Source organism: Phoenix dactylifera, chromosome 11 (genome assembly GCF_051530095.1).
Source record: "Phoenix dactylifera cultivar Ajwa chromosome 11, Ajwa_hap1_PhDact_Kaust_v1.1, whole genome shotgun sequence".
In the NCBI taxonomy this organism is placed as follows: Eukaryota; Viridiplantae; Streptophyta; class Magnoliopsida; order Arecales; family Arecaceae; genus Phoenix; species Phoenix dactylifera.
Window position 1 is genome coordinate 17440761 of NC_143200.1, and position 55020 is coordinate 17495780.

A 55020-nucleotide genomic window follows, 5' to 3' on the forward strand; every position below is an offset into this window, starting at 1 on the left:
ATTAATTTGCACTAATAATTATAATATTTTATACTTTTATTATTGTATTATACTATAAATATAATATTATATTACATTATATCATATTACATTAATATATTATGTTAAATAATTTAATATTATGAAAAATTAATTTATGCTAACAATTATAATATTTTATACCTTTGTTATTGCATTATGCTATAAATATAATATTATATTACATTATATCATAATACATTTATATGTTATGTTAAATAATTTAATATAATATTAAATTATTATGCTATAGTATACAATATTATATTACTATATTATAATAATATTATATTACATCATTAGTAATATTATACTACATTATATATTTATGTATTAATTTATATTATATTTTATTATTCTCTGTATAATACTATGCAATGTCCTTTAGGATCATTATGTTATATCAAAACGTACTTTCTCAGTTTGCTTACCAAATATATGTTAAAGTATCATAGCATTTCAGAAATATAGCTACCAAATAGCAAACAACTTTTTATAAAAGCTTTATTACTCATTAGCTAATGCTGTCGTAAATAATGGTATTTCTGTAGACTCAAGAATTCTGATTACAATGCTTTATGAATACAAAAGATGACATCCTAATCCACAATGTAGATTATGACTTTGTCTGTTTTGCTACATGTGAAAAATTGTTAGATGGTTTAAAAGTTCTGCTGACTTCTATTTTGCGACAGGTCATTCTCACATTCTATATATTGAACACCTTTCTCTTTTAAAATTTTCTGATTCATCCTCACTTGAGCTTGGGAAGAGGCATGCATGATGAGGGTACCAAAGAACACACATCTGCAACTATGCTCCAAGGAAAATGGATTGCAGGTCCTGGGTTCGACCAAAGGTTATGCCAGTTTAAACTTTACTTTGATCCAAATTAAACAGCGTCTCTATGGAATGAAATGTTTTGGATGATAATGAAAGTGAAAATTGTAATAAATGTGAACAAAGAAGACACGAAGGGTGAATCGGACTCATTTGTAACAATAGTTTGTTTTTTGTGCACTCTCTAAGGTACGATAAACATCGATCAGATTCATTTGCTTAATGGTTTGTGTATAGATTTACTGAAATTTCACTTAACCTGATTTGCTTGTAGCCAAACTCTTTTTCTGGTTTGTGCATGTTATATTTCAATCAAGATTTTAATTTTGTTAAATAACGGGTAACCCAAAGTCATTTACCATAAATTCAGCAATAAATCTGTAACAGTTTTACTTAGCCTCAAGTCTGTGGAAGAGATATCCTGCAATATTGACCTTGGCCCAACGGTCATCTTCTTATAATTAGAGTTACTCATCTAACCTCATGGCTATAGTCAGAATCAACAAGCCTTGGATCAACCATTTTTGCTATGATTTTATGATTAGATTTTGAGCTACTCATCACCACGGCTTTTCAAAAGCTTTCTTAGAACTTCCATCCAAAATATCATCGGTCTTCTCCTTTCCTTCTGAATATAGTTCGCTACTTTTATGGCCAAGATTTAACTAGTTATCACCACATCATTAAGTTACTTCAACTATTTTATATGTTTACTTGGCCTGGTTACGTGTAACTACTCCTTTCTTATGTTATCAATTCGCATCCATCACTGCTGTCCTCCTCTTGCATGCGTTCATCTACCCATTGCTCTCAATAAAATCAAAGGATGAAAGGTGAGGAAATTTTGGAAAGAAACATTGTCAAGACATCGATTTCAGTATTTATTAATTTATTTTTTTATAAAAAAGTGAAAAATTAATGAAGAATATCAATTGGCATATTCATATCGTATCAGTTGATATCTTGAGAAATATTAGTTTGAATTCACTAAGATTTTATGTATATTATTTTGAAAAGTACTTGTGTGCCTTCCTCAAAACATTTAATATGATCACAGCCTAACTCTTACCATGTGATAGTTGTACAACTGGCTTAGCTTAGGTCAAGCAACAAAGTACATTATATAGCAAGAGGCCCGGCCAAGCAAAATTTGTTGAGAAGATCGATAGAACATCAGGTGATATTTGATGATGGAACTTATACTCGTTCCAGATAAAAATGTTTCATTATGCTAGAGAAATGTGAGCCCAAAACCTCAACAGATTTGGCATCGATCGTATCACAACAGCCTGAGATGACCCACTGATCGACTGTGCTGGTCCAAGTTCTAAAACAAATACCAAATGAATCAAATAAAAATAGTTGCAGACAATTACAAGAAGAAAATAACAGCAGAAGAAAAAATTTGGAAGAAAAAATAAATCAATTTGAAAGAAAATAGAAGTCAAAATAATAAGTTTGGCTCTCTCTTAGAAAGAGAAATAACAGCTTAGAATTAAAAGAACTACTTTCATTAATTCAAAAGAACAGTTTTTTGGCCAAGGGAAAAATTGTGACCATCTCCCTGTAGCTAATGCTACATCTCAAGCTCTCAAGATGTGTCAACTTAGAATTTAAAGAATCATATATATTTTTCTAGATTTTAGTTCTGGTGGGTTTCACTTTCAGTAAAACGTCACATTTATGGCTTTGGTCAGTTCTTGGTATGTGGTTTATTGCTCTTGCCAAGCAATTCTTGTATCAGCCACTCTAATAGAGAACAAACTGGATCTGACTTGGGTTATCTTAAAATGAATTTTGACGACAGTGTGTCCAATGGTAAAGATAGAAAAGGGCTGTGTAGACTAGTCACAACCAAGGGACAATGCATCTTCGACACGACTATCATTGGAGCAGAGTTGAGAGCTATCTAAGAAGGTCTCACTTATGCAAGGCACATTCTGAACATGAATTGTATCTATCTTTAGCTGTACACATATAAGGTCAGTGCGAGGCGTCGTTATATTAAAAAAAAAAAAACTGACTTAACATCCACAACGGGTTCAAGAAAACAGCTAGCATCATTTGTCCGTTCCACCTGTACCACCAGATGCAACCTTAGTCATTTAAACGTAATGAAAGGCGTTTAAAGCTGCTTGTTGGAGGGGACGTTATTTTCAACCTTGAAAAATTAACAAGAATTCATTTTTCAACCTTTGAATTTCTTTTACTATGTTGGATGGATGTAGGAAATTTTTTTCTGTTTTTTCTCTTTCCTTTTTTTGTACTCTTTTTATTTTAATAAAATATAAGAGGATTCTCCCTTTCTTTTCAATAAAAAAATAAATAAATAAATATATATTAACTGTTGTGGGAATAAAAGGGCCTGGATTTAGTCCCATATTGACTAAATAGTGGAGAGGTTTGTTCCTTAAGTAGAGGGGGGCTACCACTTTATCTTCACAGGCATTTTTTGCGGGGCAAAACCGTTCATTGGGAAGAGACGGCCGGAAGCCGATCTTTCTTGACCTCATCATTAACCAACCCTTTCCAAAGAGAGAGAGAACCCACAATCCAAGCAGCACATGTATATAAATACAAAGCATACCTCCAAAGCACTGCCTCCTCCCTCCTTCCTTTCTTGTAATTACTAAACCTTGAAGAAAATAAAAACTAGAGGAAAAAAAAATCGGACATCACTCCTCATATCACTGTCCAGCTAACTGTTTCCACTAAATTGTCCAAAAATTGTCTACTGGCAGCCCAATCATATATTGTTAAAATTTCCTCAAATCAAGATTTCTCAACTCTTCTATCCATCAGACGTAGAATTCGTGTCATCACTTGCATCACATATCCTTCCAAGTAGATAGGATTCACACTTCATTGTTGAAGATGACTCATTTTGTATTAATGAAGAAAAATCAAATGCTGAATCATGTTTTGTGATTAATTAATTTATCACGTGAAATGAAAATTAATGTTTGAGGATGTTGACCGGGTGAACGCATACTAGTTTTTTTTTATTATTATTTTGGAAGAAACGAATGCATTCTAGATGTCATATCTATAGTTGCTTTCGATGGATGTGGATGGTATGATAGCAACCACAAAAGCTAATTTATACCCAAGATTGATTTAAATGCAGATATTAAATGAACATGGACAAAAGAAGTTTGATGCAAGCAAAAAAGACTTGAGCAATTATTTTGAGCTTGTCCAATGGCAATTTGGGTAGCAGTTTCATCCAACCATCTTTCACATAGGATTCTTATCTGCAATAATAGATTATTTCGGTATACGTCGTCGTTAAGTCATATAGAATGACAATGGAACGCATTTGTTTAATCGTTTATATTTGAAATTTTCACTCAGCCACATCTAAATTGATACCAGAATAGGAGGCTAATGAAGCCTAATTAAGTTTTACTTTTCTCTGTTTTTTCCCAATAAGTCTTCGATCAAATTTTAATTTCATTAAATTAATAATTATGGTACCAGGTAAATCAAAAACCATTTAGCAGATAATTCAGTACTATACAATTATTTTAGTTAGCCTGGAGTCTGTAGCAGGGGTTCTATGAAATATTGATCATACGTATGTTGATGTTAACTTCTTCTTGGTTTGAATTGTATAAGAAAATGGAGGCCTAAAACGACCAAATGTCTCCATCTTAATTTTTGTGATTAGAGCTACTCATAGCCTATAGCCATAATCAAGAAGCCTTTTTTTTTCCAGAGAAGCCAAAATCCTAATTTCTTGCACTGATTTTATGGTTAGGGTTTGTTTGAAGGGGGGAAAAATAAGGAAGAACAAGGAAAAAGAAAACAACGAATATTTGGGCTGCTCATCACCATGGCTTTTCAGAAATCTTTTACAATTTCTAACCAGACTGCTCTAAAACCACAAAAAGCAGGGGATCAAAAAAAAAAAATGCTGAAGTTATTACCCATCATTGGAATTGGTGACTACTAGCTAAACCATCAGTTTAGTCAGCTTGAAGTAACGTCCTCGACCCGTTAGATCAATTGTGACAACATGTTTTTATTGAATTCTTGCAGTCCAATCCCTTTCGATAAAATAAAAATAAAAATAAAAAATCTTGCAGTCCAAAGGTCCCCTCTCAATATATTGGCTAGGCTTTTTGGATTTATCTTGTTTTGAAGAAGCCAGGCGATCAGAGAAGCATCCTCTAAGGCACGAGGGAGACTCTTTACTGCCTTCTTGACCATTCTCGGAGCCTCGTTTGATTCCCAAGAAAAAAAAAAACATAAAATAATTTTTTTTAAAAAAATCTGTTGTCTAAATATATAATGTTTGAAAAAATAACTTTATATATTTAGTTGAACATATAAAAATGGTATATTTTAAAATGGCCTGCATTTGATTTGATTGAGCGTCTACTTTTTTTTTAAAAAAATACATAAAATATATGCTATGTCCTCAATAAAAAAATATTTTATATATTTTATCTAAAAACTTAAAAGTATGTCTGGAAAAAATTTTTAATTTTCAGCCGGTAAAAATTAAATTTTTTATGTTCCATATAAATTTTTTTCATAATATATAAAATTTTTATTTCTATAAAAATTTATTATTATTATTATTTAACAAAACTTTTTTTTCCTACAAACCAAATAAGTTCTTATTATTTTGAGACGAGAGAACTTGGAACGGAGGGATTTAGAAGCCAGGTTCAAGACAATGGCACGTCGACGCAAGTGATGGACACAGGAGATAAGAAGTGCTTTCAGCTGAGACAAGTTTCCTTTTACAACTTGGACGCAATTTTAAAATGTTTCCTTGGGACCCCTGACGTGGACTCTTTACGTATGTTTTCTTTCTCACGAAGGAACCTTTTGGATATAGAATGAGTGAAGGATATATCCTCCAAAGCGGGAGGATATCTTAGCAAGCAAACCAAAAACTGAGGGAGAAATAGTTTTATAGCATCCAATGAGATCAGTGAGCAGTCAAAAATACAATTTTGTTCGACCATTTTGATAGATTAGATATATATCTTGAGAGAGTAAAAAGCTAATCCATTCAATTACTTTTTAATTCCTATCCACTTCTTAAACACACAAAGGGCTCGTTTGGTTCGTGGGAAGTATTTTTCCTCATAGGAATATGATTCCTGAGAAGCAGATTGCTAGGAAGAGAATGCATAGGAAAGTACTTTTGACATGTTTGGCTGACAATGGAAAAGTGACAAATTTCCAAAGTGCTTATGTTTGGTTGACTATTCACTTTCCTGGAAAAGTTATGTATAATTTCTATTATACCCTTAATAAAAATTAGGTCTTTAATGCCTCTTTAATGCTTCTTTAATGCTGAAGGGCCTTTTTGGAAAAAAAAATAAAAATAGAGTGATTCTCGTCTTATAGGAAAGTAACTTTCCTATGTTTTTCGTGGAAAAAACTTTCCCATGAAATATTAGAATCATATTCCCATTGAAATGCAACTTTCCCATCTCTCTCCTTTGAAAACTCCAACCAAACAAGAGGCATATCATTACTTTTCCGTTGACCATACTTTTCCTCCTTCTTTTCCCGCGAACCAAATGAGCCAAAAAAAAGTAGGACAAGTACTTTCCCCTTATGATAAAATCTCCATCATCGCGAAATTCATGGATCATGTTAAACCGATAGATTCGCTTTCTTTAATATCCATCATTGGATCATACAATGATTGCTTCGAGATCTATACAGATAGATCAATAGGGTTCGGAGTACTTTATATTTGATGCATGATGCGTTACAGTTGTCAATATTGTGAAAGAAGATCAACCATTCTTACGCTTACGCACATGAAAGATACAACCCAGGCCAATTGGTGATGGCTCTTGACATAACCACTTTATTTATGGTAAAACTTCACATCTTTGCCTGGTTTTTTCTTTCATATATAAGTCGTCGCATTCTAACATTTATTTCTTGTCGTGGCCAACCCATTCCACCCTGGCCTAACACTCAACTGCTCAAACATGGAACAAACTGGATGCATGCATCCATTCCGTTTTTACCTCTAGATCTAGCTAGCCTTACGTTGGAGATCATCTGATTATATTAGAATTTAGTTAGATTTCTTGGGTTAGATTTTGAGCACATATAGAAGGAGAAACTGTCATGAATCCTGTAACGAGACAAAGTTTGGTCGGCACGGCAGCGAAGTGTTTTGAGCCCGAGAGAGAACGGGATTCGAATTTATCCCCCCCAAAAAAAAGGATTCAAAATACTGGAGGGAAAGTTTTGTCAAAAACAAATACAAGGTTGGTGTAGGTACCTCTCCTAAACTAGAGTTGGACTGTTCTGTTTGCCATTTATAGAAGGCTATGGTTGTTAGCTGATAGTTTGTGGTAATCGTGGGGAATACTTTTGGTGCTCCTGTGATTATTTTTCTATAGAAATTATAGTACTCTTGTAATGCTTTTGTATGAATTATTATTTTTATTGTTTTTCTCATATTTTTTCTCTTATTACTTTTATTGTGCATGTTAGTATAATAATCTTGAACGTTAAATGATCAGTGCCTAAATTTTGAGACTGGTGAATTTTTATTAATGGATCAACATTGTTATTCAAAAATTTGAATAAGATTTCTTTTGGGTAAGTCGAATATATATATATATATATATATATATATATATATATATATATATATATATATATATATATATATATATATATATATATATATATATATATATTGTATAAAACATTCATGAAGATCAAAAAATAAAATATTCAAAAAATTGAGGAGCATAAGATATAAAAGTTCTAAATGTAGTTCTGATATTATTAGCCACATATATCACCATATAATCTACAATAATATTAGTTTCTCTGCAGGCATGTGTTACCTCGTAAAAAAGTAAAGTAGCCCCCATTTGCCACCAATCTTGTATCAAGACACAGGGATTGAGCTTTGTAAACGGTGAGCAGATAGCCACCTAATAGCTGTCAAAGAGCCGCCCTCAAGAATAGGGGTAGCAATTTATGATAGGACCCATCAATTCACAACTTGTTTTTAAGTAAGTTTGGATTTGATATAAATGAGTTTGGATTGTAAGAGAATTAATCCGTTTATTAAATAGACCGAGTTCAAATATAAAAAGTTTTAATTATATTATGATATTTATAGTTGAATAATAGATTCTAATTAGAATAATTTTTGTTTTAAGGCGTTGAACTATAATGATTTTTTTTAATGGTTTCAAATTGTTCAAGCATTGGATTAGAATTTGAATATGGGAAGGGAAAAGCACGTTGAGATATTATGGGACAAAGTTTGGTCGGCAGCTGCTCGGGTCGATTCAAATGTTGGAGGGAGAGGAAGCTTGGTTTATTTACTCGGTAGTAAGTACTTGTCTTTATTCCATCAAAAATGAAAGTGCTTGTCTTTGTAAAAAGTTGGACTCTTTTGTCTGCTAGTTATTGATACCATGGTCAGCTTCCCGCCTTCCCGTGGTGGTGGCTAGCGGGGAGCGTGCGGTAATATTGGGATGAGTTTTTTTTTATAATATGTTTATTTTTCTGAACACTTTTGATTCTCTTTCTCTCCAATATTATCCTTATATTAGAGTTTGGGAACTTCTATATCTCAATCATCAATTCATCGCGTATTTGAACATGAATATAGATTGTTCTGATCTCTCCAAATAATGGACCTCTCGAGAAACATAATTTTTGATTATGGTTAAAAATAGCTATTTTCCTGATTTAATTTGACTTTAAACCATAAATTTTAGTTTAAAAATTACTTAAATATGTGAACATCCATGCAAATTTTTTCTATTATTCTCATAATACTTCTATCCAATTCTAAATTTTAATTTTTGTTTTTGATATTAATTAAAACTCTCGAGTTTGTTTGAATCATGGTATGCTGTACCGGTTCAAATCGGATGGTACAAGGCATACCGTATCATATCGGTTCAGTACCAATATCTGAAAGTACGGCTGGCGTACCAATATTCAATACATCCAAAAAATTAAGTATTGTACCGTATCGATACTATGCTAATGTGGCACCGGTATAGAGTATAGTACCGAATGGCAAATCTTGGTTTGAATAGGTTGAATTTATATCGTTGACATACATAATCGCAATTATTCAATGTAAATCTTATGAATTGCCTTTTAAGCACAATATAAGTGTGGTTTTTATAACTTATTAGACTCTTAGCTGATAGAATATTTTGATGTGTTTTGTTCAGCAAATGAATTTTTGAACTTGGTTGAAGACAGCATAGGATATTTCATTGGAATAATTCTCTCTCATGAACTGGATAATGTTTAAGCTTCAGAGTTGGAAGCCCCAAGCATAAGCTACTAAAACACAATATCTAAACATTTGCATATCCTAGCAAGAAGCATTCTACGAAGGTGGAGTTAGGGATACTTGTTAAGGATAGCTTGAAGAAATTGAGAATATATTCCAGCTTAATTTATAGGATATCAAATTTGAAGTCATCCATTGTCTCCATGTCATAGTATTTAGGTCGCACGATCATATGAATCATATGAATGGTAGCAAACCTATTAAAAGTAGACCTCCTTTTCAAAGTGGAACAACATAATTTAATATCTTGGTTTATTTCATGTTGTAATAGGCATCCGTATGGTTTTCATTGTTATCAATTGATTTATAATGGAAACAAACCTGGTGTAATATTTTCTTTGTTTCTAGAATAAACATTTTTTTTTTCAGATGATTGAAGTATTTTTGTCTGTAAATGATATGTGAGATCTCTAACATGAAACTAATTTCCAATAAAATATAGATCTTTTATTACCAATCGCTACTATCAAGCATTATAAGACTATAATAACTTCATATGAATCAAACAACATCTTTGGTAGGGGGAGATAAACCATAGAATTACCATATGTTCCAATTTGCTTAGATTCAAGTTTTATTTTTTTGTAGGATTTCTAAATAATTATTTATGTTTTATTTCACCAAAATAGCATCACTTTATTGTATTAGTTAATTAGTTACTATGGTGGTATATATAACCCCTGGAGTTGAAGTTTGCAATGAAGTTGTGATACTTGATGTACTATAAAATTCTAAAAACTATGATTAATGCCATAATGGCATTCACTTCATTGAAATTTTCTTTTCATGCTACTTCATATAAAAAAACATTATTATTTATTAATTTCACATGCATGAACACACATGTGCTATAACTAGTAATGAAAAATGGCAGATAATCAGTGAAATAGCAATGTTATTTGAAAGTGCAATTATTAGTCTGTTAAAAATAATTTTTTTCATCCAGCGGAGTAATATGATTAGTTATCTTTATGTTAGAAATAATGAAAGTGGTAAATAATTGCTGTTATAACAAAATAATAATTAGAAAATAAGTATTATTCTTTTAAAATATATCATGAATATATAAACGTAACATAACAGAAAGCCTTCAAAGTGATTATAATATTGGTCGTTATTTAAAATTCTAAAAATATGCTTAATTGGGACACCTCTGCTTCGAAATATTTGGGCTATGACGAGGGATAATGTAGCCTTTCAGACTAAATATGTGTTCAGAGAGGCTAATAGGGCTATAGATTGGATGGCGGTACCCTATAGAGCAGAGAGGAGAACTGCTTATAGTGCTTTAAGACTTATTATTTTTTAGTTTTATTAGGTGCATCCGTTTCAAGAAAAAAAAAAGAAAAAGAAAATCCTAAAACACCAATGTTGTCTGGCGTGGAGCATGTTAGCTAAAACCAATGCCCGAGAGCAACACAACCTAAACTCCTTTATGTCAATAACGTGGTACCGAGCCCACATAGAAGCAGTGGGGACCGAGAAGAAGAAAAGAGAAGGTTAAAGCATACTTCCTCAAGGGACAGCCTCCACCCTCCTTCGGTCCTTCCCCCCCACCCCTTGTATTCTCCGATGGCGGACATCGGCGACGACGAACTCTCCGCGCCGGCCAACCCCGGATCCCCACTCTTTGGCGGGCACAAGGCTGGCCGGGCCACCGATGGGCGGCCTTCGCTCTTCAGCCACCGCAGTTGCTTTCCAGTTAAGCCTTGGACCATCGATGACGATGGCCCGAGCACCCTGCCAACCCTTTCCCTTGTAAGAAAAGTGAGTTTCCCGATCGAGTTTCCCTTTTGCTATTCTGTACTGCGTCCAATTCCATTCCTTGTAACTACCAGTCAAGGAGGGAAATAAAAAAATCAGACGACGTTTCCGTCTCCGTTTCCACTAGATTACTTATAAACTTTTGGCCGGCGGCTCAGTCATATCTGCGTTCTTGCTAAAATTTCATCAAATCAAGACTTCTCAATAGTTGTTTTCTATTCTCTCCATCAGCCAAGTGATCAAGTGAATCACTTGCATCGAGTCAATTGATTACGTGTAACAAGAAATTAATGCCGAGGATGTTGACCCAGTGTGCGCACACGATTTTTTTTTCATACTATATTTTTTTTTCAAGGAAGAACCGAGAACGCTTCCTTCATCCTATCTACAGCTGCTTCCTTTCGTTGGATATGGAGATGATATGATAGCAACCACACCCAGAAGTTATGTCCTTGATGATGGTTTGGATAATACAGATGTTGAATTGCTATCAGAAAAGATATTTAAAATCTGGACATTCATCAGAAGCTCGCAGTTCTAAAGATTTATGTGCTGAAGGTTCCGATCGAGTTTTTATATTGTGATAGTATGAAATGAAACACAAGTGAGCATTAACCAGAAACTTTGTGGTCTGTGGGCAGGTGGGGGCTGAGTTCATCGGCACTTTCATACTGGTGTTCGCCAGCACGGCCGCCGCAATCATCGAACACCAATCAGGCGGCGCCGTCACCCTCTTCGGCATAGCGGCCGCTTCCGGCCTCGCCGCCATGATTGTCATACTCTCAACCGGCCACATCTCCGGAGCTCATCTCAATCCATCTGTCACCATTGCCTTTGCCACCTTCAAACACTTCTCTTGGGAGCAGGTAATTAACCACCATCCATTGATGAGCTTCTAGGATCTTGTCGCAAGAAACTTTACCATCTTCTAGATGCCACAAAGCTTATATTTGGTTATTTATGTGGAAGGTGTTGGTGTATATTGCGGCACAATTGTCTGCATCTCTCTGTGCAGCATTTACGCTAAAGGCCATATTTTATCCGATTCTGGGAGAAGGCGTGACGATGCCGAGTGGTAGTGTGGGTGCAGCGTTTGTAATGGAGTTTATTATAGGATTCAATCTCATGTTTGTTACCACAGCAGTTGCCACTGATACTAGAGCAGTGAGTAGTTCTTCTTCTTCCCTGTGCCCATGAAAGGATAGTGTAATTCTTGCAATCCTCTTTCAGGTGGGGGAGCTTGCGGGGATCGCGGTAGGAGCGACTGTCATAATGAACAGCCTCATCGCCGGGTTCGTATGATGACCATGTCAGCTTCATGTTTCATGATTAAATAAAAAAGAAATCAAGTCCTGGAAACTTATTCGACCCACATATATGCTTATATGTTAAGCTTTCCCGGTGAAATATGCAGTACTGTCAAAGAAAGAAAAAATCCATGCAACCATAGACCTTTTCTTTTCTTTTCTTTTTTGTGAAATAAAAATTGTTGCTATAGAATTTGAAAAAAAATATATAGAGACAAAAAACTAGATTTAGAAACAATCTTTTCCAACACACACTCTCTCAAAACTCTCTCTTTCAGCTGTGCTAAATGGTGGAGTGTTCACAAAAATTTCAGGAGGATTAGCGGGGCATCCATGAACCCGGCGAGGACACTGGGCCCGGCGGTAGCGGCAAACAACTACAAAGCCATATGGGTGTACTTCACGGCACCTATCCTTGGGGCCCTTACTGGGGCCGGTGCCTACTCTGCTGTCAAGCTCCCAAAGGACGACGGCACCCCAACAGCGCAAATTAGCTTCAGAAGGTGACGACTGACGACCCCGCATAATTGATTGTTCTTGTCCAAAAAGAAGATGACACCGGCTTTGTCAGATAAACTGCATCTTAGTTAACTGTATATGCCCTCACGTTTGTATCAAAGTAATCGTGCTTGATGCAGCATGGTGGTTGCGTGGGGACTTTAAGGTCCATACATCTGTACGTAGTTTATGAAAAGCAAAAAAGTAATTAAAAAGGTTCACGCATTAGAGGGTCCCATGCAGTATAAGCACAACAAGAAATTTCCTGAGAGAAGATAAGAATGCTGGTATATGCTTTGGTTTGGGAGTGGAAGCTACGTACTTTTTGCTTTGATCTGTAAATAAATTGTTAGAAAAGGTTGTGAGTGCGGCTTGGGTTGAGACGGAGTGGGCATCCCTTAAGCTTGAAGCACTAGTTTCCATATTCTTTAGTACTGTTCTCCTTTGTTCTCGGTGGGTTCAAACGAAGGCTTTGATTATATAGAAAGTGTCTGTCGTAGTAATGGATGCCTGGTATATTTGTTAGCAATGACGCCCTTTTCTTAGTTATAACGTCTTTTTTTTAATATTCTGAATGATGTGTCAATATTTGTTGGAGTATGGCTAAGAGGCTAAGGCTTCATATAAGTTCTCTCCAAATGTTATGTTTCCTAAATATGACTCACTGACACCTTAAATTTCTTTAGATCGACCATTTCGAATCTCTTGCTGGTGCTTTACGAAGGTAAATGTGAACCACTCATATGACAACGACAGAAGAACCGCTGTGATGTATCGTTGGTGTAAAACCCAGCAAATTGGGCCCAGTTAACTTGACCGACCCAATCACTTTAGCCCCAAAAAATAAATAAATAAATTGGCACGTGCCGCATTCGTGCCCGGAGAAAAGAAGACTTCTAATGGGAGTCTTCTTCCTCCCCAAGTTAGTCGGACGGAATCCAACCCCGAGTCAGACTTCAGTCACGGCCGAGCTCTATTTAGAGCTCTCCTCCTTAATCCCTCTTCCACTTTATGAGAGAACCCAACTGTCGCCGGATTTCTCTTCGATTTTTTCTGCAGCCGTCAATCGTATCAATGTTGTTGCCGTGGCCAATCATAGCCGAAAATCATGTAAAGACCCGGTCCCCTCAAGCCACTCTCTCTCTCTCTCTCTCTCTGAATCTTTGGAGCCTTGATGTCGGCCGGTGATCGCCGGATTTTCGGCAAAAAGAAGATGCTCTACTTCTCCTATTTTCGGAAATTGATCCTGTTTTCTTCCAATTCTGGTTGCTTCTATTGCCGACGCTCATCGCCGGAGGCTTATCTTGATCCCTCATGGTAGTTGGAAGACATTTCTTACCAAACAAAATTAACAAGCTATAGTTATATATCCCGGTGTAAGGCTACTATACATTGGCCTCTCAAATGGGCCTTATTAGACTAGGCATAGAATTTGATAGTTTATGTATGGCATAAACTGGGTGGATCAGGCCAGGGCATCGCCCAACCAATCCAGCAGATATAGTTGTTTGGATGGGCCTGGATATCACTAGATTGGATGAGGCCAGGGGTTCAAATGTGACCCTTAGTTTTTGTTAGCTCAGTAGTCAAGCCCGAGCCAAGCAGATGTCGTGGAATCAAATGTAAGCACCGTATTTATTGTATAGAACCAATCACCCAAGCCAATCAGATGACATGGTATCGATATGTAAGCACCAAACTTATGGCATAATTTTAAGTACCACCTCAAATAGTTGGTTGCTTGGTTTTATGTCAATGTTCCAAGCCTAGCAAAATAAAATCTTTGGACTACAAATACTTTCGACCAGATAGCAGTTTTCGAAGGTTTGGTCTGGTTTTGGCCGAAGGAGTGCATTCTGCACTCAATAAAAGCACCTCGGAGAAATTCTGGAGGTGGATAGAAGTAACACAAGCTGCATTTAGGACGCCATTTACCAAGAATTCAGCCTCCGCAAATACTGGGCCGGTCAGCATGAACACGTATGGTTTCATGAATTATATAGCACGGAGATATGCCAAATTTTTGACATTTCTTGAATGTTTGAAGACATATACGAACGAATACAAACCTTTAGATGTTACATGCATCTCTGTCTCTTCACAGAATATAAGACTCTCTCTTCATTCCAACTCTTAACACAAATAAAAACAGCCAAAAAAGAGAGGGGGAAGATAATAAAGATGATACGAAGCCCTCCTGGCCTAACTCTCACCCCATCTCAGGTCCTCCTCCTCGCCATGGAAGAAGGATTGCCATCGAAGAGCTCATCGATATAATTCTCGAGGTCATCGGCCCCAAACTTGATGTACTTTTCCGTCTGCCGCCCCGGGTCGAGGTACTGCGAGTACCGCCCCAGAAATGAGCGGTACGCTGGCACCACCACCGCCGATATGGACACCCTCAGTTCCGACTGCAACTGCTCGTCGCTCACCACCCATGAGCTCTGCGTCTTGTGGATTTCGTCGAACATGGCGTTGAAGCTCTTGAATCGCTCCTTTAGCACCGGCTTCGACACATTCCCCCTCACGTTTAGTTCTCCATCCCTGAAACATGCGAGCACCTTCGACCACGTCTCACGCTGGTAGTTCTTATGGTACTGCCTCAGATCTGATGACCTCTTCCGGCACCATGCATCGCGGAGAAGCTCATTGATCTCCGCTGCCCCCTTGATTTTCTTCATGATGTACCTCCCGTTGTTCATCAAGAATATGTTGCACAGTGCCTGATCCTTGTAGAGCTTGGATTTGGACTCCAAATTCGCGTGCAGCAATTCCATCACCTCCATCAATTGCGCTGTAAATGGTTTTGGATCATTTGCGTTGCTGTTGTTTTTCTGGTTTTCATGGTTGCTAGTGCTGCCCGATGGCGCATCGCCGCCGTCGTCGTCAAAGGATGACGGCTTCTCAGATCTCTGGTAATCTTGGAAGATTTGCTCCAATGTGTTCTTGTATTCACATGCATATTTGAGGTAATTCATGACGTAGCGTGTGAGGGGGTGGACGGCACCGCCGGGCACCGGTGTCTTTCCAGTGTCGGTCTTGATCGAGCTCTCGAGGTCGCAGAAGATCGCGACCGCCGCCTCCCCGAGACGGGACTGGATGGCGGAGATCTCTGACTTGAGATCCATCGCTGGTGAGGAGGATGGCTCCTCTTCGCTCGCCTCAATAGAGAAAATGGCGTCGATGGTGGGCATCAAGTCCCTCAAGATCTCATATATGTCGAGCATCTTGAAGAGCTTCTCAGGGGAGCGCTTCGTCATGGCGACGGCCTCCGCAAAATTGAGGAGCTGAAAGATGGCACCGAGGGCGAGGTGGCTGAAGAGGGTGTTGGCTATGTCTTGGTGGCCGGAGAAGACTATATCGAAGAGCTCGCGCTCGCTGGGGAATGAGACAGTGATCGAATGCCGGAAGGCCCTGATCCACGTCGCGATCTCTCCCTCCAGAGAATCCCAAGCCATTTTTTGCACATCATCGATGCTGATCTTCTCACATCCGAGGCTGGACAGGCCTGCGTGGAAGGCGTTGTGCCGAGCAACGCTGAACACCTCGCAGCACTCGGTCACATACCCGGCAGAGATCATCGCCGTGGCGATGCCTCGTAATCTCTCCACGACATCCGGTGGATATGTTGGGGAATCTTCATTGGTGCTGGATTCGGCTGGGGCCAAATCGCACCGGTCTTGTTCATGTTGTTGGTGTGGTTGCTGCTGCTGTCGACTGAAAGATGGCGGCCGCTTGGTCTTCGAACTGGTGCTGCCTGGATCCTGCTGCTTTGCTCGGGAATTCTCATCGAGGAGCGAAAAGAATTCGTCTTCAAGGAAGGTCATGGCGTGGTGGAGGACACTGCCGGTGCGATTCATGGCATGGTTGTACCTGGCATCCGAGGAGAATGGTGTGAGCGCCGACGTCAGCTTGTGGAGTCGATTGAAGGCATCGAGGAGGCAGATCTCGTCATGGTCAGGAGACCATTTTTGCTCGCCGGACTCATACGTGGCAATCTCCTTCTCCAACATGGCGACGAACTTCTCGATGTTCGATTCAGGGAGCTCAGGCGGCTCGGAGATTTGATCCTGAACATCTTGGAGGCTGGCAAGGATGCCGAGGAAATGATCAATCTCCTCAGAGATGGCAATGAAGCTGGGTTCTGCTTCTTTGACATTCTCCTTGCTTGCTTCCTCCCTTTCCTCCTGCTCCTTGTCGTCATTCTCCTTCTCTTCCTCTATCCGGTCCTCCTCCTTGTAATCTGTCTCCTGCTTCTCGCGCCTTTCTTCAAACTTGATGGCACCTAAGGAGAGGCTCCTGTCAGATTCTCGGAGCTTCTCTTCCCTGCTGGAGGAGGAGAAGCTGTTGGATTTCTGAGGAAGAGGAGATTGTTCCTTCTCCATTTCCTCTACTTTTTTCTTTTCTGCTTCGTTTTCCTCTCAAATCACACTAACTTTGAAGAGAGACAAAGGAGGTCGGAATAGAGAAAGAGATAAAAGGAAAGGAAAAATGGAGAAAAAGGTGGAGAACGGAAGCTGTTGAGGAGGGGAAGAGAGAGGAGTGGCGGAAACAGAGGAAGGATGATTGAAACGGTCGTTGCTCCCCCAGCGAGCGAGAGCGAGCGAGCGAGCGAGCGAGCGAGAGAGAGAGAGAGAGAGAGAGAGAGAGAGAGATCCCGCTGTTCGCGGCCTAAACAGTCGTCGGTATTACGTTGGTATGCATCAACGTTGACTACCCTTTTGTCTTCCTTGCCTCAAATATGTTAAAAACTTGTTGCTCTTTTAGTGCATGATTTCTGATAAGGGGCAAAATGGGAACAGGGGACACCTCATTTTGGCCAACTAGACCTCACCGCCAATTAGACCAGATTTCGGTCTCGCTGAGAGCCAGTAGTACCTTAGCATCTTGGACTTCACCAAAGACTAAGCCGACCTCGGCCAGATCTCTACGTTACTACGACCTGCAGCAACCTCCTCTAAAGTCTACGAAAATGATGCGTCCTGGCCCGAAGTCAGGGCGCCTTGTAGTGTCGACCAAAAGCCGAAAAGGCTCCATCCACCGCAGATAATGATGCCCTGACCTGAGCTCGGGGCACCCTACTGAGCAGACCTCAGAACCCACCAAGCCAATCTCACCGAATATTTATCGTGGCCCCCATGTCAACCCGACCTCAGTGCCTTGCCAAACAGGCAAGGCTGACCTCGGCCCCCATTGAAGGCCGAGCTGACCTCGATCCCCACCAAAGGCCGAGCTAATCTCGCCGAATACGCGCTGCGGCTATGCCCTGCGGCAATCTCACCGCACCATACTTTGCTTGACGGCCATGCCAAGACACGTCAACAAAGGACTATGCCTTGCTGCCCTAGCCACGCCTGCTGATAAGGGCCATACCCCACGGTACACACTAGTGCCATACCGCGCGCAGGGACAGCTCAAACCTTGTGCCTCAAGCAAGCTGTGGTCGTGCGCCACCTGGCCAGCACCATCTTCTCCCATGATGAGGACGGGCCATACCTCCGCCACTTGAACACCTCTGCGGAGACTATAAATAGCTCCATCAGATAACGCCTGAGCACCTTTAGCCAACAAAAGCTCCATGTTAACTTAAGCATCGGAGGGCCTTCATCAGAATCACCGATAAGGCTTTATGCAGATACGCCAGCGAACGAGAGGTGATGTCCTTTCTCCATCTCGACCGATAGCTCCTCCGGCGTGGTCACCCTCGGGCCAAATTTGAACCACATCAATTTCCATCAATGAAAAATAGATTTCTCTCGCATGAGAAAAGAGGAAAAAAAAATCTCGTGTTAAAAACTCGGCACCAACTTCTGTTGGAAAAATTTAAATGCGCACGTGGCCTGAGACTCGACCGCATGCGCGTTTGAATTTCGTGAAATGCGTTCGCAAAATCACCGCGGGCACATCCGCGGAAGGCGTGAACGCATACGCAAAAAGACCAAAAAGCCCATCTAAAACATCTCTATAAATACCCTTTGATTTCATCTCTTTCGGGAGACGAAAAATTAGAGAAAAATATCAAAAAATTCTGAAAAAAAGTTCTTCCTCTTAGCCACTTCTGATTTTTATTTTTGCAATTCTATTCAGTTTATTTTATTTTTTTTATTTCGTTCTTCGCTCGATCTGCAAGTTCGATCGGATTTGATTTGGCTTCTTCCGATACGTACCGAAAAAGTTTAGGATCGTTGTATCTCTAAGGAGGATTGCCGGAAGACTCATACATGGGGGCAAACATTTCTTTGGGACAGCGTCTACGCACTTCGACCTACTTTCAATCAAGCTATTTTTTCTAACTTTTGTTTTAAATTTAATATTAGTAGATCTGTAGGATTTGCAAGTTTATGATTTGAATTTATTAAATGAATAGATTTATTTTGTGCTAGAATAGATTTTTTTAATGATAAAATAGATTTATTTTGATCCCGAATAATATATATATATTATTCCATTTATGATTTTCTATTAATTGCAATTATTTCATTTATCTGTTTATTTAAGTGATATATTGGTAACAATTCAAAGAAGTGTTTATTTTTTTTTGGTTAGTAATATATAATTCAGTAAATCATTTTAAAAAGGTAATAATTTATTTAACCTCCAAGAGATTTATCATACTTCCATTTGGACTCCTCAAAGAGTAATTTTCAGATCCTATTCAAACGAAAAATTTAGAAATTGGTTAATACATAATAATTAATTCATTGAATTGACTTATTAGATCTCAATCAATTATTCTAATAAGGTAATAAATTATATAATTTATTGAATTGATATTTTAGATCTCAATTATAATAATTGATTTACAACCACAAAATTAGTAATCAATTATTCTAATAAGGTAATAAATCTTATAATTCATTGAATTGACATTTTAGATCTCAATTATGATAATTAATTTACTGGCATAAAATTAGTAATCAATTAGTCAAATAAGATAATAAATCTTATAATTCATTGAATTGACATTTTATATCTCAATTATAATAATTGATTTGCTGGAACAAAATTAGTAATCAATTATTCTAATAAAATAATAAAATCTTATAATTCACTGAATTAACATTTTATATCTCAATTACAATAATTGATTTGCTAGCACAAAATTAGTAATCAATTATTCTAACAAGGCAATAAATCAATTCTAATATATAATTCATTGAATTGATATATTAGATTTCAATTACAATAATTGTCTAGCTAGCACTAAATTAATAATTAAGTATTACTAATTCAAAAAATTTAAACAGAAAGTTTGAAAATTGATTAATTCAAAATAACAAATTTAAGTTTGCATTTAGGCTTTTGCAAAAATTGAATTTGTGTAATTTCTAGTAATTATATCCACTAACTAATAGTGTTAAAGAAAAGCTTATCAAAAAGGCATACGTGTCTAAAAAAAACTGATACTTAAGTGAGCTTAGCGCTCCACCACCAATCTGGAGCTGATCTGGTTATTATTTTTTGAATATATCAACTAGACATTCAAAATTCGATGTAAATTTTAGTGCAATCTCTTGATATAAACTTTTTGCTTTCATTTAGGTTTCTGTCTCTTTTCTATAACCTTAAACCTATGGTCTCTAACATTAGTGACCATCTTAATGCCAAACCTGAAAAATTTGATGACTATAATTTTAGGAGGTGGCAGAACCAATGCGGCTCTGACTCACCACATTAGGGTTGATCTCAGCCATAGATGAGAGCACTACTGAAGTTGATAACGGATCCAACCCAACTACTTCACGACCTACTACTTGCCAAAACTCAAACCCAAACTGAAGTTCATTCTTCTCCCAAATTGAACCTTCTGGCTCCACCAACACACCTTTTAGGATACCTGATGCGATAGACTATCATTGCATCCATGGAATCCTAGATGCCCTTTCTGAAGGGCTGCATGACATTTATTACACAGCCAAGCACTCCAAAGAATTCTGGGACACCCTAGATAGCAAATATGGTCTTGGTAATGTTGGAGAAGAGGTCAAGTCCTCCGACTTCAATAACTTTAGGATGGTGAACTCAAAGCCAATGAATGACCAAATCCATGATTTTGAAATTCTGATCTACCAACTTAGGGCTAATGGAACCAATTTGGATGAATCATTTTTGGTGGCCTGTCTGATAAACAAACTACCTAATTTTTAGTCTGATTTCGCTAAGACTCTGAGCCATACCCAAGAAGGTCTCACCCTAACCCAAATTTTGAACTCGATTAGAATTGAAGAGCAACATAGGCTCAGGAGTAAAACTTCTACTAAATACCAAAATAATGCTTATAATGAGAGGCCCCACCTAGGAAAAATCAGAACCGATCCTTCAAAAATTAGCATTACAAAAAGAAGCTCTACAACCCGAGAAATCCTAACCACTACAATGAAAAATCTATCCAATCCCAAGAGCAGAAGAAGAAAAAGGAAGGTGGTGTTTGTTTCGGTTATGTGTGTGGTCGGACCAACCATTTGGCTCCCCGGTGCTTCTATAAGAAGACCGCACCTATTCAATCTAAGAAAAAAGGATCACACACAACCAGTACTCAAGTCAACATGGTGACTTACAGCGCTGGCTCCTCTAAGACTACTTTCAGGTCTGTTTCTTTCACTTCTGCAGTTAACATGATTTTACAAGCACTTGATTAGTGGATTGATACCGGAGCTGGTATTCACATTTGTTCGCATTGCTCCTGATTTTCTTCTTACCAGATCTTAAGTGGAGGAGCTGTAATCATGACAAACAGCTTGGAGGCGCATGTGCTAGGAGTGGGATGTATAGACTTAAAGCTTACTTCTGAAAAAATCCTGTCCCTGCATGGCGTCCAACATATTTCGGTCGTTAGAAGAAACCTAATTAGTAGTTCCTTGCTTGTCCAGCAAGGCTATCGTCTTGTTTTTGAGCATAATAAAGTTATAATTTCTCATGATGTAATGTTTATTGGAAAAGAATTCTTAATGAAGGATTGTTTAAGTTGAATATAATAGTTCCTTCAATTAATAAAATTTTTTTGATCATGAATATAGAACCTCCTTCTATTTGGCATGGTAGATTAGGTCATATAAATTATAATACAATTAAGCAACTAATAAATCTAAATTTAATACCAAAAAGTGATCTTAAGAACCATGAGAAATGTGAAACTTGTGTAGAAGCCAAACTCCCTAGGAAGCTTTTTAAATCTGTTAATAGGGATTCAGATCTATTAGAGTTGATGCACAGTGATGTTTGTGACTCTGGTAGAATTTCTAGAAGAAATAACAGATACTTTGTGACCTTTATAGATGATCTGTCCAAGTTCTGTTACATTTACCTAATTAAAACTAAGGATGAAGTACTTAGCAAATTTAAGATTTTTAAGATCGAAGCTGAGAACCAACAGGAAAAGAAAATTAAAATTCTTAAATCAGATCGGGGAGGTGAATATACATCTAATGATATAACTTAATTTTGTAAAGATCATGAAATCATTCATGAAGTGACTGCTCCCTATTCTTCCTAATCAAATGGAGTAACAGAAAGAAAGAATAGGACTTTAATGGATATGGTTAACTCCATGCTTATAAGCTCAGGAGTACCATAGAATTTGTGGGAGGGGAGCTCTAGTTTCAGCCTATTATATCCTTAATAGGATTTCCTCCAAAAATAATGATCTATAACCCATATGAAGTTTGGAAATATAGAAAATCTAATCTTAAGCTATTTGAAAGTGTGGGGGTGCTTGGCAAAAGTGAAAATACCTAATTTTAAGAGAAAGAAAATAGGGCCTAAAACAGTGGATGTCATATTCATAGATATGCAACCAATAGTAATGCCAATAGATTTCTGGTGATTAATTCAGAGAAAAGTGATATTAGTAACAACACTATCATAGAAGCCAGAGATGTAACATATTTTGAAGATACCTTTCTGCTTAGGACTAGAGTAGATAGTGGTATAGCTAGTAGCTCTAGTAGAATAAGGATAAGAAAAATAGAAGTAGAAGTAGAACCTAGGAGGAGTAAGAGATCCAGGACAGAGAAAATATTTGGAGATGACTTCTATATCTTTCTTATAGAGGACTCTCCAACTACTTTTGAGGATGTAATGAAATCCTTGGATTCACTTTTTTGGAGGAAAGCTGTAGACAATGAGATGTAGTCAATTATTCAAAATAATACTTGGGTATTGACTGATATTCCTTTTGGCTGTAAAACTATAGGGTGCAAATGGATCTTTAAGAAGAAACTTAGGCCTAATGGCTCTGTAGATAAATTTAAGGCTAGGCTAGTGATAGGTGCATGAAAATGTACCTTTTAACACTACCATTTTAGGCTAAATTGTTAAGACTTAAGCATGATTTGGGTATTCTTATGATATTTTTCTAATATGAGCTTTACTTCACAAAGTGTCCAAGTCTTAATTGATTTTGGTGATTTTATTATAGAAATAAAATTAAGAAGATTGAATATTTCATTGCAGTCTGAATGAAATGAAACTTGGTGGGGATGAAGTAGACATGTGAAGGTTTCATATGCGTCAAGAATCAGATCAATTGGAGCTCCAGAGAGAAAGTTATGAGGTTGCAAAGTTAGGTTTCCCTAAACCGCCAACCTAGGCCTTGACAGATCATACCTTTATGTAGTATTTTGATGATTTCGGGAGCTACAGAAATTCAATTGAGATGATTCAAATTTTGTTGGAAACTAGACTTCCAGGCTTTCTAATGACTATAAGAACGTGAAATTTGGAGATCAGATGCGATCTGGAGAGCCTCCCGAACTTCATGCTGATGTTGGTGCTCGAGGATAAAGTCAGGAAAACGCATGCAAACGTGTCTAAGTCATGTTTCCTAAAATTTTTAGCCCCAAAAACCATATATATACTTGGAGGAGCACGCCGTTCTAGGAGAAAAAAGGTTGTATTATAAAGAAATCATCAAGAGGAGCTAGAAATTCATGGAGAGCTAATTCTTTAGTGAAGCTAGGGATGAACTCGCTTGGATGATGGTAGTTTCATTCATATTTGATCTATGTAATAGATTCTCATGTTGATACAATTCTTGCTTATCATCTCTCATCAATAGATCTTTTCTTGTGTTGGGATAATCTTGAACTGATTCTTTTCATAGATTCAGCCATGTCTTTTTTTATAGAATTGTTGAGATGCTTGATTATATCTAGATTTGATTGTTTATCTAGTTAGTGTGATTTTTTGCTGAAATATTGCCATTGGGTATATTTTTGTCTTTGAATCTGAGTCTAATAGGATAACAATTCTTGGTTTTAAAAGAGAAGAATAATTTTTTAGAATTACCACTAAATATTTTGATTGTAATGCTATATCTTTCGATTAGAGAATCTGATGCTATGATCTCTAATTGAGTTATCCAATGTGATGACCCAAAGATTGATTTTGATGATCACAAAACCTTGAAAGTATAATTACTAATGTTTGTGTTGCAAGAAGAAAGATAATTTGTTTTGCAAGGAACATAGCAAATTGGAAAAATACAAGAAGGTCTCAAAAGCTCTCAAGAAAAGTTGAAAGAAAGCTACACTTCATTGGCCCAAAGTTCAAGTTCAAAGGATTCAAGTTGGAGGGACAATTCTAAAGAAAAACTCAAAAGAATTGTCCTCGAGTCGACTCCTGAAAGTTCAGAGTCGACTCTGAAACTCTGGAGTTTCAAGGAACAGTGCTCGAGTCGACTCCGGAACTCTGCGAGTCGACTCCGACTGAGAACAGACAAAAAGATAGAGAATTGATTTTCAGCGCTACAGTGCTCGAGTCGACTCCTATTTCAGCGCTACAGTGCTCGAGTCGACTCCCAGCTACAGTGCCGGCAGACTCTTATTCACGAGTCGACTCCTACTTCAGCCGAGTCGACTCGAACACGCTGGGAGGCATAACAGCTAGTTTTTTTCTCAACTCCAACGGCTCTATTTTTGTCTCTAATGGCTAGATCTTTGTTCCCACGCCATCCAAAGCTATAAAATCAAGGGGAGAGCTAGAGGAAAAGTTAAGAAAGTGGGAGAGAACACATAGGGAAGAGATTTCAAAGAGATTTCAAGAAAAACCTTCCAAAAGCACAAAAGGGCCATTCAAAGCAAAAGAGAGAGAAGAAGAGCATCCGAGTGAATCCTAAAGCTTCCTCTCCAACTGTGTGCTGCCTCAGTGATCCTCTACCTCGTGCGAAATCAGAAGAGGGTTAAGTAAAGAAGAAGCCAAGTTTCTTCATCTACAAAATTTGTTTGAGGGCTTCTTTTCTTTACTCTACTTATTTATATTTGCTATATCTGCTTGTTTAAGAAGCTTGTATTTGCTTTAAACTCTTGTTCTAATATCTTGTAACTTGATTCAATCAAGGGATTGAATCAAAGGGTTAAGGTTTGTTGGTGAGCCAAAGGAAAAACCAGGTGTAAGGTTATAGTTGGTGAACCGGAAAAAACCAACTGGGTTTGATTGTGAACCCAAAAAATAATCGGATGGTTCTAGTCAGTGTGCCTGTGAAAACCGACCGAGTTCGTTGTGATCTCGTAAAAACAACAAGTTAGGTTGTGAGCTTGTAAAACAACCGACTATAATCTGAGGGATTATAGTGAAATTTCCAAGAGATCTTGGGGAGTGGATGTAGGTGCTGAGGTGCACCGAACCACTATACATCTTGGTATTTGTGATGCCTTATCTCTTGTGTTTTATGCCTTACATTCATACTTGATTGTGTAATAACTCTAGCTTTGTTTCCTATTGATTTATAAGTGATTGTTTAGAACTTGCTTAGCTTCCACTCCATTCTTACCATTCACATAGATTATAATTGCTCTAACTTAATTTTCAACTGCTTTACTTGTAATTGCCTAGAGCTAAAGTAAATAACATCTTATCATTCCGCTGCATTCAATTCAAAGTAAATTAGGGAACATAATTTTTTAGAAAACCCAATTCACCCTCCCTCTTGGGTTGTCACCTTGGGCAACACAATGGATCAAATATGAATGGAATTACCTGATTCAAGTGAGAAATTTTCGATGCTTTGCTGCCATTAATTCTGGTCATATCTTTTTACTACTACAATCTAATTGTCAATTTGCTTTTAAACATTCACATCACATTTTACTGCTTTGATATTTCTTATTAGTTTTGTAGTTTCTTTTAGTATTTCTACCTTCTCCCTGTAGAATCGACACCCGAATATATACTGCGATAGCCGCGTTATTCTTTGGGCGTAATCAAATTTTGGCGCTGTTGCCGGGGAGAACGGTACAAGAAACACTTCAAGGAATAGGTTTGCTGTATTAATTCGTCAAAGCGGTAACCTCGTTTCTTCTTCTTTTTTTTTTTCCTCTTACTTTTTGTCTTCAGTTTATTTCATTCATAGTTTTGATTTGATTGTGCAAAAAAAAATAAAAAATAATATACATATATTTTGTGTTGCATGCGTAGGCATAGAGACGAGTTAGGTAGATTTGCAAAAAGACTGGAATTAGAACCTAACACTTTTTTTGTGAATTTGCCTGATACGCCATCTAATTCTAACACCATGAGCAATCATGAAGATCAACCCATTAGGACTCTCTAGGACTATCTCCATCTTACACGCACAGCCACACCGTCATGCATTATGTTTCCACCCATTGTTCCACAACAGGATTGTAAACCAGGAATGATACATTTACTTCCTACCTTTCATGGTTTAGAGAATGAAAATCCTTACATGCACATTAGAGAGTTTGAGGAGGTAATGGTGACTTTTCATAGTCAACTCGGTACAATAGATGCAGTTAGACTTAAGTTTTTTCCATTTTCTCTGAAAGATAGAGCGAAAAGTTGGTTGTATTCACTGAGACCGCGATCAATAGGATCTTGGGATGAGATGACACAGGTTTTCTTTAACAAATACTTTCCCCACCATAAGATCAGTGGTTTGAAGAGATAGATTTCAACCTTTGCACAAAAGGATGGTGAGACTTTGTATCAGGTGTGGGAGAGGTTTAAAGACTTGTTGAAATTGTGTCCTCATCACGGCTATGAGAGTTGGCGTTTAGTTAGTTACTTTTATGAGGGACTTACACCTAGAGAGCTCTAATTTGTAGAGATAATGTGTAACGGTGAGTTCTTGCAGAAAGATCCGGATGAGGTCATAGAATACCTGAATGACCTAGCTGAGAAAGCTCATACTTGGACAGGACCTAGTGCGACTGATAGTACTAGTAGGTCACAACCTACATCTACTCCTTCTAGTGGAGGAATTTACCATCTTAGAGAGGAGGATAATCTAAAGGCCTGGGTAGAGATTCTGACTGGGAAGTTAGAGGCCTTAAGAACGAAGGATGCAAAGGTTACACATACTATTTCTCGTGTTGAGTCTCATGGATCCTGTTTTGTGTGTGGTGGAGTGGATCACCTAGCTCAAGATTGTCCCACATTTGCTGAAATGAGGGGTGTGTATGAGGAACATTGTAATGCCCTAGGTATGTACAAGAAGCCTTTTACACCCTTTTCAGATACCTATAATCCTGGTTGGAGGAACCATCCTAACTTTAGTTGGAAATCTGACCCGCAACATCCTGCACAACCACAGTTGCCTAGAGCTTATTCTACACCTCCATACCATGCCCCATCTTCTAGAAATCCTTTAGAGGACACATTACATGCTTTTATTGAGGCTCAGAATAAGACAAACCAGAAGTTTGAATCAATGATTACTCAGGTGGTTGAGGAAAATAAAGAGATTAGAAGTCAAGTGTCTGAGTTGATTAGTGCTTTAACCGTAAATGAGCGAGGAAAATTTCCATCCCAAGCTCAACCGAATCCCCAAGGTCAGCATATGGCACAAACTTCTAACCCTGATAGATAAGATCTTAAGGAGGTTAATTCCATAACTACTCGAAGTAGTAAGGTTATAGAAGGGGTTCCCAAGCCTAAGGACACACAAGAGAAATTGAGTACTGATGTAGTTGATGTTCCAAGAGAGGAAGAGATAGTGAAGAGTTCAGTTAGAGTGCCCTTTCCTCAAGCTCTCAAGTCTACCTCAAGAGTTATGGACCATAGTGGCGAGATCCTAGAGAACCTAAGGTAAGTGAAAATTAATCTTCCTTTGTTACATGTAATAAAACAGGTTCCAACTTATGCAAAGGTCCTTAAAGATTTGTGCATTGTAAAAAGAAAACACCATGTTAAGAAAACAGCTTTTCTGACAGAACAAGTAAGTGCTTTGATTGAGCAGAGAATCCCACCAAAGTATAAGGACCCAGGATATCCCACAATTTCTTGTATTATTGGGAATCATGAGTTTGCACAGGCCTTACTTGATTTGGGAGCTAGTGTTAATCTCATGCCTTATTCTATTTACTTGCAATTGAGATTAGGAGAGATCAAACCCACCTCTGTGGTCTTACAGTTAGCTGATCGATCAGTAAAGATACCAAGGGGGATAGTTGAGGATGTATTGATTCAAGTTGATAAATTTTACTATCCTATTGATTTTTTGATTCTAGACACACACTCTATTGTTATTTCTGAATCAAAAATTCCCATTATTTTAGGTAGACATTTTCTTGCTACTGCTAATGCTCTTATTAATTGCAAGAATGGGTTGATGAAGTTGTCCTTTGGGTATATGACCCTTGAGGTCAATATTTTCCACATAAGCAAACAGCCACAGGAGGACGATGAGTGTCACCAAACTTACCTGATAAACACACTTATGCCAGAGGAGCCACAAATTCATGGAGAGCTAATTCTTTAGTAAAGCTAGGGATGAACTCGCTTGGATGATGGTAGTTTCATTTATATTTGATCTATGTAATAGATTCTCATGTTGATACAATTCTTATTGATCATCTCTCATCAATAGATATTTTTTTTTGTGTTGGGATAATCTTGAACTGATTCTTTTCATAGATTCAGTCATATCTTTTTCTATAGAATTGTTCAGGTGCTTGATTATATCTAAATTTGATTGTTTATCTAGTTAGTGTGATTTTTTGCTGAAATATTGCCATTGGGTATATTTTTGTCTTTGAATCTGAGTCTAATAGGATAACAATCCTTGGTTTTAAAAGAAAAGAATGATTTTCTAGAATTACCACTAAATATTTTGATTGTAATGCTATATCTTCCGATTAGAGAATCTGGTGCTATGATCTTTAATTGAGTTATCCAATAGATCAAATATGAATGGAATTACCTGATTCAAGTGAGAAATTCCCGATGCTTTGCTGCCATTGATTCTGGTCATATCTTTTTACTACTACAATCTAATTGTCAATTTACTTTTAAACATTCACATCACATTTTACTGCTTTGATATTTCTCCTTAGTTTTGTAGTTTCTTTTAGTGTTTCTACCTTCTTCTTGTGGAATTGACACCCCAATATATACTGCGATAGTCGCATTATTCTTTGGGCGTAATCAAATTTTGGTGCCGTTGTCGGGAAAACATTTTCTTATTAATTTTGGGTTTGAGAGCACATTTGACTCTAATGATGTTACTAATATTTGTGCTATTTTTTATTCATCTCGGGATTATGGGACGAGGACATGGCAACCAAGATTTGAGGAGCTGCCCTTGATGCGAGAACAACCGAAGCCATCTACCATTGAAGCCCCAAAAGTCGAGTTAAAGCCACTGCCTAAGGGTTTGAAACATGCATTTCTTGGTCCAAGTGATACCTTTCATGTAATAATTTCTTCTGACTTAAGTGCATCACAAGGTGAAAAATTACTCACAACTTTGAATGAGCATAAATCTGCACTCGAATGGACTATGGCCGACATTAAAGGCATTAGCCCTTTAATTTGTTCTCATAGGATTCACTTGGAGGAGGGAGCTAACCCTCGTAGAGACCCCCAACGTAGGCTAAACCCTACTATGAAAGAAGTTGTGAAAAATGAAGTCTTAAAACTGTTAGATGCAGGTATTATTTATCCGATTGCCGATATCAAGTGGGTTAGTCCTACGCAGGTAGTTCCTAAAAAGTCAGGTGTTACAGTTGTGAAGAATGATGTAGGAGAATTTGTCCCGACCAAAGCAGTAACTGGTTGGCGCATGTGCATTGATTATAGGAAGTTAAATGCTGCAACTCGCAAAGATCATTTTTCCTTCCATTCATCGACCAAATCTTAGAGCGTGTAGCTGGTCATCCCTTTTATTGTTTTTTAGATGGTTATTCTGGTTATTATCAAATTGAAATTGCTTTAGAGGACCAGGATAAGACCACTTTTACATGTCCTTTTGGAACTTATGCATTTCGTCGTATGCCATTTGGTTTGTGTAATGCTCCAGCTACCTTTCAAAGGTGCATGATGAGTATTTTTAGTGATATGGTTGAGAATTGCATGGAGGTGTTTATGGATGACTTGACTGTTTTTGGTGACTCCTTTGATGTATGTTTGTTTAATTTAAAAAGGGTTCTAGCTCGTTGCAAAGAAAAAGGTCTTGTATTGAATTGGGAGAAATGCCATTTTATGGTGCCTTCGGGTATTGTTTTGGGCCATATTGTTTTCTTTAGGGGAATAGAGGTTGATCAATCCAAAATTGAGTTGATCTCTAAGTTGCCCACACCTAAGACTGTGAAGGATGTTAGATCATTCCTTGGTCATGCTGGTTTCTATAGGAGGTTTGTCCAGAATTTTTCTGCCATATCTAGACCATTGTGTAACCTTCTAGTTAAGGATACCCCATTTGAGTGGACACAAGAGTGCCAAGGGGCATTCCAAATGCTCATTGGGAAGCTCACTTCGGCTCCCATAATGTAGTCACCAGATTGGAGTTTACCTTTTGAAATTATGTGTGATGCAAGTGACTACGCAGTAGGGGCTGTCTTAGGTCAACGGAGAGAGGAAAAGCCCTTTGTCATTTATTATGCTAGTAGGACTTTAAATAGTGCTCAAATGAATTATTCTGCTACTGAAAAAGAACTACTAGCTGTAGTATTTGCATTAGATAAATTCCGTGCTTATTTGATTGGCTCGCCTATTATAATTTTTATAGATCATGCAGCCCTTAAGTATCTTCTCGCAAAGAAGGATGCTAAGGCGCGATTAATTAGGTGGATCTTGCTTTTGCAAGAATTTAATCTAACCATCAAGGACAAGAAGGGTATAGAGAATGGGGTGGCTGATCACCTCTTAAGGCTAATGTTTGAGGGTACTATAGATACACCACCGATCCGTGATGATTTTTCAGATGAATATTTATTTTCTATCACCTCCATGCTGTGGTTTGCACATATTGTCAATTATTTGGTAACAGGTGAGATGCCATCAAACTGGAATGCACAGGATAAACAAAAGTTCTTAACAGAGGTACATTTTTTTTATTGGGATGATCCACATCTTTTTAAGTACTATCCTGACCAAATTATGAGGAGATGTGTCCCAGATGATGAGATAGCAAGTGTATTAGAATTCTGTCATTCCCAAGCTTGTGGAGGCCATTTCTCTATAAAGAAAACTGCTGCAAAAATTTTGCAGTGTGGATTTTATTGGCCATCATTGTTTCGAGACACAAATGTTTACTATCATTCTTGTGAGAGATGTCAAAAATTAAGAGCTTTGTCCTGTCGTAATATGATGCCTTTGAATCCAATTTTAGTGATAGAAATTTTTGATTGCTGGGGTATAGATTTTATGGGACCCTTTCCTCCTTCTTTTGGTTATCCATATATTATTGTTGCAGTAGATTATGTGTCCAAATGGGTAGAGGCTGCAACTTGTAGGAACAATGACAATAAGATGGTAATTAAATTTCTAAAGAAAAATGTGTTGTCTCGTTTTGGTACACCATATGTTATCATTAGTGATGGGGGTACACATTTTTGTAACCGTTTCTTTGAAGCATTGATGAGGAAGATGGAGTGGTGCATAAGATTTCTACAGCTTACCATCCTCAAACAAGTGGGCAGGTAGAGCTTGCTAATAGAGAGATTAAGCGTATTTTAGAGAAAACGGTTAACCCCGACCGAAAGGATTGGTCATTGTGATTAACTGATGCGCTTTGGGTATACCATACAGCTTTCAAGACCCCCTTAGGCATGTCACCTTATAGGCTTGTTTTTGGTAAACCTTGCCACCTACCGGTAGAGCTAGAACATAGAGCCTATTGGGCTATTAAGAACTTTAACTTTAATTTACTTGAAGCCGGTAAGCTTAGGAAGTTCCAGATGACCGAGTTAGAAGAGTTGCGAAATGAAGTTTATGAAAATTCTAGAATTTACAAGGCTAAGATGAAGGCATTTCATGATAGAAATATCCTTAGAAAAATGTTTGCACCTAATCAACGAGTATACTTATATGATTCTAGGCTTCATAAACACCCTGGTAAATTACAATCTAGGTGGACTGGTCCTTTTGTGGTAAAGCATGCATTTGAGAATGGAGCGGTAGAGATAGAAGATCCTAGAGATGGTCAGGTGTTTAAGGTAAATGGCCAGAGACTCAAGCCGATCCTTGAGAAAGAGGTAGAGGAAGATATTCTTCTCATGGACCCCATCTACGAACAGTGATGCTATGCCCATGTAGGTACGTTTCTCTTTTTCCTTGTTTCTTTTTGTTTTTCTTTATTTTGTCTTTGTTTCAGTTTTTGTTTTTGCTTGTCTTGTTTTATTTCGTTTGGTTTCCTTAGTTTAATTTTCAGGTTTGCCAGCTTCCTGTTTTTACCATGGATTTGTGTTCCGCTAATCAGGTGACCTCTATCCTATTTTGTTTCCTATGCTTTTATTTCCATATATTGAGGACAATGTCATGTTTTAGTTGGGGGAGGGCAGCCCATGTGTATGTGTTTTTGCATGAATTTGCTTTAAAAAAAAACAAATGATTACAGAGTATTTTTGCTGGAGTCAATTTTCTATCTTAGTCACACTATTAAGACACCTTTAGAATTCTTTTTTTTATGCACGCATCTAAGCCTTGTGGTTTGATGGATGTTCAATGCATACAATTAGAGAACTCTCAAACTTAAGTATTTACGCATTGGTGAGCATTAGAGAGAGAGAGTTCATCATGTTCAGAGACTTGTGGCATGCGTTCATTGATTTTTTTGAATTGGTTGCTCTATTGGAAATTTTTACTACACAATTTGTGGTATATTGGTTGATTATACTTAGGAGATGATGAAGGTCAATTTAGGATGAATGTTTGAGCCTTTCAAGCTAACCCATGTTTTATCCATTAGAAGCATTTTTATCAGAGCCGAGGACGACTCTTATCCGATGGTGGAAAGGGTGTGAGGCCCAATAGTCCCATATCGAAAAGACTCGTTTCAGAGCCTGGGCATGTGAGACGGGTGTCTCCTAATCCTGCAGACGCGTTTTGGAAGAAAAATAAAATCAGGAAGGGGTGAAGGACGCTTGCGTGAAGCTCCAGAACCGGACAATATCTGGCAGGGGAGCCCCGTGTTCCCCCTCATGTGGCCCCCACGTGGGCACTAGGTGCCTCATGTGGCCCCCACGTGGGCACTAGGTGCCTCAAGTGCCTCACGCAGGCGAGGGCGTGACATTTGGTATCAGAAAAAAAAAAGAAAAGAAAAGAAAAAAAAGACCCTTAACGGGTCCGACCTAACGGGTCGGATCCAAGTTCGGGTCCGAACCTGTTAGGCCCAAATAAAAGAAAAGAAAAAATGGATTAGCCAAATTTGACTAAAACTGAGCCCAATCAGATTGGACTAAGTCCGGACGAGCCCAAACTATAAATTGGATTAAATCCGAGCGAAATTAAGCCCAATTGAGTTGGGTCCGAACCCAATTAAGCTGAGTTAGTCTCAGCAGACCCAAATTGAATATGAATCAAGCCCAATTCAAAACCAGTTTAACTAAATTGAGACCAAATTGACTTTGGGCTGACCCTGACTCAAGCCTAAATGAGCCACATTGACCCTGGACCAAAATTAAACCTAATTGGACTTGAAATTGAGCCCAATAACCTAATCAGAAGATCAAACTGATCCGATAGGGCTAGACCCAATCAGGAACCGAGCCCAATTCTTTAAATAAAGACCCAATTGACCTACGTGAACCCAATTGAGTTCTAAATCGAGGTCAAGGGCTCTAAATTAAGTAAATTGGATTTAAGATCCAAGCAAGTAAATTCATGATTAGAAAATTATGAAATAAATAGGGATTAATGTGACCCCTATGTGATTTATTTAGGTAATCAAGGAATTGTCACCCAGACGTAAAAAATTGGAAAGCAAATTGCGGTAAGTAACCCTGGCACCATCTTATTGATTTTCAATTTACTGTTTAATTGTAAGTATGAAATTATGAAATTGTATTTGATATGATATATTTTCTCAAAATTAGGATCAAGTATATGATTGCATATGATTCATGAATTTGATTAAAGGGCATCCTTCATGAATATTTAATATTGTATGAGTTATGAAATTATGATTATGTTAGACTGCATGAAAAATGATATTTGAGGCATGTTTATGCATTTTAAATTATATGATGCCATTTATCATTTTCCAACCTATTTATGATGATTATGATTTATGAAAGAAAAAGAATAATAATTTAGAAACTCTCAGATTGCTATGTACGGCCCTCGCCATCGGGTTATAATAGCTCGGCAGACGACCCTTGCTAGCGGGTTATAATAGCTCAGCATACGACCCTCGCTAGTGGGTTATAGTAGCTTGGTGTAGACCCTGCCAACGAAAAATAATTGTTGGCAAAGATTATGGCCCTCGCCAGCGAGTTATAGTAGCTCGACATACGGCCCTCGCCAGCGGGTTATAATTGCTTGGCTTAGACCCTGCCAACGGGGAATAATAGTTAGTAAAGATTATGGCCCTGTCATGGGTAATAATAGTGACCATAGCTGCACTATTATCTAAGAGTATGAATTTCAAAGCATGAATTATGACAAGTACGGATTTTAAGCATGAATTATGATAAGTACGGATTTCAAAGCATGAATTATGATAAGTACGGATTTCAAAGCATGAATAATGGCAAGAATTTTATATGATGCATATTTATATTTATGAACTTTCATTGATAGAACCTGCATTGCTTTATGACCTGATTTGTGTATATCATCTATAAAATGCTTTATTTTACCATAACTGTTAGCTTCTTAAATACTGCATTAGCATAATTATGCTTGATCCAATAAGATAGTACTTGGTTACTTACTGAGCTGTGTAGCTCATATCTTTTTATCTTCTTTTTCTATAGAGAAATAAGACTACTAGGAGCAGGGAGCTTGGTGTTATTCAGGGTTGGGGTAACTGAAAATGTTATATAATAATCAAATTTTAGAAGCTCTGTACTGCTCCAACTTCATGAATAATGTTATGACATTAGTAAATGAAACTATTTATTTTTATTATGAAATTTTAAGTGGCTTCGTGTTATTGTGTGCATAAGATTGCAATAGCACGGCCGTGTCATGATCCGGATTTGGGGTGTGACAATTTTGAGCCAGAAAAAAAAAGAACTCTTTCCTTTGTAAACCCATATATCCTTACCCCCCTCCACATTGGAGTTGAACCTAAATTATTATATCTTTCCTACTTTTTACTTTCAAGTACATGCTAAGGATGATAAATATGTTGGGAAAATACTGTCCCAGAAAATTTTAAATCTATAATACTCTACTTCAACAAATAATAGGCAGAAATAGGCTTATAGAAAATAAATAGAGAAAGTGGAAAAATGGAACCCGAGATGCTGAGGCGTGGTATGTTGGTCACTTTCCTTGAAGTAGATTTCGCCGCCTTACAGTGCACTAGGCTTGGATGGCGTTCTACTCCTGAGATACAACAGCCTCTCGCACTGTTCCTTCTGCCTCAATGATTTGCACGGATCAAAGAAGCTTTCGAACCCAGAATCAGTATGCAGCAAGCCCGTTGATTGAAAGAAAAACAGCAAACAGGAAGAATAGAAGTTCTCCGTTTTCAATTTTCTATATTTCTCCTGTCTAATCTGAAGAGGTCTATTTATAGACTTCTTCGGGACAGACGCGACCCAAAACCGATCCAACGGTCAAAACCGGTAAGAAAGTTTAAAAAAAAAAAAAAACACTGGGAGTATGGCCAGCGGATGCGAGGTCGGTTGCGAAGAGGTGCTATCGAGGAAGCGACGTGGCTCCTCGTGCTAAGGGTGCGAAGCACGACTCATGCGCCTCTTGGCTCATCGCGCCTGTTGTCCGACCTCGGCTCCTCTGGGCTCATCACACCTGTGGTCCGACCTCGGCCTCGGCTCTTCGCGCTTCAGTTGAGGTGGGTCGGACGAGCACAGGCACACAGAACCTCGGACGAGCAGGGGCAGGGCCCAGCGAGCACAAGCACATGCGCAAAGAACCTTCGCTCGGACAAGCACAGGCACAGCTCGGCTGCAGAGAACCTCGGCTCGGACAAGCACATGCCCAGCTCGGCTGCAGAGAACCTCGGCTCGGACAAGCACAGGCCCAACGAGCACAAGAGAACCGAGCTCGGCTCGGACAAGGAGGGAACATCCCAACGAGCACAAGAAAACCAAGCTTTACGTAATAGAAATAAAAAGGAGGGAATGGGAATCGAACCTGTTATCTCATCCCCACCCAAACAACACACCAACCACCAAGCCAAACTCCCTTATTAACATATATATATAATATATATATTTTAAGTATGAAAACTTTTAATCATTATTTAATAAAAATCTAACATTCCCCCACCTGATTAAAATGTTTTCAAAAATAAAAAATAGTCAAATCGGGCTTGTTTATGTCACGACTTCAATAAAGGTAGCTTGCGGCTTTGAACCTTTACCTAGTGAAAGTATATTTTCATCTGAAAGGTATAGTGGTAGCTAAAAAGCTTTGAACCAAATCCTTTGGTTCAGATTTCTATATACTTCACCCATGACAAATGCAAATACTGGGTTCATTATAGGTGGTGCTTTTTCTGGCCTTATGCACCAATATCTCAGTTTCATGAGTGCTCTAGGGGTTAAACCCTTATCCCCATAGACTGCGGCCACACAGTCACACTCACATAGGTGAGTCCTCCAAGGGTGCTCGCAGCACAGCACCTTGCCATAAACTCGGACTCATTCAGAGTTTTAAACTCTTCCGTATACCTCTGCTGTATTTAGCACTCACATCACAAGGAGAGACCAAATGACATAAAGTCATTTTATAATAGTGCTAACTAATCATTAAACAACTTGTTTTTTCCGTTGAACCTTTCGTCTTGGGATCTCCAGTCAGAAAAGGTTGGGTTGCCATTGTCAATGATTCCTTATGGGTTTCAGTCCCATCCCCTTTGATGTTTCTATGACTTTGCTTCTAGCCAGTCCTTTAGTTAAAGGATCTGCTAGGTTATCTTTAGATCCAACAAATTCCAAAGTTATGATACCATTTTTAATTAGGTATCTAATAGTCTTATGTCTCACACTAATGTGTCTTCTGTTTCTCTTGTTATACTCAGTATTTCTACAAGTATTAATTGCAGCTTCATTATCACATAACAAAGAGATAGCAGGTATAGGCTTTTCCATAATAGGTATTTCAGACATAAGATTCTTAAACCATTCTGCTTCTTGACTTGCAGAATCTAAGGCTACAATCTCAGCCTCCATAGTGGATCTTGTGATCACAGTTTGTTTGGATGATCTCCAAGCAACAGCTGCACCACCCAACATGAATATGTATCCACTAGTTCCTTTTCGATTCACTGAATCAGTGATCCAACTAGCATCACTGTATCCTTCAAGTACAGCGGGAAATCTTGAGTAATGTAAACCATAATACATGGTACCTCTCAAGTATCTAAGTACTCTATCCAGTGCTTCCCAGTGACTAAGACTAGGGCAACTATTAAACCTACTGAGCTTTCCTATAGCATAAGAAATGTCAGGTCTACTTGTATTTGCAACATACATCAGTGTCCCAATAATTTGAGCATATTTCTCTTGGGCCACTGGATCACCTTTATTGCACTTCAAGTTCAAACCATGCTCATAAGGTGTACTCACTGGTTTACAGTTGTACTTATCAAATTTCTTCAATATTTTCTCAATATATTGTGATTGATCAAAGATTATACCATCAGGTATTCTGGTAATCCTGTTACCAAGAATTATCTCTGCCTGACCTAAATCTTTCATATCAAAATTATTAGACAAGAAAGTTTTGATATCAGTCACCATATTCATATCAGTACCAAAAATTAAAATATCATCAACATATAAACACAAGATAATACATGAATCATTTTCTAACTTTGAATATAAGCACTTATCTGATTCATTTGCTTTAAAGCCATAAGAAACAATTATTTTATCAAATTTCCTATGCCATTGCTTAGGAGCTTGTTTTAAACCATAGAGGGATTTGACTAACCTACAAACTTTTCTTTCCTGTCCTTGAGCCACATATCCCTCTGGCTGATCCATATAGATCTCTTCCTCTAAATCACCATGAAGGAAGGCAGTCTTGACATCCATTTGATAAATTATCAAATTATGGATTGAAGCCAGTGCAATTAAAGTACGAATTGTGGTTATCCTAGTTATAGGAGAATATGTATCAAAGTAGTCAATACCCTCTTTCTGAGAAAAGCCCTTAGCAACTAATCTTGCTTTATATTTTTCAATAGAACCATCAGGTCTTAATTTCTTCTTAAATATCCATTTACAACCTATAGCCTTACTACCAGGTGGTAAGTCAGTTAAAAACCATGTTTTATTAGTCATAAGTGAATTCATTTCACTATTAATAGCTTCCTTCCAAAATATAGAATCTAATGAGTTCATAGCATCTTTATAAGTTTTAGGATCATCTTCAACCATAAAAGTATAGAAATCAGATCCAAAATCTTTCTTTTTCCTAATTCTTTTCCCTTTACCAAGTTCATTAATATCATTAAGTTCATTTTTATTTTCATTATTAGGAATAATTAGAGAATTAGATGGCGAACTACAAGATGCATCATTAGATCTATTTATTACATGCTTTTCTATTTTATCCTTAAATGGAAAAATGTCTTCAAAGAAAGAAGCATCTTTAGATTCAATTATAGTATTCTTTTCTATGCCATTAATATCAGAACTAATGACTAAGAACCTATAAGTAACACTATTAAGAGAATAACCAAGAAACACAGCATCAAAAGTATTAGGTCCTAATTTTCTTTTCTTGATTAAAGGAATATTAACCTTAGCCAAACAACCCCAAACTTTTACAAAGTTTAGGTTAGGTTTTCTTCCTTTCCAAAGTTCATAAGGAGATTCGTTAGAACCTTTAAATAGAACCCTATTAAGCAGGAAACATGCAGTAAGCATTGCTTCCCCCCACCAAACCTCAGGTAAACTTGAGTTGGCAAGCAAAGATCTTACCATATCTTGCAGAGTCCTATTTTTCCTTTCAGCCACTCCATTAGACTGAGGTGAATAGGGAGGTGTAACTTCATGTAGAATTCCATTAACTCTACAGAATTCATTCAAGTCATTAGAGGTGTATTCTCCTCCTCTGTCTGACCTGAGAATCTTTATTCTCTTGTCAAGTTGATTTTCTACTAAAGATTTATAAGTCTTAAACATCTCAAATGCTTCATCTTTAGATTTCATTAAATAAACTTAACAATACTTAGAATAATCATCTATGAAGGTAATGAAATACCTTCTACCCCCTTTAGTCAAAGTTCCATTTAGATCACATACATCTGAATGTATTAATTCTAATAAAGTTGAATTTCTATTTACTATTTTAAATGGTTTTCTAGGTTGTTTAGATTGAACACAAATTTGGCACCTTTCCTTTTCATTTAATGAAACATTAGATAATAAACCAGAGCTAATCATTCTTTTAATAGTATTATTATTCACATGTCCTAATCTAGCATGCCAAAGAGATGAAGAACATATTGAAAGCACAATTTTATTATTGTTATCAGAAGGAAAATCCAAAGATACATTATTTATTACATACAAGCCATCACACTCATAACCTTTGCCTACAAATGTTCCATTCTTTGTTATAATCACTTTCTTAGATTGAAATAACAAAGAATAACCACTCCTATTTAGAAGAGATCTACTGATCAGATTCCTCCTTCCATCGGGCACATGGTACACATTAAATAGTGTAAGCACATTCCCAGACGTAAGCCTTAGAAGTACTTTTCCAGTTCCAAGCACTCGTGCCGAGGTGGAGTTCCCCATAGTTACTGTTAGGCCACTCCGGACCTGATAAGTAGTAAAAAGGGTATGATCAGTACACATATGAACATTCGCACCTGTATCCACTAACCAATCGTTAGAGCAAATTGCCAAATTTAATTCTGGACTTAAAGTTACATACCGATCATCAGTACTAGTAGGACCAATACTGGATAGCACCATGTTGGTTTGTGGATTTGCAGGTTGAGAAGGCGCATGTTCATAGTTCTGATACTTCTTCTTCTTCATCCGGCATACTCGAGCCATATGACCGAGTTTCCCACAATTGTAGCAAATCGGCTTCCGATCATTCTTATTGATATGGTGTTTTGGCTTCATAGGTTTTCTTTTGTTTCTAGGTCCACCCTTTTCAAATTTGGAGTTCTTGAACTTATGGGTCTTATTTTGGCTTTCTACAAAGTTCACCTTGGTTAGAAGCTCAGGATTCATGAGTTGCTCATTATCTTTCTCAAGGTGTTGTTCTTGGATCCTAATGGCAGACAATAGAGTTTTCATTGTCATATTCTCGGTTTTATGTTTCAGGGATAACCCAAAGTCTTTCCAAGAAGGTGGGAGCTTGTCAATGGTACAAGCAACTTGAAGGCTCTCAGTTATTCCCATTCCCCTTAAGCCTAACTCATGATAAATCACTGTTAACTCATGGGCTTGGTCAACTACGGGCTTGGTGTCAACCATCTTATAAGACAGGAATTGACTAGCAGCATACTTGTCCATTCCGGCATCTTGGATACCATATTTCTTATTAAGATCATCCCAAATCTCCTTGGAGGTTTTAAAAGTGCAGTAGACATCAAAAAGGGGATCAGTAAGATAGGACAGAATCCTTCCCCTACACAGGTAGTCTTTCTTCTTAAATTCCTCCAAATTACAAGTTCTAGCTGGTTCATTCTCTTCCTCATTTGGAGGAGAGTCAAAGATTATGGAAAATAACCCAAGTGTGGTTAAGAAGATTTCCATCTTCTGTCTCCAAGGCTTAAAGTTATTTTCATTAAATTTTTCAGGAGGAACCGGGTCACTTGCATTGGCCATTGGGGTAACTCTAAGTACTAGCCTATTATATGTAGGAGGATCTACTTCAAGAATGTTGGGAAAATACTGTCCCAGAAAATTTTAAATCTATAATACTCTACTTCAACAAATAATAGGCAGAAATAGGCTTATAGAAAATAAATAGAGAAAGTGGAAAAATGGAACCCGAGATGCTGAGGCGTGGTATGTTGGTCACTTTCCTTGAAGTAGATTTCGCCGCCTTACAGTGCACTAGGCTTGGATGGCGTTCTACTCCTGAGATACAACAGCCTCTCGCACTGTTCCTTCTGCCTCAATGATTTGCACGGATCAAAGAAGCTTTCGAACCCAGAATCAGTATGCAGCAAGCCCGTTGATTGAAAGAAAAACAGCAAACAGGAAGAATAGAAGTTCTCCGTTTTCAATTTTCTATATTTCTCCTGTCTAATCCGAAGAGGTCTATTTATAGACTTCTTCGGGACAGACGCGACCCAAAACCGATCCAACGGTCAAAACCGGTAAGAAAGTTTAAAAAAAAAAATACTGGGAGTATGGCCAGCGGATGCGAGGTCGGTTGCGAAGAGGTGCTATCGAGGAAGCGACGTGGCTCCTCGTGCTAAGGGTGCGAAGCACGACTCATGCGCCTCTTGGCTCATCGCACCTGTTGTCCGACCTCGGCTCCTCTGGGCTCATCACACCTGTGGTCCGACCTCGGCCTCGGCTCTTCGCGCTTCAGTTGAGGTGGGTCGGACGAGCACAGGCACACAGAACCTCGGACGAGCAGGGGCAGGGCCCAGCGAGCACAAGCACATGCGCAAAGAACCTTCGCTCGGACAAGCACAGGCACAGCTCGGCTGCAGAGAACCTCGGCTCGGACAAGCACATGCCCAGCTCGGCTGCAGAGAACCTCGGCTCAGACAAGCACAGGCCCAACGAGCACAAGAGAACCGAGCTCGGCTCGGACAAGGAGGGAACATCCCAACGAGCACAAGAAAACCAAGCTTTACGTAATAGAAATAAAAAGGAGGGAATGGGAATCGAACCTGTTATCTCATCCCCACCCAAACAACACACCAACCACCAAGCCAAACTCCCTTATTAACATATATATATAATATATATATTTTAAGTATGAAAACTTTTAATCATTATTTAATAAAAATCTAACAAAATATTGGTCCACAAATAATGAAGACAAGAAAGGGGATGTAATGTGGTGGTTTCTCATTGGTGCTGGCAGGTTTGCTGAAATGGACTCCATGATTGCAACCAACGGTTGTGTTTAAAAAAAAAAAGAAAAAAAAGAAAAAGAAAAAGGAAGAAGAAAAAGAAAAGAAAAAAACAAAGAAACAAATCAACTCCACCAGCAGCTTCAACTTTCTATTACCACAGGCCTTGAAAATGTCTCAGGCTCTAATCTCCACTCTGAAAATGATTCTATTGGTTCCTAAACCGCTTGTCACAGGTTCAAAATGCTAGTATGAAGTTGTTGATGAAATAACCAAGTATCATGGTTGTATAACCCACATGTTTAGCCTAATACAACCAAATGGTATGACTAGCGTGAAAAAAAAAGAAAAGAAGAGAAAAAAAAAAGAAAGGTACAAGCGGTTCGTGGAAGTTGTGTTTGATGTTATATCTTGTGAAGACCTCTAGCATGTACTGGAAAGTTCTTTTGAATTCTCTTATCCATCCTTTTATTATTTTTATTTTACTTAACTTTAGCCTCATTACAACCTTTTATTATTGACCTTTTTGATCCTAAATGGGTTTGTGGTAAGAATGATTGAGTTCCCATTGGTTGGTGATCCTATCATAAGATCAATGCTTGTTTGTTGCTTGTTCATGAACACTTGCCTTCTCATATATTTGTATGAACACCCTTTCTCAACTCCATAGAGAGACCCTTTACACTAGTCTACTATCGAATATTATACCTGTGAGATATGGAGTCGAAGCTTTTGTTTGAAATGTTCTCGACATTGTATGTGTCAGGGTTGGTGGTAAGATAGTTACAACTTAGAGTACACACACACACGAATTCTAGGAGTTGCTCTTGATGGACTGATTTTGATAGTATTGTTGATCTCTTGCAAGTACTTTGTTTGTTATACTTGAATATTATTGCTTAGCTCATGCAAAAGCTGTTTACACTGGGTTGGATATAGTCCGTTCTTTTTCTTCGCTTAAATTGTTAGGGACTAGCAATAAGCTGGTTGGGAGGTGTGATAGGTGCATGAAAATGTACCTTTTAACACTACTACTTTAGGCTAAATTGTTAAGACTTAAGCATGATTTGGGTATTTTTATGATATTTTTTTAATCTAAGCTTTACTTCACAAAGTGTCCAAGTCTTAATTGATTTTGGTGATTTTATTGTAGGAATGGAGTTAAGGAGATTGAATATCCCATTGCAGTCCGAATAAAATGAAACTTGGTGGGGATGAAGTAGACATGTGGAGGTTTCATATGCATCAAGAATCAGGTCAATTGGATCTTCAGAGAGAAAGTTATGAGGTTGCAAAGTTAGGTTTCCTTAAACCGCCAGCCTGGGCCCTGATTGATCAGACCTTTGTGTAGTATTTCGATGATTTCGGGAGCTACATAAGTCCAATTGAGATGATTCAAATTTTGTTGGAAACTAGACTTCTAAGGATTTCTAATGACTATAAGAACGTAAAATTTGGAGATTAGATGCGATCTAAAGAGCCTCCCAAACTTCATGCTGACGTTGGTGCTAGAGGGTAAAGTCATGTCTAAGTCATGTTTCCTAGGGTTTTTAGCCCCAAAAACCATATATATACTTGGAGGAGCATGTTGTTCTGGGAGAGAAAAGGCTGCATTATAAAGAAATCATCAAGAGGAGCCAGAAATTCATGGAGAGCTAATTCTTTGGTGAAGCTAGGGAAGAACTCGCTTGGATGATGGTAGTTTCATTCATATTTGATCTTTGTAATAGATTCTCGTGTTGATACAATTCTTATTTATCATCTCTCATCAATAGATCTTTTCTTGTATTGGGATAATCTTGAACTGATTCTTTTCATAGATCCAATCATATCTTTTTCTATAGAATTGTTGAGGTGCTTGATTATATCTAGATTTGATTGTTTATCTAGTTAGTGTGATTTTTTGCTGAAATATTGTCATTGGATATATTTTTGTCTTTAAATTTGAGTCTAATAGGATAACAATTCTTGGTTTTAAAAGAGAAGAATGATTTTCTAGAATTACCACTAAATATTTTGATTGTAATGCTATATCTTTCGATTAGAAAATCTGGTGCTATGATTTCTAATTGAGTTATCTAATGGATCAAATAAGAGTGGAATTACCTGATTCAAGTGAAAAATTTCCGATGCTTTGCTGCCATTAATTCTGGTCATATCTTTTTACTACTACAATCTAATTGTCAATTTACTTTTAAATATTCATATCATATTTTACTGCTTTAATATTTCTCCTTAGTTTTGTAGTTTCTTTTAGTGTTTCTACCTTCTCCCTATGGAATCGACACCCCAATATATACTGCGATAGCCGTGTTATTCTTTGGGCATAATCAGTTAGTTGCCAAGAGTTTTACTCAGAGACCTAGGATAGATTTCTTTGATATCTATGCACATGTAGCTAGGATTACGACTATTACAGTCCTTATAGCATTAGCCTTCATCCATAGATTAGTAATTCATCAGATGGATATCAAAACAACTTTTCTAAATGGAGACTTAAATGAAAAAATCTATATGGACCAGCTAGAGAAATTTATAATCCCAGGCCAAGAAAATAAAGATTGTAGACTAGTCAGATCTTTTTATGGTCTTAAACAAGCACCCAAACAATGACACTTGAAATTTGATAAAACCATACTAACATTTAGATTTGAAATCAATATACAGACGAATGTGTATACCATAAAAGAGTTGGAAATAAATTTGTAATCTTGTGCCTTTATATACATGACATACTGATCTTTGGAACAGATCTTTAGATAGTTGATGAAGCAAAGCAATTCTTAAGTCATAAGTTTGATATGAAAGACTTGGGATAAGCTGACTTAATTTTAAATACCAATATAATTAGAAGTGCAAATAGAATTGAGTTATCCCAAACTCACTATGTAGACAAGATTCTCAATAAATTTAATTATTCCGATTGTTAGCCTATCTCAACTCCCTTTGATCCCTTTACACACCTCAAGAAGAACTTAGGAATTCCTATCCTTCAAAGCCTATATGCTCAAATCATAGGCTCCTTAGGATTTTTAGAAAACTACACCAGGCCAGACATAGCATATGTTGTAAATAGACTTAGTAGATATACTACTAATCCAAATAGAGATCACTAGATAGCATTAGAGAGGATCCTTAGGTATCTTATGGGTACCAAGTCCTATAGTTTGTATTTTAGTAGATTTTCTGTTGTTCTATAAGGCTATAGTGATGCTAACTGGATCAGCGATACCTTAGATGTTAAACCCACCACAGGATATGTCTTTCTCCTAGGAGGTGCGGCTGTGTCTTGAAAATCCACCAAACAAATCTTGATATTTAGAAATACCATGGAGTCTGAACTGATAGCTTTAGACACCACTAGCACAGAGGCTGAGTGGCTCAGAGATCTACTAATAGACCTTGCTGTAGATAAGTCACCTTTACCACCTATTTCCTTACATTGTGACTATAAATCTGCAATAGATAAGTGCAACCAAGAAAATGCCAATGCAAAAATGAACAGGTACTTAAAAGTGCATCATAAATTATTAAGATATAAATTACAAAATAACGTTATTGCTTTGAATTCAACCGAGACCAGTTCGATCCGAGCAAGGAGGATTCAACGGGTTAGAGGTGAAGATCGAAAGTGGTTAAATCTAACTGAGGCTGGAGTAATGGCCGGTCTACTGCCCGGGTACCGGAGCGGCTCGAAATTTCCAAATTGGGTCAACTTGGATCCGAGTTACAAAAAAGACATGGCTTGCATTAGGATCCCTGAGCTTGTCTAAAGGAACAAAAAGGAGGAGAGAGAATGTCAGCTCGGGTCTGGATTTGGTCTGATCCTGATCTTGGGCTTGGTCCGAATGTTTCGGATAGACCATCAAAGGAAAAGTTTAGATCTAGTCAGAACATGGGCTTGCTTAAAGAGAGAAAGAGATACACAATCTAAGACCATTTGAGCTTTTAAGCTTGATCCACTTAGTTAGGTCCAATCAGAGGCTTGGCCTATTCAGTCCGGTTTGACCAAAATTGAAAAAGAGATATTTGGCCTGGGTCGAGCTAGATCAATCAATGTATTTGGTCCATAATGAACAGATGCGGCCTATAATGGATGAATAGGGCCCAACAAGGCCCAAAAGAAATGCGACCAACAATAGATAAATGGGCCCACAAAGGGTGAACGGGTCTACAACGGATGAATGGGCCCATGACGGGTGAACGGGCCCACAGCAAATAAACAGGCCCACAATAGATAAACGAGCCCACAATGGATACAACCCACAATGGGTGAACAGGGCCTAAATTCGGCCCACAATGGACACAGCCCAGTAGGGCCCAAAATGATTGAGCTGAGCCGAAACTTGGCTCACAATGGGAATAGCCCAACAGGGCCCAAAATGACTGAAGTGGGCCCAATTTTGGCCCACAATGGAACGGTCCAATAGGGCACAAAATGACTGAACCGGGCCCAAGTTTGGCTCATAATGGGCACGGCCCAACAGGGCCTAAAATGGCTGAACTTGGCCCAAGTTTAGCCTATAATGGGCACGACCCAACAGGGCCTAAATAGCTAATCTGGGCTCAAGTTTGGCACACATTGGTCATGGCCCAAGTTTGGCCCATAATGGGCACGACCCAACAAGGCCTAAGATGGCTAAACTGGGCCTAAGTTTGGCCCACGGTAGGCACGACCCAACAGGGTCTAAGATGGCTGAACTGGGCCTAAGTTGGGCCCACGGTAGGCACGACCCAACAAGGCCCAAGATAGCTGAAGTGGGCCCAAGTTTGGGCATGGCTTAACAAGTGATCTTCATCCCGAGAGCCAAGCAACATGGAGGAAAGGAGAAGAGGAAGAAGAGAGGAAGAGGTGGCCGATGGCCTGGCGGTGGCTCGACCAACGGCTTGCGGAGGCGCGACCAGCGGCGAGGTGGTTGTGACCGGTGGCACAGTGTCGCGGTGGCTTTGCCATAAAGAGAAAAACCGAGGACTGTTGGATCCCGTTTAATTAAACCTTGATCCCGTTTAATTAGAACCCACATCTTGACAAGTGTCACTTGTAAATCCTGATAATCACAAGGGCATTAAGGTAATTGCACGGCAGTGAAAGGTTGCCTTGATGGGGGGTGACTCTTCACGTGTGTAACTAATCACGGCGTTTGGTCCCTGGAGAGGGCTATAAATAGCCTGTCAGACCCCTTCTCTAATACATGTATTAAGAGCTCTCTCTCCAGAAGGTCTCTCGCTAATCTTTGTTCAGATCATCGGTGATCGAAGCTGCGCACGCATTTCAAAGTTTAATCCAGATGGATTTAGCGAATCAAGGTATGATTTATAATTCATTGAGTTAATCATTCCATCAATGGTATCAGAGCAGATGGATTTCAAAATAAATTATACCTATTTAATCTGCTGACCGAAAGGCCTTGGGAACCCGATGTTATTTAAACATATAAAAGATTTTTGGCTTTCCGATGTGGGACTAAAAGCTTCTTTTGGAATGAAATTTTTTGCCCATATTACTTAAAGAAATGAAATCGTTTCATTTGGGCGATGTGGGACTAAAACCTTCATTTGTTTTCCCCTTCTTCCACCTTTGTTTAAGAAAAATAAGGAAGGGAGAGCGGCGGCCATGGCAGCGGCTCTCCCCGTCCAACTGGTGGCCAACAGGGCCACTGTCCAGCGGCCCGACTCCCCGGCTGCCGCTGCGACCCGCCCCCCGGCGAGCCGGCAGCGGCTGCAACCCGCCGTGGCCGCCATGGCCACCGCGGGCGAAGAAGAAAAAAAAAAAAAATTTTGGCCGCCATGGCCTGCGGCCCGCCGCTAGGCGACCCCGGCCACTGCCAGCCGCGCCACCCACGGCGCCCGCAGCACGGCCTCCGGCCGACGCCCCTGCGGCCCGCGACCGCAGGCTGCGGCCGCACCCTGCGGCCGAACCCCGCGGCCTCCGCGGCCGACCCCGGCCTCCGGCCCCGCCTTGTGGCCGCCCCGCGGCCTGCCACCGCGCCTACGGCCGGCGGCGGCGGTTGCGCCGCCGTCGTTTAGGAGAGAAGGGGCCACTGGTTTTGGCCCCCTTCTCTTTTCGTTTGGGGGAAGATGAATAGTGTTGGGTTTCGGGTTTTAACCCGAAACCCGAATCCGGTTAATTAAAAAAAAAAAAAGGGTGAAGGGATTAACAGGTTTCGGGTTATTGGGTATCGGCCAGCAACCCGAAACCCGAATCCTTTTGACTAAACTATGCTTTTTGCAGTTAAACCCCTGACAATATGTTATTCTGAAAAAGGGGCTTTAGAAATTCATATACGGTCCCCAGAAGAAAATTGAGTTACAGGAAGGTCCTAAAATATATTTATTTGATCCCTGTACTTAGGATTTATTACAGAACAGTACACCAATTATTACATATTGGTCCCTGTAATGAATTTATTACATAAATAATCAATTTAGATGCTTTCTTATGATGATACATGATTGTTTAAATTTATTCATATTTTTCATGATAAAAGGATGATATATGCATGAGACGAGCCAAAGCATCTTATGTAGGAAAAGACATATAAATGATTAAATTTGTGCATATTTGTGGTGACGAGCCAAAGCATCCCATAAATTTTAGAATGCTTTAGTTTAATTTAATCAATAAAGAGTCTTTTTATCATCATTTCATGAAATTGAATAGTTGCATCATATATAATGAACCGGCCCCAAAGGGAAATCATTATACAAAGTTAATGGTGGGATGAAATAATGTTATTAGTATGATATTTATGATGAAATCTTGTTGCCCAAAGGCCTTGAATTCTTCATTAACATTGAACAATATCTAGTAAAATTTTATCCATTGAATAACGGTGTCTAAGAAAAGCTTGTCAAAAAGGCATACGTGCCTAAGAAAGGCTGGTACTTAAGTGAGCCTAGTGCTCCACCACCGATCTGGAGCTGATCTGGCTGTTATTCTTTGGACTTTTTCCAACTAGATATATAAAGTTCATTAAATATCATACTTAATGCATTAGTTTTATCGTAAAGGGGTAAATCATGTAAAGTTAATTTTGATTTACTCACTAAATTGCTAATATGGGTTAGTGATTTAGATAAGGTTTTAGCGTAATTATAGCATGCATATTGATAGTAAGCATATGTTTTGCAGCTTTGTTTCCGACAGTTTTTTCACAATCTACATCATGCATCCCAATACTTAATGGTTCAAATTTCTCGGAATGGAAAGAAAGGCTGACATTTACTTTAGGGTGCATGGATATTGATCTGGCACTTCGTGAGGACATGCCACCTGTCCCCACGGAGGAAACTACGCCAGAGGAGAAAAAGTTGTATGAGAGGTGGGAGCGGTCAAACCGCTTAAGTCTTTTACTCATACAAAATCATATCTCCAGAAAGATAAGGGGCTCAATTCCAGATTGCAAAACTGCAAAAGAATTCTTAACAGCAGTAGAAGAGCAATTTGTGAGTTCAAAGAAAGCCCTAGCCAGCACCTTAATATCAAGATTTGCTTCCTTAAAGTATAATGATAATGGTGGCATACGCGAGCACATTATGGAATTACGTGACATCGCTGCCCAATTAAAATCATTGGAAGTAGACATGTCAGAAACTTTTCTTGTACACTTTGTCCTTAATTCTCTGCCTATGGAGTATGCACCATTTAAGATCTCATACAACACACATACAGAAAAATGGACTATGAATCAACTTCTAGCCATGTGTGTTGATGAGGAGCAGAGAATAAAACAAGAGAGGCAAGAGAGTGTTTATCTCACCTCTCATAAAGGAAAAAGACATAAAGAGGTCGGCGGTACCAGTCATCATATTCCTGTTAAGAAGAAGAAAATGAAAGTGTCAGCCAAAGTGACTGACAAAAGGCAAATAAAGTGCTTCTTCTGTAAGAAACAGGGACATTTGAAAAAGGACTGCATCAAGTACAAGAAATGGCTCGAAAAGAAAGGTACTTTTCTTTCCTTAGTGTGTTATGAATCAAATTTTATTGATGTACCTCATAACACATGGTGGATTGACTCTGGTGCTACTATCCATATATGTAAAACTTTGCAGGGATTGTTGAACAAAAGAATTCCAACGGAAAGTGAGCGAAGCATCATAATGGGAAATAAGATGCGTTCACATGTGGAAGCTGTTGGAACGTTCAAATTGACCTTAAAGACTGGCCATATTTTGTACCTAGAAAATACCTTTTATGTACCTGGATTTTCTAGAAACCTAATATCTATTTCAAAACTTGTTTCCTTTGGATATACCGTTTCATTTGGACGGTCATTTGTAAACCTTTCCTTGAATAATATTATTGTTGGTAATTGCTTGTTAAAGGATGGTTTATTTAAATTAGACCTTGATACATCCTTTGAACTATCCCTTTTATCCCTGCAAAATAAAGATCATTATGGATTAAAACGTAGCCTAATAAATGAAAATTCCTCTATGTTATGGCACCGAAGATTAGGCCATATCTCCATAAAAAGAATCAAGAGATTAGTAAATGATGGAATTTTACCAACTCTTGACTATGGTGATTTTGAAACTTGTTTAGACTGCATCAAGGGAAAGCAGACTAACAAGTTTAAGAAAGGTGCTATAAGAAGCACAAATTTATTGGATGTCATACATACAGATATATGTGGGCCCTTTTCGACCCCATGTTTTACTGGTCATAAATATTTTATCACCTTTATTGATGATTACTCACGCTATGGGTATCTCTACTTGTTATATGACAAGGCTGAGGCATTAAATGCCTTTAAGCTTTTCAAAACAGAGGTAGAGTTACAACTTGATAAAAAGATTAAAGTTGTGAGATCAGATAGAGGTGGTGAATACTACGGTAGGTATACTGAAACAGGACAACATTTAGGTCCATTTGCTCGATTTCTTCAAGAGCAAGGTATAGTTGCACAATACACTATGCCTGGTACTCCTGATCAAAATAGAGTTGCGGAAAGAAGAAACCGAACATTAATGGAGATGGTAAGAAGTATGATTAGTCACTCAACTCTCCCAATTTCTCTATGGGGTGATGCCTTAAAAACCGCTGCGTATATTTTAAACAGGGTTCCTACTAAAGCTGTCCCAAAAACACCCTATGAAGTTTGGACAGGTAGGAAACCTAGTTTAAGACATCTACATATTTGGGGGTGTCAAGCTGAGGCAAGGGTGTACAACCCACAAGAGAAAAAGTTGGACTTTAGAACCATTAGTTGTTATTTTATCGGTTATCCAGAAAAGTCCAAGGGATACAGATTTTATTGTCCTAATCATACTTTGAGGATTGTGGAGACAAGAAATGCTAGATTTCTTGAAAATGACCAAATCAGTGGGAATATAAACCCTCAAGAAATTAATTTTGAGGAAAAGCAAACTCCGTATGGTGTGCAAGATTCAAATAAGCAGCCAATGATTCCTCTACCTATCATTGATAATGATTTGGAGGAGGATGAGTCTACTATTAATGTTCCATTTGAATCTGTGCCAGTTATCACTGAGAATGTTGCTCCTCCACCTATAGAACCAGTGGATCAAGAAGCAACTTTAAGAAGGTCATCAAGGGTAAGGAGATCTCCAATTCCACCAGATTACATAGTATACCTTCAAGAAAATAATTATGACATTGGAAATATAGATGATCCAATAAATTTCTCACAAGCCATAAGTTCAGTAAATTCCTCCAAATGGCTAGATGCTATGAAAGATGAGATAGATTCTATGGCTAAAAATAATGTTTGGAATCTAGTTGAACTACCTCCTGGAGCTACTGCAGTACGCTGCAAATGGGTTTTTAAAACCAAAAGAGACTCCAAAGGCAAGGTAGAGCGACATAAGGCCAGACTTGTTGCCAAAGGATTTACTCAAAAGGAGGATATTGATTATCATGAAACCTTCTCTCCAGTTTCAAAGAAGGATTCTTTAAGGATAATTATGGCTTTGGTGGCTCATTTTGACTTAGAGCTGCACCAAATGGATGTGAGAACTGCATTTCTTAATGGCGATTTAGAGGAAGAAGTTTACATGAAACAACCTGAAGGTTTTGTTTCAGAAGGTCAGAGTCAAAAAGTTTGCAAGCTAAATAAGTCTATATATGGACTCAAGCAATCATCCCGACAGTGGTATCTTAAGTTCAATAACGTCATTTCTACATTTGGCTTTGTAGAAAACGTTGTTGATAGATGTATTTATCTTAAGATCAGTGGGAGTCGATTTATTTTTCTAGTCCTATATGTAGATGACATTTGCTTGCTAGTAGTGATTTGGCATTGCTTAGGGAGACTAAGCAATTTCTCTCCAGTAATTTTGATATGAAGGATATGGGTGAAGCTTCATATGTCATCGGCATTGAGGTTCATAGAGATAGATCTAAGGGAAAAGTTTGTCTATCTCAAAAAGCCTACATTAAGAAAATGTTGGAGAGATTTGGTATGGAAAATTCCAAACCAAGCCCAGTGCCTATTACTAAAGGTGAAAAGTTGAGCCAATCACAATCTCCGAGGAATGAAATTGAAAAGGAGCATATGAAAGCTTTTCCATATGCTTCACTAATTGGGACTTTAATGTATGCTCAAGTCTGTACCAGACCTGATATAGCATATGTTGTGGGATTACTGGGGAGATTTCAAGCTAATCTAGGAATGGAACATTGGAGAGCTGCAAAGAAAGTATTGAGATATCTTCAAGGAACTCAAGATTATATGCTCACATACAACAAATCCGATCTCTTGGAGATAGTTGGATACTCAGACTCAGATTTTGCGGGATGTCCAGATAGTAGAAAATCAACATCAGGTTATATCTTTCTACTAGCTGGTGGTGCAGTCTCGTGGAAGAGTTCGAAGCAAAAGATGACAGCTGCTTCAACAATGGAAGCTGAGTTATTAGCATGCTATGATGCAGTTACACAGGCTATTTGGTTGAGGAACTTTATCACGGGCCTACAGATCGTGGACACTATTTCAAGGCCCATAAAATTATATTGTGATAATTTAGCAGCAGTTTTCTCAATAAAGAATAACAAGATATCCAATGGAAATAAGCACATGGAGGTGAAATATCTTGTTATAAAGGAAAAATGTGAAGACCATAAAGTTTCAGTTCAATACATCAATACTGTGCTTATGTTGGCAGATCCTTTGACTAAAGCAATAGCCCCGGGATTGCATAAGGAGCATGTCAATCAAATGGGTCTTTTCTGTATAAATTAGTTGATGTATTATTGTGCACATTTTAGATGGTTGTAAATCACATATATTGTATTTTCTGCTTTAATAAATTCATATGGTTTATGCATACTATGGTAGCAGAAATTGTGACCAAAGACTGAATTTTATGAGAAGTTCATTCATAAGGGTTTGGTTATGATGGTTTAGTAATATAGTGATCATGGAAGGTTATACGCCGATCAAATAGGTGTTATTTCCGCCATGGTTCGTATTATTATTCTCAAAGTAATCAAACATAAAGTTTGCCCAAATTGATATCAGGATAGAAAGAACACGCGTATAAAAATTATAACATTCAAGTGCTAAGGATATTTCACTTGTCAATATGGTCCAAGTGGGAGAATGTTGGGATCTCGTCAAGTTGTGGCCCACATTGACAAATGACGTCAATATGGTCCAAGTGGGAGAATGTTGGATCCCGTTTAATTAAACCTTGATCCCGTTTAATTAGAACCCACATCTTGACAAGTGTCACTTGTAAATCCTGATAATCACAAGGGCATTAAGGTAATTGCACGGCAGTGAAAGGTTGCCTTGATGGGGGGTGACTCTTCACGTGTGTAACTAATCACGGCGTTTGGTCCCTGGAGAGGGCTATAAATAGCCTGTCAGACCCCTTCTCTAATACATGTATTAAGAGCTCTTTCTCCAGAAGGTCTCTCGCTAATCTTTGTTCAGATCATCGGTGATCGAAGCTGCGCACGCATTTCAAAGTTTAATCCAGATGGATTTAGCGAATCAAGGTATGATTTATAATTCATTAAGTTAATCATTCCATCAAGGACATGTTTGGAAGGAAGCTTGGTCCAATTTAGAATGGAAGAAGAGAGGGACGAGGAGAAGGAGAATTAGCTGGCGAGTGGCAGAGAGGGAGATCTAGTCCGAGGATGGCTCGGTCTGGCAGTCAACCGACGACGGCGACGCTTCCAGCAATAAAGTGGATCTCGGAACAAGAAAAAATAGGGAAGAGAAATGTCGGTGGTGGTTCTTGGCCGGGGTGGCATGCCGGCCAACTGAGAAGGAGGAGAGGGACTAAGGAAGTGGAGAAGAGGGAGGAGAAGCTCAGTGGTGGATCAATCACAAAGGGATGAAGGAGTTTCTATAGAGCTTCCGAAGGAAGTGCGGTCGATGGCCGTTCCTAGTGGCCGCGGCGCTGCTGCTCGTTATGCCCCGAGGAAGATGAAGAGAGGATCACAATTGCGATCCTCTATCCTGGGTTTTTGTTCCTTTGGGCCATGGGCTGAAATCGACTTAGCTTGCCAGCTTCAGCCCATTTAGGGCCTATTCTCACACCGCCAATAGCGAGCAGCCATGGATGGAGATGAAGGAGGGGAGGAAGTGGGTGCTGAGATGGACATTGGCGAGGCTCACCATGGATTCTTGGGCTAGAGGGATTGGGAGAAGGAACGGGGGAAGAGAAAGTTGGAGTTTGTAGTGGATTGTAAGAGGCTTCTTCGTTCCCTTGCTAATTTCACCCCACTGAGTTGGACATTTTGACTACATGGCGATATATTATTAGTCAATGTGGGATACAATTTCTCACTTTTGCTACGAGACTGATTGCTAAGAAAACCTAGCAGCTTGTGAGCCGTGACAACCATTACTTAACCCTGATCCGAAAAACCTAGCAATCATGCTCCCAACCCGAGATCACGAGTTAGAAGTCGT

The 55020-nt window shown here is 38.3% G+C and overlaps 1 protein-coding gene, 1 non-coding gene and 2 pseudogenes across 2 annotated transcripts; 2 read left to right on the top strand and 2 right to left on the bottom strand.

Annotated features, from left to right (window-relative positions):
- The first annotated feature begins 10646 nt into the window (after positions 1–10646).
- On the top strand, positions 10647–13261 carry LOC103722820 (aquaporin NIP6-1-like). Its single transcript, XM_008813512.4, has 5 exons — positions 10647–10948; positions 11587–11811; positions 11915–12109; positions 12176–12237; positions 12567–13261. The coding sequence occupies exons 1-5, from the start codon at positions 10754–10756 to the stop codon at positions 12757–12759; spliced, it is 870 nt and encodes a 289-aa protein (XP_008811734.1). The 5' UTR covers positions 10647–10753; the 3' UTR covers positions 12760–13261.
- A 1591-nt stretch (positions 13262–14852) lies between these two features.
- On the bottom strand, positions 14853–17251 carry LOC103722830 (exocyst complex component EXO70C1 pseudogene; annotated as a pseudogene).
- Positions 17252–26640: 9389 nt separating this feature from the next.
- Positions 26641–26748, bottom strand: LOC120111434 (small nucleolar RNA R71). The gene has a single exon (XR_005512620.1). It is a non-coding gene; the product is annotated as a small nucleolar RNA R71 (small nucleolar RNA).
- A 66-nt stretch (positions 26749–26814) lies between these two features.
- On the top strand, positions 26815–32228 carry LOC148700681 (uncharacterized; annotated as a pseudogene).
- Positions 32229–55020: the final 22792 nt, after the last annotated feature.

What these genes read in the sequence shown, in the direction of transcription:
- LOC103722820 (XM_008813512.4), top strand. Translation starts at nt 10,754, where the DNA reads ATGGCGGACATCGGCGACGACGAACTCTCCGCGCCGGCCAACCCCGGA. An exon ending in AACACTTCTCTTGGGAGCAG is followed by an intron (nt 11,812 to 11,914) that starts GTAATTAACCAC and finishes TTTATGTGGAAG; the next exon opens with GTGTTGGTGTATATTGCGGC. An exon ending in ATGAACAGCCTCATCGCCGG is followed by an intron (nt 12,238 to 12,566) that starts GTTCGTATGATG and finishes CAAAAATTTCAG; the next exon opens with GAGGATTAGCGGGGCATCCA.